Source organism: Pseudochaenichthys georgianus, chromosome 22 (genome assembly GCF_902827115.2).
Source record: "Pseudochaenichthys georgianus chromosome 22, fPseGeo1.2, whole genome shotgun sequence".
Classification (NCBI taxonomy): domain Eukaryota; kingdom Metazoa; phylum Chordata; class Actinopteri; order Perciformes; family Channichthyidae; genus Pseudochaenichthys; species Pseudochaenichthys georgianus.
This window is the reverse complement of record NC_047524.1, coordinates 32,678,811-32,750,899: the sequence shown is the minus strand read 5'-3', so window position 1 is coordinate 32,750,899 and position 72,089 is coordinate 32,678,811. Positions and strand designations below refer to the sequence as shown.

Sequence of the window (72,089 nt, the reverse complement as noted above, 5' to 3'; positions counted from 1 at the left end):
TACCGCGATACCCTGCCGTTAAAAACGGTACGATTCCTCCGTTTCATTAGTATCGGTACTTTAAGAATGACGGGGAAAAGTACTCCCGTGAAAAAGCGCCGTTTTAATAAGAGCCGTGTGTGTTCAGCGCTCTGCTTCCACTCCCTGCACGGCAGCCCTGCCTGCAGTCCCGCTCCTCTCAAGCACGTTCTAAGTCCCTCCCCTCTCTCTTGCACGCGGCCACGCGCTAGCTGCCAGAGCATGTGAGAAAACGAGAAGCATGGCTGCAAGTGGGAGTGCAACTGCCGCTGCGCCTCGGCTTGTTGACAAAAAAGACGCCAGAAGTCTGTGAACGGGCCGTTCAGGTGTTCAGAGCAGAGCTTCCTGTCGGAGCAGCAGAGCGTGATGTGCACTGAAAAGTTTTTCTGTCGCAATATTATCGTTGAGCAAACTTAACTAGCAAACTAGCATCACTATCTGCTAACGTTAGCTTTAGCCTTCGTTTTCTATTAGTTTTTTTCATAGGCTATAAACGGAGGTGGTATAAGTAGCCTATATATCTTGTACTTGAGTAAAAGTAGAAGTACCCAGGTATTGTACTTGAGTTAAAGTAGAAGTACCAGAATGTAGGAACAATCCTGCAATCAAAAATGTTCCTCAAATAAAAGTACAAAAGTATTATCATCAAAATATAGTTAAAGTAGCGACAGTAAAAGTAGAAGTGCTCAGGTCTTGTACTAGAACCACCAGAGTGTAGGAATACTCTGTTACAGTAAAAGTACTGCATTCAAAATGTTCCTCAAGTAAAAGTATTAAAGTAGCTAGAGATGTCCCGATCCGATCACGTGATCGGGGATCGGAGCCGATCACGTGATTTAAAAAAGATCGGGGATCGGGAGAAAAAAATCGGGGATCGGATTTTTTTTTTTTTTTTTTATAAAATATTTTTTTTAATTTAATGTTACAAAACAAAAATGACCATGTTCACGTCTTAAAGTCATCCTGAGGACTTAGTTTTCGTTTAAAATTACACAACATCATGTATGTGTTGCTTTCTTTGGGCTTGTTTTCATAGACCTGGTTGCTTATTTCTCTGAAATCTGGCAACAGAGTGGGCGCAGTTTCTAATAGTAGCAGTAAGCTAACGAGAGGCTACGTTCAGCTGGTGACTCGGGAGTCGGGACAGAGAAAATGTCAGGAGTTTGGAAGTATTATAAAATTGAAAGCGAAGGCAGTGTAACAGCCAGATGCAATGTTTGCAAGGCAGAGGTTCCGCGTGGTGGAAAGAACAGAGCTACGTTCAACACGACCAATCTAATACGCTACCTGAGAAACAAACACCAACAACAACACGGCGAGTACACAGCGGCCACTCAGGTAACGGCACTGAAACAACCGACACTTTCAGAGACTTTTAAAAGGAAAGAGAAACTGCCCCAGAACAGTGAAAAGACCAAAAAACAGCCAAGATAGCTGAATTCATCGCGTTGGATGGCCAGCCGTTATCTGTTACCTTTTTTTTCTCTTAATGCATTGCATAAAGATCGGATCGGGAAAAATCGGTATCGGCAGATTGTCAAAATCAAATGATCGGAATCGGATCGGGAGCAAAAAAAGGTGATCGGGACATCCCTAAAAGTAGCGACAGTAAAAGTAGTCATTGTGCAGATTGGTCCATTTCAGAATAATATGATATGTTTTATAATGATTGATCATGAAAGTGTTCTCAAAGCTGGTAAATGTGCAGCTAGTTTGAATGGCTTTGTAGACTGCAGGGTAGCTGGTGGATTTACTCCAGGTGGAACTAAAGTCTGATTTAACACTTGATTATATTTCACATCATTCATCCAGATCTGTGAAGTAACTAAAGGGATTAAATACATGTAGTGGAGGAAAAGTACACCATTATTTCTGAACTGTAGTGGATTAGAAGTACAAAGTAGCAAAAGAAACATTGAAATACTTAAATAAAGTACAAGTATCTCAAAATTGTACCCAAGTAGTACTTGAGTTTATGAATTTAGTTACTTTACACCAGTGGCTATAAAGATAGAAAGACTAAGCCTTGCACAGAGGCATGAAAATACATTTTCAAAATGCTCAACAGTGCTGCCAAAATGTTAAACTCACTGCTACACAATTAAAATAAATGCTTTTATATATATGTATATTAGATGTGACTCTTTGGCGTTTCTGTTCTTAGTAACACTGCTGCTTTAGTTGTTCTGACTGCTAAAATCATCTGTTATTCCTAATTTTAAAGCCGATATGCCGTGTTTCCCTTTTTTTAAGAAAAGTATCGAAAAAGAATCGGAATCGCAATTCTTGACTTGGTATCGGTATCGAAACCAAAATGTTGGTATCGTGACAACACTAATCTGAAGTGTAATTCTTGTGTAGTTTCGGGTTAATAATGTGGCCTTTTTGGCAGTTTAACTAAAGGTGTGCGGCTGCTACCGTGAGGAAATATCTGCCTGAAATTACAATGGGCTTCAATGGAGGAATGTTGAACGTTTTTGTCACTTAATGCCCTCAAGAGGCATTTTGTCTAATATTTTTTCTTATTTTATTTTTATTTTCCAACCTAGGAGAGGTTTTCCTACGTTTTTCATGAAAAAATATGTCTGAGGAGTGTAAGGTTTGGGAAGTATGGCAAGTTTAAAACATTTTTGGGGGAGAATTTTGAGCTGTCCTGCACTCTGTTTTGAGATCAAAGCACTCTAGAGATAACGAGCTGCTCCATCCACTCTAATGTAAAAATCTGAAAAATGCCTCTCTACCAAGCTCCAAACTAAATTCAATATCTCAGAATGTTTAAAAGATATCAAAAGTAAAAGTCAAGTTTGAATAGCTGAAGGTATTGTGGTCATTTGAAAGTTGGAATGAAGGGTCTGGCTGAAATTATGTGGAAGGAGATGCATTTGGCGCAAAGTGTAGGAAAACAGGATTTGAAGGCATCTCCCATTGACTTCAATGTTAAAAAAATAGTTTAAAAATGTAATGTAAACAGCATTCCACTAATAAAGTTTTGAAGTACTATAGTGGAATGCTGTAAACAGCATTCGCACTAAATATAGCTTTGAAGCTTGTAACGGCATAATTACAAGCGGAGAACGGAGTAACTTAACGTCACAGCAGGCATAACAACAGCCGGTGTTTCTCGTGAGTGTTTTCCCCGGGAAATAAACACAATACACACAAACGCAAAAATACACAAACACACACATACACACACTCGCGAGCTTCCCCCAGACCAGTACAAACGAAAATATGTTACCTTCGTTAGAAAGCTAGGAATATCCTCTTTCCAACAGTGTATATAACTCAAAATGTGTCTTCGGGTCAATGTTTATGCACAAACTACCAGTAGAAATACATTGCTTTTAAAATCATTCTGTGTGACATGAAACACCACAGGATGGCGACTGACATAGGTACGTTCCTCTGAAATTATTGTACCTGCATAAGCAATTATCCCACATTGAGTTCGCTAACGTTACTAGCTTAAACAAACGTAACATGCAACGTTAGCCTAAGCCAAAATGCTCTACTACGGCATAGCGCGGGAAGGCCGCAGCGGAGCTGTTTTATGTAGAAGCGAAGCAATTCTTTTCTTTTAATCTAAAAAGCGAACTATTCAGTCAGACAGCAATTTATTGTAAAAGTAAAGCATTTACATTTTCAAGCACTATATCTCAATTTCAAGCACCATTCCCAAAATGCAAAAACTTTCCCAACCTTGAAAACACCACGTCAAATTTCAAGCATTTTCAAGGATTTCAAGCACCCGTACGAACCCTGGATATGACTACCTGCTTATTAAAAGACACCTACACAATAAGCGTCGCTATGCAACCGTGTGAGGCCGCAAAGTATAGCGCAGCATTATGCATTAGTTTACATGCCCACCGGAACCCAGAGGCATTACCAACAGATCAACGCACAATCAACCCATAGGCCTACAGGACATCTCTTTCTCCACATTAAGTGTTAGACATTAGAATTGACTATTCTTGTCTGTCACATACTCTTCTTGTCTGTCACATAAGTGGCGCAAGTTGCGCAACTGATGTGGTATTGCGCTAAACGGAAATGATTTTGAACGGACACTTTGACCGGAGAGATTTAGATTTGCCGGTCTTCAGCATATTTTACCGGTCGTAGTCCGGTAATTACCGGCTAACGGGAACTCTGCCTAGTAACCTCGCCCCCTTTGAAAAAAAAACGGCTCTTTTGAACGCCTCTTTGAAAGGAACAGAGCCATAAGATCCGGCTCCCTTCAAAGAGCCATAATTCCCATCAGTACTCTTTACCAAGCTCCAAACTAAGTTAAATATCTCAAAAAGTGTAGAAGATATGAAAAATATGAAGAACAAGTTTTATAGCTGAAGGTCTTGTGATCATTTTAAAGTGAAATGAAGTCTCTAGCTGAAAGTATGTGGAAGGAGTAGCATTTGGCGCATGGTGTAGTTAAAAGAGGATTTGAAGGTTCCTCCCATGTTAAAAAAGAGTTTAAAAAGCTTGTTGTTGTACAGTAGTTGGGTGTCCACTGTGGACAGGTGCTACTGCAAAGTTTACATTTTGTTATTATAAAGCTGCAGCAATTCTATTTTTTATGTTCAGCACTCAGGCAGCAGCAATATATTTATTTTAGTTATTGTATGTTTTGTTACCAGAGAGACTTGAGTTTAAGTCAAGCACTTTGTTTAAAGCTACAAGAAACTGAGACTTGGATTTAAGTCAAGCACTTTGATGTTGATGGTGTCCGTTTGAAGCCACAATAGTTGGCTCCAGGTTCCACATTTTGAATGTAGTTATGTTTGTTCAGTATTCAGCAACTACAGACTAAAGACAAAGTTATGTTTTTGTTACAAGAGAGACAAATGTTGTCTGTTTAAATTCATTTTACTCACGTGACGTCTAAAAGTAAGAGTGCAATATAAATAGTCCCTCCTCCGGTCCCCCTCCACCCACCCTGCTGGGAAAAAAAACGTGTTTTTTTTTTGGACGTTTATGGGACTGTTTTGGTGTTTTAGGGACGTCTGGAATCCGTCCCTTGAGGGGGGGGTTCTGTTACGATTATTGAGTTATGTCACGTTTTCTATGTCTTGGTTTGGGTGTTTTGCTGTTCTCCCCGTCATGTTTTCCTCCTTGTGTATTGTCTGGTTTTTTTCCCTGTGTTTTTCCTCCCGTCGTTAGTTTCCCTGGTGTGTCTAGTTGTATGATTGTTTTCACCTGTGGCCCTTGTGTTTCTCCTCCCCTGCCCGGCTGTGTCTCGTCTTGTGATTACCCCTCCTTGTATTTAGTCTTGTCTCTTCCTGTGTTCAGTGTCGGTTCGTCTTGTGTATTGACGTGGTCTTCGGTGAGTGTCCTGTTCTGTCTTTGTGTATATATAGCCTTGGAATAAAGGAATTATTATTTGTATTTGTCGAGAGGAAAAGAGAGCGCTTCCGCTAATTTCTCCCGTGTTATTATCCAAAGTGAATGTAAACTTGAATAATGTACATAATTTGAATGTAATAATTAAGTTGATTGTTGTTTGTGGAAGCTCCAGTGAATGAGCCCATTAACGGAGTTTTAAACATCACTTTTAATGGAAGATTTAAAGTGATGTTTAAATCCGCCCACTCGATCGGATCGGCGATCGGCCGATACTGATTCCGGCGATCGGCCCCGAAATTGGCGATCGGAGCATCCCTAGTATAGGCTGAAGTTATTGGACGGCAAAATATTGGTTGAAAGAAGAAGAAGATTTGAAGAACTATAGTGGAATGCTGTAAACAGCATTTGCACTAATAAGAAGATTACAGAAACAGAAGAACTATAGTGGAATGCTGTTGCACAGGGAATTTGCACTAAATATTGTTTGTTTTATGTTCAAGAGTTCGACACAGACCAGCAGGATAGTAGGCTACATTACGTCGTATACGCCGCTTTTATCCAGAGCGTTATACTCAATACCGTTTTAGTACAATGGCTCTCAAACATATGGAAGGTTTATAAAGCCATTACTCCAAATGTTGTCAACTGCTTCTGATATTGTACTTTAGTATCGGTGAAGACATGTATTTCCTTCTACAGTGTTGCTGCTGTGTAGTCTATTCAGTATTTCAATGTTATCCAAATACATAGTTAGCCTTGGCAATGGCAAATAATCACCCACAACATGTTAATTAATTATGAGGTTACAGTGTTTTAATGTTAATATATATATATAATAATGTTTTGATGTTAAAAAACATAGGCTAGCCTACGTCTAAAATTCAAAAATGAATTAAACTTCTCCAGTGGTGTTGCTTTATTCAAGTATTTGAATGTCATCTAAATACAATATGCTTTAATCGCACTTATTTTTGCACAGCGGAACGTTTCTCACTGGATGAGTTTCAGGCATACCGATTATACTGGAGCACCAACTAACGTTCATGACTTCAGCATGGGACTTCAAACAACAACAAACCACGGTGAACAATAGTCAAACATGAACGAACAAGCTGATGAGACCGCTTTGGTCGGCCCCGTGGATGGGACATTTTGTTTTAAAAAACGGACGGATGGAAGCGTCGATAAGAGCACGGTTGTGTGCAAATTATGCAAAAAAGAATTTGCATATCACCGCAGCACATCAAGCCTAAAGTATCACCTAAATCATGGGTGTCAAACTCAATTTCATCGTGGGCCACATCAGCATTATGGTTTCACTCAAAGGGCCGGTTGTAACTTTAAGACTATATAAAAATACATATATAAATCTATCATATATATATACAATAATGTATCATATTACATCATTGCCTCTGCATTGGATTATCATCGGATAGGGTAATAACTTCATAATTAACTACGTCTGAAAGCAGAAGTCGAGGGCAAGTCTCTTCAGTGCGTATGTCCCAAAATGATTTAAAAAGAAAAGCCAAATTCTGGAGAAAAAAGAAATAGAAGTGACATTTTGAAATAAAAATCTAATTCCGAGAAAAAGGAATTCTATGAAAAAATGCATATTTTGAAGAAAAAAAGGCAAATTCTGAGAAAAGTCATATTTGAGATGCATTGTGGGACATGTAGTTTATGGGCAACGTGCTTCTGTAGCATGTAACCGTATAATAATCATATTATATTCTTTGCAAGCTCTTGTGGGGCCACATAAAATGAAGTCGCGGGCCGAATGTGGCCCCCGGGCCTTGAGTTTGACACCCCTGACCTAAATGCAAAGCATGTAGCAGCTAGCGTGGACGTTAGCCCGACTCCGAGTGCAAGGAACCACACCCTGACCCAACCCACACTCAACCAGATGACTGGTTTCAGGGCCAGGATAAGTAAGTCCACGTCTGAGAAAATAACCAGCTCACTGGATTGCACTCGACTGTAGACCACTTGGAGTAAAATCCATGTGAAAATTGCTTCTCACTGTTCTCGGGTCAAATATGTATATTTGATTAAAAATGCGATTAATTTCGATTAATTAATTACAAAGCCTCTAATTAGATTAATTTTTTTTAATCGAGTCCCGGCTCTACTTTTTATATTAAATCCGTACAGTTAGGGGTGGGCCCATGATTACAAGTTGTGTGTCAGCTGTAACATATCTAGTTTGTAGACACAAACATTATAAGCAGTTGACATTTCAAATTAAAAATATATTTTCAAGGGACGTGTGTTGCCTAGAAGCCAGCTATGTTACAGTTGACAGGTAAAGGCAGCTAGTTAGCATCTTTGAATAACTCCCACTAACAGCTAACTAATGCAAATTGTTATTTGTGCAGGACAGCTCTGCAGTTAGCTAACGGGACTATACTAGCTAACCGAGGAGCAGTGAAGCACTCGGGCAGTGGCGTCCCTTCGCGCTCGTGCTCTGTTCTGATGTGACCCCTCAGCAGCGGGAATATCCGCCTACCTCCGTCCTCACAGCCCAGCTCCGTGTCTGAGAACGCCTCCAAGTCGTCTTCCTCGTCGTAATAACCGACAGCCGAGTCCTCCTCCCTGCTCTGCGCTGAGTCCCTCTCACTCGCCATGCTCACTTCTTCTCCTGTCCTCTAGTTTTTGGTGAGGATTTAAGTCGCTTGTGGTGAACAACTTTCCCTCATTGTCACCTGATACTTGAGAGCCATGCTGCTGAACTTTCCCCCCCTCACCCACCCACACACACACACACACACGCACACACACACACACACACGCACACACACACACACACACACACACACGCACACACTCACACTCCAGTCCTACCCGCTGCCTGCTCTGGCTTTATGGATGAAACATAATCAAGTGGGGTGTTTCGGCATGGTGTAACGAAAGATTAAAAATAACTTGAGGACAAGCCAAGCTTTTAAATAGTTTGCTTCTTAAAATAACTCTGAATGCATGCATATGTTCCACCTCCTATTCTAAAGAAGTGTAATGTGACCAAGTTTGTATACATGAAATATTCAAAAGTGGCAAGTTATTTTTAGAAATGTGTCCCATCTTAGGGACAAAAAGATTTAAAAAAAGCTCTCCATTATTGTATAAAAAAATGATCACTTCTTAATAAGAAAATAAATTACATTTAAATTAAGTCCCTGGTAGATTGCAAGAGAGCAGACAACAGTAACACTTTTCAGAGAAAAGTCGTTAAAAAAAAAATGACTTTACAGACAGAACATATTTTTTAATCTGTTAATACCAGGTGCTTTCTTGTAAACATTTAGAACGAGCTTGTGTGGAGGATATTTTTATATAACATTAGAAAGACCGATTCTTATTAGTACATTATAAGCTTATTGTGCTCATTTATGTGGCTGTGACTTTGGAATAAATAGGTGTCTTCAGCTTGCAATACTAATGTAGCAAGGTCAGGTGCAGACACTGGAAGAATACAAAGAGTTATTCATAAACAGGACATCACTCCGGCCTTGAGCTTTGGGTGAGCTCCGAATGCTGATTGGAGGATCGTGTTGCCAAGAGACCTTTTTCAAAGTCTGTGCACCAACCAAAGAGAACCAAGTCTAAACCATGGTATCTCTTCAGCTAGTCTTGTCCAATCATAAATGTACGTGCAACGCCACCGTGTGTAGGGGCGGTAAGGCTGCTACCATAGCATCTTATTGTGTCAGTCACGTTCTTGCTAAACACATGAAGGTTTTCAAAGACGGCGAAGTTGTTAAAGAAGCATTCGTGGAGGCTGCCGACGTACTTTTTGGTGACTGTAAAAATAAGGCGGACATCATGACTGCTATTAAGGATGTGCAATTGTCCCAGAATACTGTTACACAGCGGTGTGAGTTGATGTCGTAGGACGTTGAGGAGCAACTGAAGAGGGACAATAGTGCCTGTGAGTGTTTTTCTTTCCAGTTTGACGAGTCGACTGATATGATGGATGTGTCTCAATTATATGTTTTTATTTTTATCAGAAAATAAATACATTGATTTTCACTTTTCCAACTACATTTATTATATCTGGTATGCTTTTCTGTTCGGTGTGTGCATATAGAATATGCAGGTAGGCTGTCAGTTATGGCTACTCCTCTCTGTTTGGACTGGTAGATCTCTGCAGACTGGGAACTTTGAAAGTAGCTCTTGGTTAAAAAAAAGGTTGCCCTGATCTACAAGATTTCAAAATGCTAAGGAGAAGAGGTAGGTTTTAACCTGTTAAGCCCTGGGCCTGTTTTCCAGGTCTCAGGCTCGAAAATGACATTCCCAGAACAAATGACCATAACTACACTTCTAAAAGGGGTAAATTAATAATCTTTTTCCTCAAAGCAATGATAAACCTGTGAGTTGAATGTAGAGGAGTCAGAATCAATATAGATTTTTTTTATTTTAAAGTAAATTCGGATTGAACATAGTAAAAAAATGTAAATGATTGTGTCCGTCCAAAATAAACCCATTACTTATAGTGAAAACCACCCTTGAATGATGGGATAGTAGACTAAAAGCTTTAGTAATCCAAATTATAACATAAGTACCCTTTATCAAGATTGATGCAAAACAAGTGACATTTGACCTTTTTAGAGAGATGTAGCAACAACAAAAAACACTTCTGGGCTATCTCTGGCCCCCCTTGGTCGATTTTGATGATTGACATCTCTTTTTAACGGTCAGAGCCAATGGGAGTGAGAGTGAGGCGTAGCCAAAATACCCAAAACAGGAAGCTGTCATATGTCATACACTCTGGAAGCTATCATTAGCAGCTAATATGAAAACTCAGTTTTTGACATAAAAATGGAATGATGGATTATCAATAATTTTTTCAAAGTGACAGACACATTGGATTAACCTATGGATTAACCTTCAGCCACGTTTTTTGTCGTTTTAATGCGATTGAACACAACTTTTGATCAGAATAACAACAAAAGGTGAGCATATCTCCGTTGTTTGCTACCTAAAGCTACGTCGTGTGTTGTCTGGTTTTGCTTCCCCTGTCGCGAGTTCTGATCTCAGCTTGCTAGCAACGCTTGTTTGTGCAGATCCGATAAGTGTGGAGTCTATTTTATTTAATATTAGAAAGACTGATTCTTATGACATTATAAGCTTATAAATTATTGTGCTCATTTTATGTTGATGTGACTTTGGAATAAATGGACAAAATCACCAATCCCAAGGTTTGATGGAGTGAATAACGAAGGGAAAAGTCTCATAAGAAAGTTTTAGCCTGCAATACCAGAGTAGAAAGATCAGTTCTATATCGTATAAGGCTCTAAGGCTATCGCTATTGGGTAATCCCCACTGCACGTGTGCAGCACTGACAGACTTATTCCACGCCCACCTACGACGTGGGCCCCACCTCCAGGCTCACTTCCGTATAAATAGGAAGTAGGCCCTACAATCCACTCCTACTTTTCTTCAGCACTCCGTTGCAGAAGCATTGACAGGCAAAACCAGTTCTTTTAAGAGCTACTTACTGAAAAACAAACATTCCTCCTAAAAAGCATTTTTTTTCGGGTAAGATGGAGACTGGGCAGGAAAGTCAAGGTTGCGTCAGAGATTGCCTCGTATGCGGGTCGGTCTACATTATGAGCTTTGACAGGCACTCACAGTGTGAGTCCTGCCTGGGAATAGAGCATGCGAACGCTGCTCTCACTCCCGGGTATCATGCTCGCATTGTGCCCGGCTGCCGCTGGCCCTCAGACAGCAGAGAGCGGACGCTCTCGCTGCTGCAGCTGCCGAGGACGATTGGCCTGTCCAGGAGGAGTACTCCGGGGACAAAGCCCTTGATTTCCTGGATCCGAATGGCGGGCACGAGTCGGACGACTACGTCCCCTCCATTCAGGGATTACCGGGTGAGGAGTCCACCATTATCTCTCCCCTCCGGACGGAGGAGACAGGTAGGGGACCCGGTGTAGGTCCGGTGTATGATCCCGTGATCCCTATCTCCGCCAACACGGCGTTGCCGTCGATTGGCGGGATTCTCCTGGAACTTCCGGAGATTATATCCAAGGCGGCCGCCTGGAGAAATCTCCCCGTTCCCCTGGCTCAGGAGAGCTCGCCTCCGGATGACATGTCCGGGGTGTTCTCCCGGGTACACAGGGTAAGGAGTGAACCGGTCTGGCCACGCTTCCCGGCCATAAGGAAGTACCAGGAGGGGGCGGCAGAGGACCCTGGAGCAATGAAAGCTCCGATAGAGTGGTGGGATTCACGGATGTGGGTTTCCCGACCGTGCCTCCTCTAGTGTGTGTGTGTGTGTGTGTGTGTGTGTGCGTGTGTAGGTGTAAGTGTAGCTGTGTGGGTATGGAAGTGTAGCTGTGTGGGTATGTGTAGGTGTGGGTAGGTGTGTAAGTGTAGCTGTGTGGTGTATGTAACTGTTACCAACGCACTATACAATAAACTACACTGTAGGTCATTGTGTGTAGGTGTACTTGCACAATAAAAAAAAAACGGAAACATAGTAACATTTGACTCCAAGTGGGGGCAGATTTATTTCAAACATTTTACCAATACACTATAGGCATGTAAAAACAAACATTTTACCAACGTACTATACAATAAAATCACACTAGGTATATAAAAACAAGTATTTTTTTTTAATAAACACTCGCAAAATGTTATACCTACCTGAACTTTATACCTACCTGAATGTTCCAGTATTTTAGGTTCTGCCACCCCCTGTAACAGTTCTTTTTGACAGTGAAGCACAGAGGGACCTGGCACTTCCTGCAGTACACAGGTGTCTTCACCCCTTTTGAGTCCAGCATCTTAGGCACCTCCTGCAGTTCTCTTCCTGACCTTGGTGGCATCTTCCCCATAATCCTCGGGCATGCATGTGGGTGGTGGAGGAGGGGGTGGTGGAGGTGCAGGGCCTTCAGCAGGGCCTTCAGCAAACTCCAACAATTCTGCAGCAAGCTGCTCCCTGAAAGTCTTCTGGGTGTGTGGCTTTGTCCTGCTGGGGTCACACCTCATCTAACAAATGTGGAAAAACAAAGAGATTAGATTAATTCACTGGCTTATTCTTATAGGATAATATTGGACTATAAATGAATAATATTACACAAATAAATAAGTAAACACATGTATATTCATTCACTGGCCATTCATTTAGAAAATGTAACTCCAAAAAGACAAGTAACACTATTTAGCATTTTGGCTAAACATTCCTGTAGCTTCTTGGCTAAGCTAATACTGTGATGCAATTCCATCAAACACAAAAGTAATACATAAAAAGGATAATATTGGACAATAAATGAATAATATTACACCAAATAAATAAGTAAACACATATATATATTCATTCACTGGCCATTCATTTAGAAAATGTAACTCCAAAAAGACAAGTAACACTATTTAGCATTTTGCCTAATCATTCCTGTAGCTTCTTGGCTAAGCTAGCACTGTGACGCAGTTCCACCAACCACATAATATATAAAAACAGAGAGATTACATACCTTTCCCGTGGTGGAAGTTCAACATCCGAGTCACTACTGTCCGGATCCAGGTCTGGCTGGAGGAGATCGTCATCATCCGACGAAGAGTCATCTGGTATGATCATAGCTATCGCCAGCTAGCATCTCTAGCACCTGCTCTGTGGTGAAGCTCTCCCTTCTGGCTGCGTAATGCGTAATGGAGCCGGAGCGGGCTTAGTTTATACTACGCAGGATCATATCTTTGGAACCCATTGGTCGATTTGGGTGATTGACACCTTTTCTGAACCGTTAGAGCCAATAGAATCGAGTGACAGTTAGTAAGTCCCGCTAAACACTTACGTCAAGTAGAGAGAGGTTTGCGTAAACAGCACGTGAGACAGCATTAGCTCCGGACTGCGAAACTTTATACCTACTCTGCTGCCATGAATGTAATGATAGATTATCAGGAACAATTCTAAAGTGACTAAGAGACATTGGATTAACCTTAAACAGCGTTTTTATTCCCTTGAACAAGAGCTTTGATCACAAAACAGCAACGGTAAGACATAATTATTGTTATGGTTTTGAAAACTGCTGTTTCTTTTTTTTCTCTGATCTGTTTGCTAGCTCGGTGAGTTTGTGTCCTACAGTGATGATACTTATAACAAAAATGATATGTGGAGTATCAGCTTTCAGATGATATGTAGTTTGTGCAGAAAATATTAAGTTGTAAAGATCGTTTTTGCTAGTTAGCACCGGAAGTAGCATCTGCCCGTTTTAGCTAAGGGCTAATGCTAACGCTTCTTTCGAGACTTGTGTTTTGTTTCTGTAAAAATGGTTCGTATTGTCAGTTAGCTGAGATTCTTCTCATTAATCTGGTATAACACATTAATAGGTTTTTAAATATTAAGATGCCCTCTGGCACAGTGTTGTGAAAAAAACCCAGGGTCCCCCACAGTTCATTTCCAACTTCCGGAAGGACTTCTGCCAGCTCCTCTGCGCCACCGTCAGCTTATCTTAAGGGTATCACCCGCAGTCAAACGGTCAGAAAGAGCACCTAAACCAAGACCTCGAAACCTGCCTCAGGTGCCTCGTGTCCCAGAAGCAGACCACTTGGAGTGATCACCTTACCTGGGTAGACTACGCCCACAACACTCTGCCCTCGGCTGCCACGGGTTTTCCCCTTTCCAGTGTGCTAATGGGTACCAGCCTCCTCTCTTCCTTGCTAATGAGGAGGAAATCAAGGTTCCATCTGCGCACGTCATGGTCCGATGCTGTCGGCGGATTTGAGATCGTCACCGGCGTGCGGCTCGCCTCTACAGGCCGGGCCAGAAAGCCTGGCTATCCACCAATGATCTACCCCTACACGTTCACTCCAATAAGTTGGCACCAAGGTTTGTGGGCCCTTTCCCAATTTCAAGAGTCATTAGCCCTTTCTCTGTGCGCCTCAAACTCCCCAGGTCTTTGAAGGTCCACCCCACGTTTCATGTGAGCAAACTCAAGCTAGTACGAGAGAGCACTCTGGTTCCCGCCTCCAAGCCCCCTGCCTCCAAGCTGCTGGGAGTCCCAGCAGCTTCTACTGAAGCCAGTTCCCAACTACGGGGACTTCCGGCCAGGGACTTTGGGTGGCAGTATACGCCGTGAAGTTGTTTGTGGCCTGTCAGTAAACCCAAAGCAGAAGAAGAAGTGACGTCAGCGGCTACATTTGCCTAATCCTTCCCCAGGAACTTATTCCGGTGTGAACGCGATCTGTACTTAGTTCATGACAACTAAATAGTTCTCACGTTTAGGACAGAGAGTGAATACCGGTGAATACACATACTTTACAGAGATGCTGTATGAGAAACCAATGTGAGTTTGGAAAATTGCACAGTATAAATCTATTTTAGTAGACCTCAACAATGGAATAATGATCAGTAGAAATGGCCATGACATGGGACCTTTAAGGAACTCACTCGGAGGTACATGTGCTACCAAGCAAGCCTCCTTGACATTGAGAAACACCCTCAGTGTTTTGCCTTTTTATCCTCCATGTGAGCGCTTTACTTTTGACATTTTGTTATATCGCGTCAAGGCTGCAGCCAGAGGATGATCTGCATGTATTCCTGTCTACATTGCATCCTGCATCATCCCGCATCCGCCTGTGCGCATCAAAGACGCAGACTCATTGTTCCCACTAAAGTAGGGTGAGAGCAGTGACGTGCTCTTTCAGAGTCAGATTTACGAATATTATATTTTGACCTTAATCGAAATATTCGGTTATTTTCAAAAGCTTTTTTAGTCTGATGCTTCGATTTATTTTAAACAGACCGTTCAACAAAAGGATACCCACAATCTAAATATTGGATTGTTCTTTCTTAGTAAGATCCCATTTTCATTACAATTGGGGTCTTACCTTGACTTGAAGATGAAGTCCATGCTCTCCTTCTGGACAACAATCTCTATTACTTGTTTGTAAAAGTCCTCCTTGTCTTCCTTTTAGTTTCAAAAGTCTAGCTTGTTGTTTGTGTCTACCGTCTCTGCGTAGAATAACAGTAGCAACAAGAACCTGTGGTCTCACTTGCGCCCCCTTCAGTGTGGCAGAGGTTATGGCTGCCTCCCCTGGTGCTTTTTTCATTGCCGTTGTATGATGAGACCAGCGGGCCTAAATATCATATACGTGAAATAAGTTATTTAGAGACTATGGATGGCGAGGATAAATGTAATAAAGGGATCTACAAACATTACATTGGTGACATACAGTGAGATGGTGCAGGCATGCGCTTAGGGCCCGCTTTCCAGCCAGTTTCTGTGGGGTGACGCATTCTGAGGTGAGGCAGAGCTCATCTGTGCCTCACCTCACCCCACAGTGACTGGCTTGAGCGCGCTCACAAAATAAGTGCCCACGTTAAATGAGTGCCCGCGCTCCAGCCAGTTACTGTGGGCTTACGAGAGGCAGAGCTCGTCCCTGCCTCACTTCTCATCGCTACCCGTAGTTGTAGCGGAGCTCGGCAAATTTGCTGATTTTGACTATAAAAAGCGATTGGAATCATACATAAATCACATTTACAACACAGATCAGTGGAGACATTTTATTATTATTACTATTTAGTTTTTCTTTAGTTGTTTTTACGTTACATTGGAGTATGACAGGTGAGGCTCTTCCACGTCGCTGGGTGAGTGTAATAAGGAGGCAAAGTTGACATTCAGTGTGTTGCCGGAAGCATATAAGGATTTATCCACGATGTTGAAAATGTAAAAACATTTTTAAAAAGAATGTTTAAAACATAAAGATAAAAAGGTTTTAAGAAGTTATTGTTTAATGTTTTAAGGAGGTGACGCTAGTCAGCAAATCATATCGGTGCAGTCAGTGAGTCAGCACGATAGATTCAAACACACACACCGTGGAGGATTTAATTTTTTGCCCGCAGGATAATTTCTAATTACTATTAGATCTGGCCCCCCGGTATATTGCACGCACACTTTCACTCAATCCTGAGGATTTCCTCAGCTCAGAGCCTGACCCCAAACATTGATGAACTTGCACCCAAGATGAGATGCCAAGTTTCTGGCTTAAACTGGTGTCCATTACAGAGCAGCAAACTGAGTTTAAATGGATGTTTCCTTTTGCACTTTTTTTTCTCGCGACAGCAGGGCATGTTTGGATTGTTCTTTGAGGGAAATTGTTTTTTTGAAGCTGTTGTTGGCCTGTAGAAAAAAGGTAATCATAAGAAATGACTCCGGAAAAGCTGCATATAAAGCCCTAAGAAATGAATGCAACTGATTATTGAAAGTGGACTTATCATGAATAATAATATATTGTAGGGCCATACCTATATAAAACATATCTGTGAATTTTTTTTCAAAATATCAAACAGATCATGCATTTTAGCCGTGCCTCATTTCGCACTATTTGCTCTAGTCCAGCCCTGTCTTCACAAGGGCTGATTCTGTGGCAAATGAGCTGCAGCTCACCACGCCCCCCTGCAAAGGAGGGGGGCGAGGCACGAGCGTCATGTTACCATGCTGTTGCCATGCCATGCTGTTGCCCAAATAGACGGAGCACCCCGTTTCTGATGTCAGAACAATTTCAAATCTGTATCAGTCTGTATCAGCTCCGTTGCAGCCCCGTTTTTAGAGATTTGGGTACGGAGGAAAATAGAGAGGGTTGTGTTTTCTGACACTTGGTGAGTTCCCTGACACACCGGGGACACATCTTCATGTATAAAAGACGTACACAAGTGCGTTTTGCATGATAGGTCTGTCATGATCTTAGTGTTATGTCACGGTTTTAGTTTTGTCTGTCTGGTAATGGGTTTTATTTTGTTATTCTGTTCTCCCTGTCTCTTGTTTTCCTTCCTGTGTTTTTCCTCCTGTGTCTGATTGTCTGATTGTGTTCACCTGTTGCCCTTGTGTTTCTGCCTCCCCTGCCCAGCTGTGTCTTGTCCTGTGATTACCCCTCTCTATATTTAGTCTTGTCTTCCCCTGTGTTCCTTGTCGGTTCATTGTCTTTCCTGTCTACCTCCATGTTGGTCATGGTCAGTTCTTGTGTTGTTGTTACCTTGTGTTACCTGTTCGACTCATGCCATGTTTTTGTTCATCTGCTTTTAAAATAAAGCTCACTTTTTCTTTCTAGACCTTTTTACCTTTTTTCGCAGTCTGCATTTGGGTCCTACCTTTTCCACGATTCTAACAAGGTCCCCTTTACTGTTTAATGTTGTTTTTATAGGCAATCATTTAAGCTTTGTTAGTTCCAGGTTTAATATGTGCAATAAGTTCATTTCAATAAGTTTTGCAATAAACATTGAACCAGTCCGGCCCTCGACTAGTACCGATTTTTTTATTTTGGCCCACTGTGTATTTGAGTTTGACACCCCTGCAATAGATGGTCTGCCTCTTCCCTCCTGTCCAACACACCCTGGCAAAGAGGTTCTTCTTCTCTCGTTTATTGGCCGATTGCAAACAACTTTAAGGTGCATACCCACTGTACAAGTTATGGAAATATACAACGGTGTTTAAGTTATTTTAAATTCTTCCACGGTGGAGAGGGGAAACATACAGAGAGACTGCAGACTGTGACAGTGGTCCGCATAGCCGCGGGAAGTCATTTTACTTAGGGGGTGTGGCGAATTTTCAACGGGGGTGGGGGTGCTGGCGAATTGTCAACGGTGGTGCGGGGGGGGGGCTAGTATACTGTCAACGGGGGGGGTCGCCTGTCAGCGCAGCTTTATGATGCCGTTACACATTAATCCACCCCATTAAGGGTGGTGCCGGACGTGAGCGAACCGAGCCGGCCATCAACGGCCGGTCGTTCTGTGATTCTCCAGCACCCCTACTTCCCGCGGCTATGGTGGTACCTTATCTTTATTACATTTTACACATTGGTCGGGATTATTTGCATCAAAATGGTGTAATAGAGATAGTTATATAAGTATGCAAAATCCATTTGTTCTCAAGGAATCTAAATCTGGTGTTGATAGTTTGAACCATGGGCTTTGTGGCATATCTGCTCCCATTCAACATTCAATACCTCTGTATTCAAATCGTTAGACCAAGCAAGTCTCTTGGGTCGCATTCACACCAGCCTTTTATAGTCCGGTTGAATCGAACCCTGGTGCGTTTAGCCGCTTGGTGCGGTTTGTTTGGGTCGGTGTGAACACAGGCCGAGACCTCTTAAGTTAACTAAACAACCGGACTCTGGTCCACTAAAATAGGTGGTCTCGGACAGCTTGTGTAAGAAATTAAAATCAATGTTTAATAACGTAATTTAGTTTAAACATACAGTAAGCTTAAAACTGTTTTATGCTGAAAAAATTTTCCGGTTAGCATTGGCTTGTGGCTAACGTTGCTGCTAAAGTTTATTTTGAAAAGCTTTACTGGAACGAGTATCCGGATATCAACAGTGACGTCACTTCCGGTTTTACGGTAACAACGATTACAGCCGTTAAAATGCATTAAATAAAAAGTCATGAATGAGTCCATGAGGAGAAAAGGCGTGTGGAAGTATGTGATGAATACACAATGTCTAAATCCTCTGTTATGCGCGATATCGGAAGTCGGAGAGAAAGGAGGGCGGACCCCGACGTCGCAGCCCCCAGAGAGGAGGAGCGAAGGAGAGATACAAGCAGTGAGAACCAACGTGTTCCGGTCTCTTTCCACAGTACCAGAGCCATTTAATAGAAGAGTTACGACGACATCTCCGTTCACTCCAATGGACCACTTTTTTACAGCAATGGCGGATCGTGGAGCCTCTCAATCGTTCCCCGGAAGTTAGCGCCAAGGCTGGCAGAGCTGTGGAGTTGCAGCATAATACACCGTTCGTGACGGACTTTTAAAGGTAAGAAGAAGTTTAAAGATGTATATTGCGGATATTATCAGTACATCTGATTCAAATGAACATGTGTATTAAAGGATGTCAGTGGATTATCCCTAAATTAGTAGATTTAGGGAACGTTTACAGATAACAGATTAAGCTAGCATACCGAAGCAAGTTAGCAACACACGTTGAACAGCCTTTTAATTGTAAATTCCGTTCTCTCTATGTCATTTCGTCCAACATGTTGAATTAGAGAAGAGGGGCTTCTAAACGGGATTGTATGCGGGGGGTGGAGGGAGTTAAATATTAGATAAATATAACTTTGGTGCGTGTAAGAGTGAGTGTTTTTAGCAGAGCCATATTGTGTCCTTGTGATTCTGTTGATTATTACCTGTCTGTATAATGTTGCAGCCCAGCTGATTCTGGATTGATGGCAAAGGGAGAGGGACTTAAGTGAGAGTGAAAATACAAGGTACGTTTAATACTACCGTTTTATATAAGTAAACACGGTATCTCCCCAAGGCAATAGGTGTGCTATATAGGTGTGTATAACCCTTTCTCCTGTCTGTTGCTCCCTCTCTCAGCACAAGAACCAGAGGGGGGTTCAATGGAGCCTGAATACCTGCACTGAGACCCTCACCCTGCACCCTGAGTCTCAACTCTCAGTGTTTTTCAAGCCTTTCCCTGTTTTTTTGTATTAAACAAAACATTAAGCTTTCCCAATGGTGTGGTTTTCGTTTTGTGAAAAAGTGCAAATGCAGTGTTTGTATATAAATCACATATTTTGTTGCTGTTGGTCGTGAAATTGCTCCTGCTGACTTGAGCCAGCCATTTTTTCCTCCGCTCTGTGTCAGTGGGGAAGCCGTACATTCGTACTCCTTTCTCTGAGCGATTTGAGCATCCCCAGGCAGCACATCAAACCATGGTGGCGACTAGGAGGCAGCACAGCAAACCATGGTGGCGACTAGGAGGCAGCACAGCAAACCAGGACAACACGGAGGAAAAGGCACCGACAAACTGCATGATATGCTCTTCTATGTTTATTGAATTCCATGTATTTGCAATGGATGTTCCTAAAGCAACACATTTAACATCATCATCATCATCATCATCATCATCATCATATCCTGTCGGTCTCCTGTCCTTTCTGAAAGCCATAAAGATGACATTAGTCATTTAGATAACTTGTGTCCTCAATTACCAGGGGATTACTGAAACTACCATGAATTTAAGAAAATGGTAGAAATGAATCCAATCTGAATTTTAAAGCATTACTTTAGATCCCCTCCCTCTAAATGTATCAATAAACATTAGAAAGTGATCCTCCTGACTACCATACAAGTTTAAGAAGATAATATTGGTTTGAAAGAATTCAAAGCTATAAATAAACAGCAACAGGCTCTTTAACTAAGGCACTGTTAGTAACATGTAAACTAGTTGTTCACACTAATCCTAATATTATCACTTAATATTAGCAAATTCGATTTTATTTTTGAAACATATTGATGTAAATACATACACATATCGATTTGTTGTATAAATATTGCAAATCAAAACCTTTATTCACTAATAATTAACAAAAATCGTAGTTATATCTCCTGTTATCAATGCATTCACATTGCCCGCCATGAACTTCCGGGGAACGATCCCTCGTCTACATGAACCACGTGACGATAACCGTTTTTGGACTTCCGGTGTCGTAACTCTTCTATTAAATAGCTCTGCACGGTACCAACTTCGAGACAACATCAGCTGCTGTTGTCCCACTACTCCTCTGTTTGTTTAATTGCCACGCTACTTAATTAAAGTACCAAATTGAACCTTTTCAGAAACTCCATTAGTCTCTTTATTTTAGCTTCTCTCCTGGACGCGAGAGAATCAACACTTGCTAGTGAACTCTGGAGCGGTTCATCGCTGGTGTGAACGCAGTCCGCACCAAAACATAGGAAGCGTAGCATTTACGTGTCACAAGAATGAATGAAGTGTTGACCAGTGTCGTGTAAAGTAAAAACAACTATCAAACTAAAAACTATACATACAAGTCAGAGCCACCTGCCATCGGTGAAACCCCCTCCTTACTACAGAACGTCACGCAAAAAAAAATTAACGCCACTAATTATTTTAACGCGATTAACGCATGTGTATTTTTTTTCCTCGGCCGCCCCGTAGTTTCAGAGCGCATCGAGTTTATAATACCATCAACAAGCTGATGCTGACAGCCCCGCTCGTGCCGCCCGCTTGTGGCAGACTATACTTCCACGCTCACCGGCAGGCACCGACTGGCCATCGGGAGGCTGTGTGTGTGTGTGTGTGTGTGTGTGTGTGTGTGTGTGTGTGTGTGTGTGTGTGTGTGTGTGTGTGTGTGTGTGTGTGTGTGTGTGTGTGTGTGTGTGTGTGTGTGTGTGTGTGTGTGTGTGTGTGTGTGTGTGTGTGTGTGTGTGTGTGTGTGTGTGTGTGTGTGTGTGTGTGTGTGTGTGTGTGTGTGTGTGTGTGTGTGTGTGGCCCGAGCGAGCGAGAGAGAGACCTTACGTGCATTGTTGTTGTTGTTAGCATCTGGTGCTAGCTAGCTGCGCTAACGGATATAAGGAGCTGTTTAAATGAAAACAGAGGAGCGCCCTATCCACACAACTGCACCGAGCACTTGACTTGATGCAGGAAGCCAGACAGCGGGACATTGTACGAGAAGTCAGCACACTCATGATTGCAGCAACATGATTGCAGCGTCCAGGCAGCTCCCGTTCGAGCATATGCCTTGAGTTGCACATAGCTCCAACGATCACACACACACACACACGCGCGCGCGCGCACGCACGCACACACACATTTGTATTGTATGAGAGAGGTTCCAGGTTTAATTGAGGCGAATATTTGTAATGTTCAGAGGTTGTTGTGTTTAATATTCATGAGAATATTTGTCATTGTTCAAATGATAATAAACATTAGCATAAAGCATATTTGTCCACTCATATGTTGATAAGAGTATTAAAAACTTGAAAAATATTCCTCTAAAGTACATTTAGAACAGATACAAAATGTGCGATTAATTTGCGATTAATCGCGATTAACTATGGACAATCATGCGATTAATCGCGATTAAATATTTTAATCGACTGACAGCCCTAGTTATAATGTTTTGTATCGCACGTTGTCTGATTAATCATATGCGCCGTTGCTGTTGATATGCTCTCCAGATTAACAACAGCATGAAAATAACCTGCCGATGCTCCATGGCGGAGGCTCCGGTAGAAATTGCTGGTATTTGCGTTTTTACCCCCTTAATGTCTGACCAATTGATGAACAGCATTTCCGATCACATGACTTGTGTTTAAAGTTTATAGTCCGTTTGAGTTTTGCCTGTGTGAATGCAAACCGATCCTTCTGGTCTATAGTCTTATGTCGAAGATTGGAACACACTGTACCCGCTTTCCAAGATTACTAATTAAAGAAGGAAAAGGGAGGCCATGGTTTGGAGCGCCTCCATAAGAATGTCGTGTCTAAAGGGTGTGCCAGCTAGAAGGGGACGAAAAGGAAATGCCTTGAAAAGAGATGGAGCAAGAGAGGCCTCCAGTTTTGCTTTCTGATCCACAACTCTATAACAGCATTTGAGGGTCAGAGTCAGAGTAAACAGCCCCATTGAGCTCCTCTGTGGGATGCTTGCAATCAGAATACATATCTGAGAGATGTAGGAAAGGCTGTGGAGACAGGGGCTCTCTCTGTTCGGCCTCTCTGGGAAACTGGGTTGTGCAGAGGTCAAACACTTCAAAGTGCAGAAGTTGTACATCTACAATGCAAAATGGGATTATTGCAGCGGATGCACAGAGAACTGAAGTGTAAAAGACGATGGGATACATACATACAAACATACTGACCGAAAACGCAGCTGCAACGCCTTTAAAAGCTCAATCTAAAACCAGTGAACGAGAGAGATCAGATCAGCTGCTGAGTCTGACCTGAAGCCCCGCCCACTGTTTAGCGCGCTGCATGAGAAACTGACGGGCTGTCAGGAGAGAGCGAGAGGGAGAGGATCTGTTTCTCCCGTGTTATTATTCAAAGTTAATATAAACTTTTGAATAATGTACTTTATCTACTACAAGTAGTTTCTTTGAATGTAATAATGATGTTGTTTGTGGAATCATTTATTGAAAAATGAATCTGAATTTTTCGATCTGTTACGATTATAAACTGAAGCAATATAAAAATGAGCCCCCGTAACTGAGTTTTAAACAATAGCATATCCGGTCCTATACCGGTAATTACCGGTCATAGTTCGGTGATTACCTGCTAACGGAAACTCTGCTACACAATTCTTATTATTATTATTGAAACATGACCGGTAAGTTACAAATGTGTCCGGTAAAATTAATTCTGTTCAGACATTTGACCGGCGAGAAAAAATCCTAGCGGAAACCCTGATATATATATATATTGAAAAAAGGCAGAGTGACTTTGATATATAACTCCTTGTTTCCAATGTGTGGATGGAATATGAGGGCTTCAGGGCATTTCTTTTTACATCACTTTATTCAAATACCATGTCAATATTTAAGATGGAATCTCTAATAAAAATGATTTCAAAAAATATATTAACGCTTAAATTAACGCTAGTGTCTGCACATCACCAGCTGCTCATGTAGTAAATTATCTGAGTGTCTGAAGTTTGACCAGTTGATTGTCATGTGTGATGCATGTAACCCAGCTGTCATCATGACTTTACTTGGATTCTAATTTAGCCAGAGATGTCTTTCTTCATCCTGCTTTGTTCTCATGTGCAACAAAAGCTTAGATTAAAAAGACAACATTTTCCTAGCAAGGCAGGGTAAACTAGAGATCCTAATCCACACGGATCGCTTCTCAGTGAGATTCACCAAACACAAGCACACTAAAACAGTGTGTGTGTGTTTGAAATTAAGATTCAAACGAGAAAGAAAGCTGACACTTTGTTGAAATCTCATATCCTAGTTGTACAGCTCACAAACACGATGACACCTTTATATCAGGACGGAGTCACGTGTAGATGGAGGGTTAAAGAACTGCTGTAGTCCCATATCCCAACCCCAGCCTCTCTCTCTCTAAACTGTAATGCACTACAACAGCTGGCATGCTCTCAGCACATCTTCACACACTGAGTCCGCTCCACTGTTAGCGCAGCATCATCCTCTCACACGACAACACACACAGCAAGACACTCTTCCAGAGGCTTTCATTTGGATTGTGCATGGATGCTCCTTTTTCTACAGCAGGGAATAACTGAAGTCTGCAGGCTCCATGGCGGATGAGGTAACAAATACCAAACTATACAATGCATGTTTTTTATGCAGAGGTGTAATGTAACTAAGTACAATTACTCAAGTTCTCTACTGAAGTAGACAATTAGGTACTTGAACTTTGCTTGAGTATTATTAAATGATACTACTACATTTTTTTGTTAAATGTTGTATATTTTACTCCACTACATCACAACATAGTTACTAGTTAATCTGCACATTTAGGTTGATACAAAATATAAATCAACACATACATTATGATGTAGTGTAGTGTATAAAGTAGTTGAAATGAACCCAACATTGAAGTGATTATCTTGTGTTTAAAAGTACCTTTCTACATAAAACCAATTTTGATGCTTTTAAGTAGAATGAATGAACTACTTTTACTTGTAACTGAGTATTTTTACACTGTACTATTGCTATTACTACTTTTACTTTTACTTATAATCTGAATCTGAATAATTCTTCCACCTCTGCTTTTCTGTTAGAAACGCCGGGTTACGTATTGTGACCCTTGTCATATTAACACAGGCGGTGCCCTCTACTGGACTCTATGGGTACTACCCTCTATGCAAGCATTCACCTACTGAGATTTCTATAAACGTAGCCGGCCTAGTGTCACAATTAGGTTTTGGTTTTTGGAATGGTTTTGGGCTCTGTAAAGGCACAATAGTACCAAAGCTGACCACCTCACTGTGACTTCCAGCTGCACTTAGTCACTGATTCCCTGTACAATTGTCACTTTCATATTTCTATTTGTATTCAATTTAAACAAAAGAGATACAAAATTACAAATACAACACCTTTTTCACCTTGGTTGATAAGTTTAAAAATGACCGACTATATTCCCCTGCTTCCAGTCCTAAGCTTATGCTAGGCTAACCAATCCTGAATCAAAATCTATGCTTCCCACCATTTCCTCAAAAAAGTGGAGCTAATCATAACCTGTCCTCCCAAACAGAATCTTATATCTGAAACATATGGGTCAGTGAACAGGAAATTAAAAAAAGAAGAGCTGTATCTGGAAATGCAGACACATCGCAAGGCATTTGTACGGAGCCAGTGATGAACTTCAATCTTCAGTACAGATCATATATTGTTGGCTCTGAGTATACAGACATGTTCAAAGAAGAGTAGTATGTGACACAGGTGGGATTAGTGCAGACAACAGAGAGGGGGTGAATGAGGAGAAGTGTTTCACTGTTAACATGCTTTGGCTTCTAATCGCCAACAAAGATTAAAGGCTGAACCTCGGCATGGAACATAATCTGACCAGCAGCTCAAACACAGCACTGACATGAAATCCTTTGTCATTTGGGTCAGATGCTTACCATTAAAGGAGCAGGACCGTCACCACCAGAATCCAGGTCAGTGAGTGAGCAGACAACACAATGGCAGCAGCAGGCAGATGTTTCAGTGAAAAAGCTCTAGAAAGCCATCATACACTGGCTGGTCAGCGGCAAACAGAACATAGACACAGTTTAAGAGTAGTTCAGAACATAGAGGAGCATTTAACCCTAACCCCCAGAGACAGAGAGGTACCTCAGAAGGTGGTGGAGACCAAACAGAGCTAGAAGAGAATGAGTATTGTACTACAGGTGGTCAGAAACATGACTCCAAATACATGTTAATGCAGCATTTTGGCATAATCAATACCTGACTCGGATAGGCATCAGAGGTGGGAGAAGTACTCATAAAACTACCAGAGTATAGGAATACTCTGTTCAATTGTAAAGGTCCTTCAATCAAAATGTTACTCAAGTAAAAGTACAAAAGGCGGTGGTATTGAAGTCGATAGGGACTTGGCTTGGCAACTGGAAGGTCACCAGTTCAAGTCCCGGCAAGACCAAGTGCTACCGAGGTGTCCCTGAGCAAGGCCCCGTTCCCCACACTGCTCCCTGTGCGCTGTTCAAAATGGCAGCCCACTGCTCCTAACACTAGGATGGGTCAAATGCAGAGAAACAATTTCCCCACAAGGGATTAATAAAAGTCTATCTTATCTTATCTTAAAAGTATTAGCATCAAAATATTCTTAAAGTACCAAAAGTAGTCGTTGTGCAGATTGGTCTATTTCAGAATAATATATATGGTAAGTTTTATAATGATTGATCATGAAAGTGTTCTCAGAGCTGGTGAAGGGTTGGAACTAAAGTCTGATTTAACACTTGATTATATTTCACATCATTCATCCAAATCTGCAAAGTAACTAAAAGTATAAAACATTTAAATACTCGTGTATAGTACAAGTACCTTCAAATTGTACGAAGTACAGTACGTCAGTAAATGTACTTTGTTACTTTCCATCTCTGATAAGTAGGGATGTCCCGATCACCTTTTTTTGCTCCCGATCCGATTCCGATCATTTGATTTTGACAATCTGCCGATACCGATTTTTCCCGATCCGATCTGTATGCAATGCATTAAGAGAAAAAAAAGGTAACGGATAACGGCTGGTCATCCAACGCGATGAAGTCAGCTATCTTGGCTGTTATTGTGTTGGCCTTTTCACTGTTCTGGGGCAGTTTCTCTTTCCTTTTAAAAGTCTCTGAAAGTGTCGGTTGTTTCAGTGCCGTTACCTGAGTGGCCGCTGTGTACTCGTCGTGTTGTTGTTGATGTTTGTTTCTCAGGTGGCGTATTAGATTGGTCATGTTGAACGTAGCTCTGTTCTTTCCACCACGCGGAACCTCCGCCTTGTAAACATTGCATCTGGCTGTTACACTGCCTTCGCTTTCAATTTTATAATACTTCCAAACTCCTGACATTTTCTCTGTCCCGACTCCCGAGTCACCAGCTGAACGTAGCCTCTCGTTAGCTTTCTGCTACTATTAGACACTGCGCCCACTCTGTTGCCAGATTTCAGAGAAATAAGCAACCAGGTCTGAAAACAAGCCCAAAAGAAGCAACACATACATGATGTTGTGTAACTTTAAACCAAAACTAAGTCCTCAGGATGACTTTAAGACGTGAACATGGTCATTTTTGCTTTGTAACATTAAATAATAAAAAATTTTAAAAAAAATCCCGATCCCCGATTTTTTTTCTCCCGATCCCCGATTTTTGGAAAATCACGTGATCGGCTCCGATCCCCGATCACGTGATCGGATCGGGACATCTCTACTGATAAGCAAGTCATTTTTCGTTATCTTCAAAATAATCTGGGCTACTCAGAAATAACAACTTCCTACTAAACCAACTTGATGAAGTCCAATGTTCTATCTCATGTTGCTCTGGTTTGGTCTCCACCAACTCTTTGTGTTATACAAACACACAACCTCACAAACACTTCCAGTCCAAACATGTCGCCATCAAAGGGCCAGCAATGTTTTGAATGGTGACAAAGCATTGCTGGTTGCCGCTAACGACCGCGATAATATAAATGAACTCATCATATGAAATATTTGGTGTTACTGATGACTCGTTTTGGCAGTGTTTATGTTAACGCTATGCGATCACAGTGGTGCAGGTACACTGTTCCACTTGTCACATGCACACTGCGGACTGTACATGTCCCCTCTGCGGGACCAAAGAAGGTTCAAGGTGTCAAAGGCTTTATTGTCACAGGCCAGATGCAACAGTGTAGATAAGGCATGGACATCTTAAGTCCCAGGCTCCTCAGAATAAAGGTATTCTGATATGTGCACACTACCCACTGTTTATCACAGTTGTAACATTAGAGATGTTTAGAAGCACCAGAGTTCTTCTAGATATAGTGACATGTTTCATTCCAAAATGTTTATTTAAAACATGTTTGCACCTAGCCATCAAGTAGAACAAGTTATTAGAGTCCAAAAGAGAAACATATGTAAAAACAGCTGTAAAGATAAACGCTTCAATTCACAGGAAAGATATAGAAGCAACCCAGGCAATATTTCTTAAACATATTCTGTCAGACGCCCACTCATCCGCCCGCCCCCCCTTAGCCTTCGCTATGGTCAAAGTCATCGTGTTGTTTTTGTCATTACACTAAAGCATGTTCTACTACTTCAGTGATTGTGTGATAAGCATGGAGTAAAGTATAGTGTCTGTTTGTGTACATGCATGCACACAGAGGACCGTAGGCCTGTGTGCATAAGTGTGTGTGTGTGTGTCTGTGTCAGCGTGATGAGTGAGCAGGCGCTGGTCCACATGCCTCAGCGGACCACCCTGCACCGGGCAGCCATGGTGGGGAACAGAGACTCTGTGGCTGCTCTGATCCAGGGGGGCTGTGCTCTGGACCTGCAGGACAAAGTGAGTCACAACTCTTTCACACAACGACAGGAACATCATTTCATATACTTTCAATATATGTGGTTTATTAGAGGGTGATAGTCGGTGATAACACTGTGTCCTGTGTCTGTTTGAGGACGGCAACACGGCGCTGCATGAGGCGTCCTGGCATGGTTTCTCTCACTGCGTTAAACTGCTGGTCAAGGCAGGAGCTGACGTCAACATCAGGAACAAGGTAAGAAAGAAACAGAACATTTGCAACAAAAAGGTCTCCCTATTTTCAGTCTTTTGTTACTTTCCAAAACGTTCATCCTCATCTTGTAGCCTTCCACGGAGTTGCTTGACAATATGGCAAGACATTTATAAAGAGGCAGCCCACTATTCGGTTGTACAGTATAGGGGAGTATATAATGGAGTAAGATGAGCCAATGTGCAACAACCTTTACTTCAGGATGTCTTCTGTCGATCCAAATGAAAATAATGCAGCTTTAAAAAAAGGCCATGAAAATATGACTTCTCAAAGAAAGGTGGTCTGATGGCTTGACTTGCCCCATCTAATGGAACAGGTCAGCCAGTTGAACCCATGTTAGCAAATATCTTAGTGTCCAGTTGCAAAACGTACAATATAAAACTTCATGTCGTCCCAATCCTAACCCTGTTAACTAAAAAGGTTCTATTTGCTAAACATGTGGGTTGTATGCATGATATTGTGTAAAGAATGGCTCTGTGGACCGAAGAACCTGGCACAAGGGATCACAGTCCCCATCCTGGACCTTTCGATACCATCTGAATATCTGCCTGTGTTTCCGTGTTGTGTGTTTGCTCTGGAGTAAGGGTTTTGTGTTGATGCAGGCAGGAAATACAGCCCTCCACCTGTCCTGCCAGAACGCTCACGCTCAGACCACCCGCCTGCTGCTGCTCGGGGGGTCCACACCGGACACCAAGAACAACGTGAGTCCTGACCCAGACACCAAGAACAATGTGAGTCCTGACCCTGACCCAGACACCAAGAACAACGTGAGTCCTGACCCTGACCCAGACACCAAGAACAACGTGAGTCCTGACCCAGACCCAGACACCAAGAACAACGTGAGTCCTGACCCTGACCCCAAGAACAATGTGAGTCCTGACCCTGACCCAGACACCAAGAACAACGTGAGTCCTGACCCAAACACCAAGAACAACGTGAGTCCTGACCCAGACACCAAGAACAATGTGAGTCCTGACCCTGACCCAGACACCAAGAACAACGTGAGTCCTGACCCTGACCCAGACACCAAGAACAACGTGAGTCCTGACCCAGACCCAGACACCAAGAACAACGTGAGTCCTGACCCTGACCCCAAGAACAATGTGAGTCCTGACCCTGACCCAGACACCAAGAACAACGTGAGTCCTGACCCACACACCAAGAACAATGTGAGTCCTGACCCAGACACCAAGAACAATGTGGGTCCTGACCCAGACACCAAGAACAATGTGAGTCCTGACCCTGACCCAGACACCAAGAACAATGTGAGTCCTGACCCAGACCCAGACCCCAAGAACAATGTGAGTCCTGACCCTGACCCAGACACCAAGAACAACGTGAGTCCTGACCCAAACACCAAGAACAACGTGAGTCCTGACCCAGACACCAAGAACAATGTGAGTCCTGACCCAGACCCCAAGAACAATGTGAGTCCTGACCCTGACCCAGACACCAAGAACAACGTGAGTCCTGACCCAAACACCAAGAACAACGTGAGTCCTGACCCAGACACCAAGAACAATTTGAGTCCTGACCCAGACACCAAGAACAATGTGGGTCCTGACCCAGACACCAAGAACAATGTGAGTCCTGACCCAGACACCAAGAACAATGTGAGTCCTGACCCTGACCCAGACACCAAGAACAATGTGAGTCCTGACCCAGACACCAAGAACAATGTGAGTCCTGACCCTGACCCAGACACCAAGAACAACGTGAGTCCTGACCCAGACACCAAGAACAATGTGGGTCCTGACCCAGACACCAAGAACAACGTGAGTCCTGACCCAGACACCAAGAACAATGTGAGTCCTGACCCAGACACCAAGAACAATGTGGGTCCTGACCCAGACACCAAGAACAACGTGAGTCCTGACCCAGACCCAGACACCAAGAACAATGTGAGTCCTGACCCAGACCCTGACACCAAGAACAATGTGAGTCCTGACCCAAACACCAAGAACAACGTGAGTCCTGACCCTGACCCAGACACCAAGAACAATGTGAGTCCCTGACCCTGACCCAGACACCAAGAACAACGTGAGTCCTGACCCAGACACCAAGAACAATGTGGGTCCTGACCCAGACACCAAGAACAACGTGAGTCCTGACCCAGACACCAAGAACAATGTGAGTCCTGACCCAGACACCAAGAACAATGTGGGTCCTGACCCAGACACCAAGAACAACGTGAGTCCTGACCCAGACCCAGACACCAAGAACAATGTGAGTCCTGACCCAGACCCTGACACCAAGAACAATGTGAGTCCTGACCCAAACACCAAGAACAACGTGAGTCCTGACCCTGACCCAGACACCAAGAACAATGTGAGTCCTGACCCTGACCCAGACACCAAGAACAACGTGAGTCCTGACCCAGACACCAAGAACAATGTGGGTCCTGACCCAGACACCAAGAACAACGTGAGTCCTGACCCTGACACCAAATATCACTCCAAAAAATGGTCATAAAGCTGTCTGCCCAAAATGCATACGAGTTAAGACTCTCGCAGTGCTCTCTGGTGTGGAAGGTCGAGGAGATACAGTCAAGATACAGATTGTGTTTACTGGGATTTGTGGAGTCATCAAAATGACTCATCTTTACAGAAAGACGTTTATTGCTTGCTCTGTTTAGAATAACTATGGACAGAGAATACGCTTGTATCTTTCATTTGCTGTTTTTCCTTTGCCTTTGAATGAAAGGCTTATCAGATTGGTCCCCATCTTCCTTGTTTCAAGTCAATTCCCCAAATAACTTATATTACAGTCACTCTGACCCTACTGAGCTCTACTAATGTGGGCTGTTAAATAGTTAGCAATCATTTCCCAAAGCACTTGTTGTATCATGATCAAACGTACTAACCATCTGTTTGGGTGCAGGCGGGGGACACCTGTCTGCATGTGGCTGCTCGCTACAACAACCTGACGCTGGCTAAAACCCTGCTGAGCTCCCTGTGCTCTGTGACACAGAGAAACCAGGTACAGCATGCCAGTGTTAACAATGATATGTTTAAATATGTGTCTTTATGAGAGAGTGTGATTTCAGTCATGCTTTGGTTTTATTTAATTGGCTTGTGTATTCACTCGTGGAAGAGGGTGTGTGTGTGTGTGTGTGTGTGTGTGTGTGTGTGTGTGTGTGTGTGTGTGTGTGTGTGTGTGTGTGTGTGTCAACACGTTTTATGTAGTGGTCAAGGTAGAATTAATTTAACTATTTTATACTGTATTATGAACATGTTGTGCTTCTTTTAAATAAGTAGTTTGTAATATTTTGAGAAAATTACCTCTTATTTTAGAAAATTAATACACATTTTATTTTTAGGAATCAATAATAGACATAAACTATTTGATAAGATACATTTTGTAAAAGGTTTTTCACATTTAAATAATGTTGTCAAAAGGGCAATATGCAAGTAGCATAACATTTAAATATTTCAGTAAGACTTAAATATGATCTCACAATGGAGTAAATGTGCATGTTTTCTTTCACCACTACATTAGCGTAGTCTTAAGTTAAGTTGTTTTATTTAGATCAATTGTTGAATTGAATGTGAGCTTACTGTGTGTGTGTGTGTGTGTGTGTGTGTGTGTGTGTGTGTGTGTGTGTGTGTGTGTGTGTGTGTGTGTGTGTGTGTGTGTGTGGTGTGTGTGTGTGTGTGTGTGTGTGTGTGTGTGTGTGTGTGTGTGTGTGTGTGTGTGTGTGTGTGTGTGTGTGTGTGTGTGTGTGTGTGTGTGTGTGTGTGTGTGTGTGTGTGTGTGTGCAGGTGGGGGACACAGCTCTCCATGTAGTTGCTGCTCTGAACCATAAGAAGATGGTGCAGCTCTTACTGGAGGCAGGGACTGATGGGAAAGCGAGGAACAACGTGAGTTCTATTTACAAGCTGAATGTTTCAGATAGGACTCACTGACTCCAATGGCTCTGTGTGAGGTGGAGAATGCACGACCATGAGGACACAGGCAGGCAGCTAGCCAGGCACGGAAATACATTTATGGTTTCAGAATAAACCAGACACCAATCTCCACATAGCTAGATAGTGACATCAGGAGGAGATATTGGAATACAGGTTGAATGTAACAATCCTGTTTGCTCTGGGTCAAGTGAAAGGTTTTCTAGTGTTCATCATTTACTGTTCACTTCCAGTCAGGCAAAACAGCCCTGGATAAGGCCAGAGATAACAACCACAAAGATGTGGCCCACCTCCTGGCCAGAGCTCCTCAGGTATGTACAGTATCTGCATTATAAAATGAGTTCAAATACTCACTATACTAAAACATTAGTGTGTACAGTGTTGGGAATCACAATAGAGTGGGTTGATTGATTTTTTAAAGCTGACCTGGAAGTTTTCCATTGGATTTTGGAATATTGCAAAATAAGAAAAGAAGATCTTTCCCGCAACACTACTGTAGAAAATGGTATAGAAATATGATCGTCACAGTTTTCAAAAGCATAAGCAAACATCTTGTGTCTTCTTATGCATGTTTTTAGCAATATAAAATATAATAAGGTGATGTAACCATAGCAGACTGTGTACTGTCCTCAGGTACATCGCTTCATGCGAGGAAGAACAATCAGGAAACGGAGAGAAAGACTGACCGCTGAGCGCAGGAGCCAATCATTCACCAGAGAAGAAACTCTTGCAAACAAAGTAAGAAAAACAGAGAAACGACTGTTCTTAATAGCGTCTGCAGGGCTCCACTCCAATTGAGTTTGTCTCGTGCCTCTGTTTGTCCTGAGCAGGACAGCAGTTCTCTGGAGGACTCCCCCAGCAGTGACCAAACAGAGAGCAGGACTGCACTCAGGGGGGGGTCCTGCCAGCAGCAGAAGCTGCAGAAGTACTACAACAAGACCTTCGCCCCCACCAGCAGCCCCCCCAGCCAGAGGAAGAGGAGAGGCAAGGAACAGGTGGGTCAGACAGACCTTCAGGTGATGGAGTTCTCAGATCAAGACAGGAAGTCAGGATCCTGGTTTAGGTTTTCTGTTTCTCAGTTCATTTTGTATGAACACTCTCTGTCTGGTTTAACTTCCTGTCTTTGCGTTTTCCCACCTGTGTGTCATCAATCTGCTGCCCCGGTGTTTTTGCCCCCCCTCTTTAGCTGTGTCTTGTCAGTGTAATGAGTCTGTGTGCATATATTCCTGTATGTCCCAGTCTGTTGTCAAGCTTCCTGTCCGGGTTTCTCTGGGGTGGTTCTTACTCATTAATGTTTCCTTTAGTTTTCCCCCTGGATCATCCCTAGTGTTCTCTCATGGATTTGCTCCCATGTTCCTCGTTCGTTCGTTTTCTGTATAGTGTGTATTTGCATGTGTGCACCCACCTGTATACTGTGTGTGTATTAAACAAAAAAATAAAAGCCACAGTGAAAACTGAATTTCCCCCTAGGGCAGTGTTTCTCAAACTTTTTCATACCAAAGACCCATTAAGCAATAAAAAAAACACTCGCGGACCACCGAAATCCACAAATATCCAATATCTAGATTAAAAATCGCCTGAAAATGGTACAAAGAAGTGGCAAAATGTGTGACGAAGGTGTTGCGCTGGGCTATATCATTGCGGAGATATTCCCACGAGAGTGCGGAAAACTTAAATGTAATTATTTATTTAAAATGTGAAATTTTACCAATATACTCATGGACCACTAGGGGGCGCTCACGGACCACCAGTGGTCCCCGACCACACTTTGAGAAGCACTGCCTAGGGGAGTGTTTCTCAAACTTTTTCATACCAAGGACCACTTAACCAATAAAAAAACACTCGCGGACCACCTAACTCTACAAATATAAAAAAACACATGGTTTTTCTAGAACAGATTACAAATCGCCTGAAAATGGTACAAACAGGTGGCAACATGTGTGACGAAGGTGTTGCACTGGGCTATATCATGCAATCGAAAGTGTAACTTAAGCTCGCTAAATGGGGAGATATTCTCGCGAGAGTGCGGAAAACGTAAATGTATTTATTTATTTCAAATGTGAAATGTTACCAATATACTCACGGACCACCAGTGGTCCACCACACTTTGAGAAGCACTGCCCTAGGGGGATCAATAAATCTTCTTCTTCTTCTTCTTCTTCTTCTTCTTCTTCTTCTTCTTCTTCTTCTTCTTCTTCTTTCCTGGTGTTCCTAAACACAAGGGCTGCAGTCGGATAGTTTAAAAATCAGCTCCTAAATTCTAACCCTATCTCCTATTCCTTGACCTCTGAGTGAAATGTCACGGGGTTAAGGGATAGTGGATAGGAGAATTCAAAAGGATTTAGGAGAAGAGACTGCAGTACTTTAGAGAATCCGAATGCACTTTCACTATCTGACGTGTTTATGATGCGCCAGCGGACGTCCTGAATGTGCGTCTGCTGCTGTGGGGAAACCATGGAAACCACAGTTTTCTATAGCGGACTACAACATGGATGTTTAATAAGAACGAGGGACTACTTTAAACTCATCTAGAGACTCTGCACCGTGCTCTGATGCTGCTGCTTTGCTTTATGAACGAGGACAACAGAGAAACATATTCTTCATGACCAAAGTTGGAATTGAAATAAAAAAGGAAAGTGAAACTTATGCTCGTCACCCTCTCCCTCCGGTCCACATTAATACAAATGATCCCAATACGTATGATTGTATGAACTAAAGATCTTAAAATCAATACAGATGTATTTATTATAAACGTTAGTCCTTAACATCTATCACTGTGTATATCACCATTCAAACATCTTTTAAAAGTTGAACAAACTCCACACAGCTCAGTAAAGACTGTGAAATGTTGACTTTATTTGATCATTTCAGTAAAAACTAACGTTCATATTTCTCTTTTTGATTATAATACTGATGAACGTTCAGAACAAAGCAATTTGGCAACTTACCACCTATGTTTTAAAATGCTTAATAAGCACCGTAACTTTCATGATATCATTTCTCGGTCATAATCGGTTGTTCCCGTGAACGGCCGACTGTTGAGTGACGGCAAATGCTGCGGCTGCAAGGCATTATGGGGCAGCATTTTCGCTTCTCCTGTCGGTTAGGGAGGTCCAGTGGTTCCTAAGCTAAAGGAGGTTATAAAGGAAGTTTGAAACCTCCTTTCCTATCATTCTCATCATTCTAGAGAATTGGAACGGCACTTATCATGGCTGCCACTGAGGGACTTCCGGGTCATTTCACTCCTTTAGGAAGGTTCCTAAGCTAAATGGACTATTCGACTTCAGCCCAGGGTTTGCATATAGACATTAGATACGTAGGCGGAGGTAGTGAAATTAATCTGTGTGTAGACAATGGTTAAATCAGATGGCTGAATAACAGGGCCTATAGGGCTTGCAGTTTCTATTACGAAGAATAATGATATTCTATTAAATAATGCCTTCATCATAACACCACAGCTTTTTTTTCTCAAAATATTCAGGCACAAATACTCTGTTATTTTGCTAAAATGCGTATAAGCTTAGAGGATGGAAGTATCTGTACTATGATACAACAAGTGCTTTGTAGTATTAAACACAGACATAATATCCGGAGTATGTATGAAAACACAAAATCATATACCAAGAAATGCAATAAATAAGTGGCTACTCTATTAATTTGTAAGAATGAGCATGCCATGGGCTGATTCCATGGCTTCCTTGTTTTAGCAGTTGAAAACAGACACATTTTGTTAAAAGATAACACACAGCTGAATAAGTTGACTCTGGTGTCACAACATCTTTGCATTAAACAAATGAGACTTGCACTTAGCAGAGCTTATGACCACACTTTGCAATCTTAACTAACAGTCTGGGACTTTTCCTCCTCTACAGGCTGTAAATGAAAATGAAGTGAAGAAAAGTGAGAATAACCCCAAGAAGAATCTGCTCTGGGACGAGGCTGAAGATTTTGTTCAGAATGGAAAAGTCTATCAGCTTTACACACTGTACCGTGACAAGGATGGCAACATCAAACAGGTAACTGATGACCAAACCTCAAATCAGAGTGCTGCGAGGGACCTACACAACTGTCTAGGTAGCATAACTGGTGCTAAAACTGAACATGTTGAGCTGTGTTGAGCACATCTGCTATAAAGAGGATATTCTGCAGGATCATAACGACGGGTTACGTATTGTAACCCTAGCCATATAAGCAAAGGCAGAGCCCTCTACTGGACTATATGGGTACTGCCCTTGACCTCACAATGTGAGTGTTCACCTACTGAGAAATCTATAAACGTAGCCGGCCCCGGGGCAGGCCTACCTGAATGCGCGCGCAAGCCCACAGTATATAAGGCGGTCTCGCCTCCCGACCGTCATCATACACCCTCTTCAGCGAGCAGCAGAGGACAAGCAGGGCCCCCTAGTAGAGGGCTCCACCTCTGCTTATATGACTAGAGTTACAATATGTAACCCATCGTTATATCTCTCACAGGCTCCGCTCTCTACTGGACTCTATGGGTACAGTGGGTGGAGCCATGATGGATACACACCCTGTCGTCCAACAACCCATCACTGCCCCTGACCGGCTTTTTTTTGGTTAACAGCCTCTCCTCCCTCGGTTATGACCGTGGAGGAGCCCGGCTGATAGAGCACACTCAGACCCGCTTGCCTCGCGAAGGGTGTGCATGGGAAAAATAGTGAGGACGGCTCCCCCTGCCTGCTCACTGCGCCTCATGTTTCTCGGGTCCCTAAGGAGCATGGGAAAACATAAGTGCAATATGTCCAGGGGAGGGGGTCATATATCGATTGACCCACAGCCTCCCCCCCTTCACCAGTCCTGTGTTGCCCCAGCAAGCACAGACAATGAGAAAGTACGGAGTCCCCTAGGAGACGTGGAGAAGAAAGAAAACAATTATTAAAAAAAATAAAATAAAAATGCTTTGCGAGATCTCGCAAAACTTTTCATTTAGCTCAATGTACTTCCTGGTCAGTTTGGCTGCTACGGCAACACAGAAACTACAACAATGGAGCGGTTCATCACAGCGAGGGGCGAGGGGACATGCACGTCCCTCTGAGCTGAGTTATTGACAGATTCGAATTTCGCGGATCAATAACTCATGAACATAACGTTGTAAAAATACAAACAACATGACTTTACAATCATAGCAAGGTAGACAACGAGCTACAGAGTCGTTTTTATCAGAACAGTTCGATACGCGCCGTCATCCGAGTTAAACATCAATAATTGGTCACAATCTGCAGCTTGATGAGGGAGAGAGTGCTTAGGGACCGTCTACAAACTGCAAAGGGGTTTTGCGAGAAAACTTTTTCTTTTTCTTTTTTCAAATAATAATTTTTTCTTCTCCACGTCCCCTAGGGGGCTCCGTAAGAAGGAGCCCGACATGACCAAGAGATCAAACTTTATGAAGGGGCCTGGCGTGGACCAAGACGGCGCCGTGCATATGTATGAAACATTGCCCATTCCCTGGACCTGGCCATGACAATGAGGTCGTCCAGATAAAAGAAGACCCTCATGCCCCGGCCGTGCAGCGGCTGAAGCACTGTGGCCACACATTTGCAGAATGTGCGTGGGGATAGAGAATAGCCGAACGGTAGCCTGTTGTACTCGCAGGCTACCCCCTGGAAGGCAAAACGCAAATACTTTCTGTGCCTTGGAGCAATCTCGACATGAAAGTAAGCATCCTTCAGGTCGATGGTTGTGAACCAATCGCCTGGCTGCACCAGCTCTAATAACTGCTTTACAGTTAACATCTGGATTTTTTTGCAGGCGATGTGCCGATTTAGGCTGCGGAGATCTTGGATGGGTCTGAATTCTCCTGTCTTCTTGGGAACCAGGAAGTACATAGAATAAAGCCCCCTCTCCCTGTGCTGGGGGAGCACAACAGACACCACTAGTTTTTGTAACAGGGTCTGAATCTCTGCTGAAAGAAACCTTTCTGGGATGGTAGATTTCTCTCTCTTACACCTTTGAACCGAGGAGGGATGCTGCAAAACTGAAGTGTATAATCCTGTTTCAGCATCCTGTCCATCCACTCTGTTAATACACAGATGTGCTTCCATTCCACATAACATTGTGTTAGGGGATGAGCAACCAGCCGGGGGGCCACAGCTAAGAAGCTGTGGTACTCCCTGGTGGCTCACTCCACCGCAAAACTCCCCATGAAGGGAAGTTCTGACACAGAAAGGGCCTCAGATTTTCTACTGAGGTCCCTGAACGCACCGCGGCACGCCCTCGTGGGGGGTGTGCGCTATGCCATAATGCAATTCTCCCTCAAACGAAAACTTGCATTACCCGGAGTTTTTACGTGCCGTGTGCCTCCTGACAATCACACGCCGGCCATAATGGCCCTGTATCCGCAGAGCGCTCTGATGGCACTTCCTGCGGTTTATTACCCTCGGCTGCGCATGCCCACTAGCTGCTTCCTTTACTGGAGTTACAACTGGGGCAGCGAGTGGGGAATCAGTACAGTTAACATCATTTGGAAGTGTGGAATTGTGCAAATAAATTAAATTTAGAATGGGATAAATGCAATCATCTTTTTTATATTACATCCTAAGTGGAAGAGGTCGCCCTCCCCACCGGGACGCTTCCTCCCACCGCCAGTCAGCTCCGGGAGGACGGCGCACTCCACCCCGAAGCTCTCTGCTGTGGTGGGGCCGGAGCCGGCCAGTTCGTCCCCGCGATTGCCGGTTCTGAGCCGGGTCGCGGAGGTGGAGGCGGCAACGGGAGCCGAGTGGGCTCTATACCGTCGCCTTTATCTTCTCCTCACCGTTGCGCCGCGCTCTCTCCCCTGCAGAGGAGCTCGAGGAAGGGCCAGTGGTAGCATACGGCTAAGCTGCAGTCTCTCTTCCTCCAGGCAGCGGAAGCGCTGGGTAACTGACGTGATCGACCCAAAGAGCCGTGGATACGGGGGCCCCAAGGAGATCCTCGCGGTCCTTCCTGGACAGCGCGGTGAGTCCCAGCCACACGTGACGTGACACCACCGTGGCCAGGGAGGGACATGACACGGCCAGCTGCAGCGGCTACACCGTGGATCAGATTGTTCATCTGACCAATGCAGCGGTCCGAATAATCTCCCTGTCCTGAGGCGGGGGGGCGGGGGCGACCTCCTGAGGGGAAATCAAGGAGACGCCCAACACACCAAGATTATTGGCCGCTGCTGCCATCTGCGTACCGAGCCGGAATATTTTATCCAAATACTCCAGCATTTCCCAGTCACGAGGTAGCGGGGGCAGAGGTTTTTTCCCCTCCGCCCATCCAGCTGCCTGCGGAAGCAGATGGGCCGCCAGGCTCTGATCAAGGAGGGTCACGTTCGGACCTACTGTGTCCGAGCGGCCCTGCACCCTCAGGATACCTGACATGCCTGCCACTGGAGCCCTCGTCCTCAGTGGCTGCCGCCACGTCGCCTCCACACACTGCCAAATGTCTGGCAGCGAGGGCGAAACGAAGGCCGGCTGCGGTAGTGGCGGGGGGAGCAGTAGCCCCACACGTCACACCGCGATGGCCATCACCGACTGGAAGTCCTGACGAGCGGACCTATGCGGCGGCCCTTCCTGGACGCCGGAACCGGAAGCCCCCGAAATCTGGCGGCCAAGACGTGGCAGCATGCGGCAGGCGTGACACGAGGGAGACTGGGCCAAGCCGTCTGCGCCGTGTTCAGGCCCCAGGCACTCAAAACAGAGGCGGAGGGGATCGGCACCCGCAATCAGGCCGGTGCACGAAGGACAGGGTCGGTGCTCTAGGACGGGTGAGTCCATTTTCACTGCTTCTTCTTCTTTTTCTCGTCCGTTTACTCTACTCAGTTGTTATCCTGCTCGCTGAAGAGAAAAGGATGACGGTCGGGAGGCGATGCCGCCTTATATACTGTGGGCCTGCACTCAGGTAGGCCCGCCCCCGGGGCCGGCTACGTTTATAGATTTCTCAGTAGGTGAACGCTTGCATAGTGAGGTCAAGGGCAGTACCCATAGAGTCCAGTAGAGGGCGGAGCCTGTGAGAGATATAACTGCTACTGAGTGTGATGCTTCTGATTGTGCCCACTGTCTTCAGACACAGGCCAGTGGGTGCCACTGTAAGCCCCTGCTGGAGAAGCTGGAGGGCCAGCTGACAGAAACTCAGGAGGAGATGAGGCTGCACATCCTCAACGTCCAGGAGCAGGTCAACCGGAGACTCAGCAAGATGGACCACAGGAACAGACACCAGGTCAGCCTCTGAGTACACATCAGGACTTCTATTTCACTAGCAAGGACCAGCAAAAACAATATTTGTTTAGGGATGCTGTCTGTCAGGCCGGTCTGGAGGACAGACTGAAGTCCAAGCAGAGGAAGACTCAGAGAGGTTGCTACTTGAAGCCTCCTAACTGTACCTAGAATGAGCACTACATGTTTAAAGAGAATTAGATATTAAAGAGATTAAAGAGAAAGAGATAGGGGTAGACAGGGAAGGACAATGGGGAAGGAATGTAGTGATGAAGAGGTGGAATTAATATAGGAAGGGAGGGATGAAGAGTCAAAGGCATATCAGAGGTAGACATTAACCTGTTAAACCCCGAGCCTGTTTTTCAGGTTTCAGGCTCGAAAATGACATTCCCAGAACAAATGACTGTAACTTCACTTCTAAAAGGTTTATATGAATAATGTTTGTTATCAAAGCAAGGTTACATCTGTGAGTTGGATGTAGAAATGTCAGAATCAATATAGATGTTTCTGTGTCAGAGTAAATTCAGATGGAACAACACAACAAAAAATGTAAATTCCTGTCTCCGCCTAAAGAAAACCCATTACTTATAGTGAAGACCAACCTTGAATGATGGGTTAGTAGCCTAAAAGCTTTAGGAATCCAAATTATAACATATAATAAGTACCCTGTATCAAGATTGAGGCAAAACAAGTGACATTTGACCTTTTTAGAGAGGTTTATGAAAATAAAGTCCAGGCGGAATAAGCTTTGGGCACATTTGGGCCCATTTGGGCCCATCAGTGCCATTTGACCTTTTTCAGATACCAGACTATAAAAATCATTGTATTACATTGAATAATCACTATAGGTATTCATTCCATTAAAAAAAAAAAAAAATGTAAATAAAAAAAAAGATTCTTAAAAAAATATTAAAAATATTTGTGTGAGTGTGTATAAAAAAAATCAGGGTCCCCGTCGGCGGGGACCTTCGGGCTTAATTCGGGTAAAATGCCACTGGCCCTCCGGGCCGGTGGAATTGTATTATCACTGGCCCCACCATTGTAACCTCTGGCCCGGAGCATTCGTCCAAAAAAATCGACTAATAATGAAGAAAATGAACACATTTGTTGCCATAGTAATGTATGCACTAACTACATTATATTCTAGTGGGTAAAAGGGGGTATCATGCACCCCCCTGAAATATACTTTTAATCAACTTTTCTAGATTGAAAAAATTGTGTAGAAAACGATTAGCTATGTTAAAAAGTTGAAAAATTGTCCCACGTATATTTTTTTCCCAAATTAGTGTTTATTTACCCTAAAAATCGGTTTCACTCTTTTTACACCTTTCACTATATCTCAGCCATTATTGCAGATAACTGAACAAATAAGGTATCCAGATCCATGTTTTGAGGGTCAAGGAACACAATAAAACTATTCTTAAAGTGATCACATGTGTCTGTGGCATGCTATTATGCTAATTAGTGCCGCCAAAACAATAAAATAGCATTTTAGTCTTGTACCAAGAACGATGTATTTTGCACGACACAGAAATATTCTTATAATCAGTGTTTCCTAAGTGTAAAAAGTATGTAGAAAATGATGAGCTATGTTAAAATGTAAACATGTATTTTTTATGCAAATTAGTGTCACCATTACCAAAAACAGAATTTTCTCACTTTTCACTCTATCTCAGCCAATATTGCAGATACATGAACAAATAATGTGTCTAGACCCATGTTTTGATGGTCAAAGATCACAATAATACTATTCTCTCAAAGTGATCACATGTATCTGTGGCATACAGCTCTGGCAGTAGTGAACAATTTTTCCCGCCAAAAACAAACAAGTAGCTAACTTGGCTACACACACACACATTCAACCTTCAAACAAACAAGGTAAGTAGCTAACTCAACTAGACTCATGTCTAGTTGCATGTGTGGGCTGTCTTTCATTTTGACACACAGAACAATGGGGGCTATCCACCCTTATCAACAATGTAAAGTAATTCACAGCCTCTTCCCTCTTCTCTCTGTGAGGAGCAGCAGGTTCAGCTTTCAGAACAAAGTAACAAAAAACTAAAATGGCATTCATTTTTTTAAATATGTCGTGTAGTGATAGATTTATTTATTTATTAACATTTTTTATCATTGCTTTGATACAAAATATTATTCATATACCCCTTTTAGTTGTGAAGATATAATCATTCATTGTGGGCATGTCATTTTCGAGCCTGAGGCCTGAAAAATAGGCCCAGGGCTTAACAGGTTAAACTGTGGAACATGATGGCTGTTCTCAGATACACATCTGTGCCATACACATCTGAGTTGACAAATATGACATGTGGGGTTCCTCAAGGCTCCAAAAAAAAAACTTGTCCATGCTTTTATCTTCAGTAGACTCGACTACTGCAATGGTGTCTTCACAGGTCTCACTAACACATCTATTAGGAAGCTGCAGCTGATTCAGAACGCCGCTGCTCGAGTCCTCACTAACACTAAGAAAGTGGATCACATCACTCCTGTTCTGAAGTCTTTACACTGGCTTCCTGTGTGTCAAAGAATAGATTTCAAAATACTGCTGCTGGTTTATAAAACACTGAATGGTTTAGGCCCAAAATACATTACTGACCTACTGCTAAATGATTAACCATCCAGATCTCTCAGGTCTTCAGGGACTGGTCAGCTTTCTGTCCCCAGAGTCAGAACTAAACATGGAGAAGCAGCGTTCAGTTATTATGCTCCAAACATCTGGAACCAACTCCCAGAAACCTGCAGGTCCGCTGCAACTCTTACTACTTTTAAATCCAGGCTGAAGACTTTTCTTTTTGTCGCTGCTTTTAATTGAACTATTCATATCTTAAACTGCACTGTAACTTTTATCCATGTATTTTTTCTTTTAATGATTATTTTATTAGCTTTTCTTTTTTAATGCTTAGTGTCTTTCATTTTTTGTAAAGCACTTTGAATTGCCTTGTGTAGAAAAGTGCTATATAAATACACTTGCCTTGCCTTGCCTTGCCTCAGAACATCTGTTATAATTTTCAAAAGTTCTGATTGTATAACAGGGTGTCTTTAGGCGCTTTCACACCGGAGTACTTTTCCCACAATAGTTCCGATATAGTTCCGAAAAGTTGCGTTCACACCAAAAAAAACCCGAACTAAAATGTGTTAGTTGCGACAAAGTTTAGATCAAAGATGGTCATCGTAAAACTGAAAGACCTGAATACTTCCCATCTTATAAGAACAAAGAAAATGCATGGGAGCGAATAGAATCACGGGCTGAGAATATGGGTCTAGTTTGACTTCAAAGACAAGTGAAGGGCAAAGACCTCTTTGCTTGTGAGGCTAAACACCATCAGTCGTGCTTTAAATCTTTCCGCACAGCATTAGCCAACTACGAGCGCAGCAGTATTTTTAAAGCAGGAGCTAAGAATACCAACCAAGCTTTCATGTCAGCCACCCATGACAAAGCATTTGTTTCAGTACTGGAACACATTGGAACTCATGTAGTCCAGCAAATTGGGGTCCTACAGCTATCTTCCTTGCGCATGCTGTATGTGGAAGAGCTGAAATTGAATGGGTACGAGAACACAAATTATCACTCAGAGAAACTCCTGAAACGGCTAGAGAAAGATCCAATCTAGGAGCATATCCAGTTTACGAGAGTTGACCACGACAATGCTGATGCCATTTCTTTCTGGCTGGTGTACAGCTTGAAAATCACGGTATCGAATGCCGTTGCACGAGCTTACACTCTCAGAACCACAGACAAGTACAAAAACGTTGCTCTCCTACTCCGCCAGAATATTCTGCAGGCTTTCAGAGAGTCCAAAGACCTACAGTGGCCGCCAACAGCTGACGACATGGAGCTCACTTCTGAAAACCTCTTACCCACAGACCTCGTCCGGTTTCTCAGCATGGTTATGGCTGGCAAGGAAGACATGGAGACGAATGAAAAGATTAAGCGCCTGGTATTCTCCATTGAGCAAGAACTGTGCGGTGCAGTGTCAGAGGGAGAATGGAAGTTACCAAAACACATTCTACTCTGTGTGACTGTCAGGCACTTGTTCAGAAGCAAGCAGCTCTCCACAATATTACACAGGCTTGGCCACTCTGAGAGCTACGGATTTGGTTTGGAGTTGGAAACTGCCCTGGCAAAGGTAATGGACAAAGTCTCATCCTATCGGACACCCGCAATTGTGATAGGAGAGGGAAACATGGTATTCCACTGTGAGTGGGACAATTTGAATAAAACCACACCCAGTGTGCACGGCAGCAACATTGTCAACAGTGCTGGGGGAATCATGGTCCAGGTGGTCAAGCCTGGTTTTGAGAGCAACAAGGTCCGAATGCTACCCGTCATCGACAAGTCGCAACAGTGTAGCCTGAAAGTCAACACACCAGAAACACTCCCACCCTTGCACTTCACTCGCGCCGACCCAAAGTTTAATGATGGCTCATCATTCACACCGCCAGCAGAGAATGACACAGTCTATGCAACTGAGATGCAAGTGTACTACAGCTGGCTCTTTATCAGGTACATCGGAAGCAATGGACAGCAGCCTGTGCCTAGACTAGGGGGCTTCACCTCTGCAACTGGTACTCCTCCACTCAGAAAATCAACAGTGGACTACTTCACGGCACGCCCATCCATCAACCAATCACTGACAATGCAGTTGTTCGTGAGCTCCTGAAGCGTTCTGAGCTAGCCACTGATCAGGTGGATCAGAGGTGGGTCCTGAATACATTTGATCTTGGTGTCTGTATGAAAGCCCTACCCATCATCTGGTGTTGGCCAGAAACATTTGTCCGTCATGTGGTTATGATTGGACCCTTTCTTTACATTCTGGCGGACACCACCCCAAAGGATCTGCCATACCCTAAGGATGCCCTGTTCATCCAGGATGGCATGGCTCTGCTCCATGTCCTCACCAACCTTCCTCCAACCTGTGGGGAGATATGCCTACAAGTGCTTGATCAGATGATGGCCAAAAAGCACTTTTTGTTCTCGACTGACAGTTACCATCCAGGATCTATCAAAGCACAGGAGAGCTTGAGACGTGGCAGTTCAGAGAAGATCATTTTGGCTGGACCAGCAACCAGGAAGCCATATGACTTCAAGATGTTTCTCACAAATGATGACAACAAAAAGCAACTCTGCCAGCTCCTGCTGCGTGTATGGAGTGATCAACAGGCAGCTTCAAGGCTGGAAAGAACAGACATGGCAGGGCTGGTCGTGGAAGGGAGAGCCCATCAACTTCTCTCCTCAAATGGCAAGGTAAATTGAAAGCCCATATTAAAAGTGATTGATGGTTTAATTATACTCTAAGTGATTATCTCTGATTTGTGTCTCTGTCATTGTTGATCAAAGTGCAATGTCCCATTGTGTATCAGGTTGAGGTACGTGAGCTCCCCACAATCTACAGCAACCAGGAAGAGACTGATACAAGGGTGGTACTCTACCTTCATCACGCTGCTGCCCTTGGGTACAAGAATGCTGTAGTCTGAACACCTGACACATATCTTTGTGATTCTTCTTTACCACGCTCATGCCATCAGGCTGACTATATACCTGGATACGGGGTCAGGGAAACATAGACAACTTCTCAACCTCTCTGAGCTCGCAGAATCCCTGGGAGAAGACTACTGTGCCACACTTCTTGGATTCCATGTGTTCAGCGGAGAAGACTGCACCAGTGCCTTCAAAGGGAAGGGGAAGGTGGGGCCCTTGAAAAAGCTGGAGAAGAACCCGAAGTTTCACAGGGCGTTCAGTCAACTCGGCGACAACTGGAATGTCAAGCCTGAGGTGCTAAAGCAGTTGGAGCAATTCACCTGTCTGATATATGGAGAGAGTCGTGAGTCTTCAGTGGACGTAGTCCGTGCCAAGTTGCTGCGCAAAATGGTGGGGCAGGACGATAAACTCACTGCCAAGTCTAAGGTTGACCTGGCTCGCCTTCCTCCATGCTATGATGCTCTGAAGTCGTACGTCCAACGTGTGAACCATCGCGTCGCCCTGTACAAGCGAGCTGATGAATACATTTTAGAAAAACCAAACCCCTATGATGAGGAGCAGGGATGGATGAGGACTGATGGAGTGTTGAGACCGGTGTGGTCCTGTGGTCCTGTGCTGCCAACCTCCCTGGTTGATCTCCTGGACACGACAGAGCGTGAACAGGAAGAGGAAGAGGAAGAGGAATTTGACTCTGATGATAGCATTGAAAACGATGATTCAGATTGAGTATTAATCAGATAGTGGAGAGCCAAACCTTGACTGCTTATCTGGATTGGGAAAGAGTAGTCACATCAATACATATTATGATGTTTGACCCTTGCTGTAGGCTAGTACAAAACAAATAAATATTGGTTAAATACACAACATCTGTCTAGACACCTTATGTGTTCACTTACTGTACTGTAATATTGGCGTCTCTAAATTTGCATAGCATGCCACAGATACATGTGATCACTTTGGGAATAGTTTTATTGTGATCTTTGACCATCAAAACATGGGTCTAGACACATTATCTGTTCATGTATCTGCAATAATGGCTGAGATAGAGTGAAAATTGTGAAAATTCCGTTTTTGGCAATTGTGACACTAATTTGCATAAAAAATACATGTGGGACATCCAGACAACATTTTAACATAGCTCATCATTTCCTACATACTTTTTACACTTAGGAAACACTGATTATAAGAATATTTCTCTGTCGGTGCAAAATACATCGTTCTTGGTACAAGACTAAAATGCTATTTTCTTGTAATGGCGGCACTAATTGACATAATAGCATGCCACAGACACATGTGATCACTTTAAGAATAGTTTTATTGTGTTCCTTGACCCTCAAAACATGGATCTGGATACCTTATTTGTTCAGTTATCTGCAATAATGGCTGAGATATAGTGAAAGGTGTAAAAAGAGTGAAACTCGATTTTTAGGGTAAATAAACACTAATTTGGGAAAAAAATATACGTGGGACAATTTTTCAACTTTTTAACATAGCTAATCATTTTCTACACCATTTTTTCAATCTAGAAAAGCTGATTAAAAGTATTTTCAGGGGGGTGCATGATACCCCCTTCTACCCACCCAACTATTACTACGTGTACTACAACATTTGAATCATTTCCCTCAATTGTTCATATTTGGTTTATTAAAATAATGATATTGTGGTCATTGTTAAAAAATGTCTGCTATTATTATGAGTATTATTATTTGTATAATGCGCTTTCTGCCTTCCTGTCATTAGGAGTTAGAAATGTAATGGCTATGTAATAGATTAGATTAGAACCTTCATTATCCTAAACTGGTGGGACATTTCCCTAAAGCCAATACCTTTATATTGTCTACTCTTCACTTACTTGTCAGCATAGGTCGGCATTGAGCCGACTAAAGAAGACCTTGTTTATATTGGCATCATATTGAGAGCAGTGCAGCCAGTGACGTGTCCTGAAACCAGGAAGTAAGCTGCTGGTTCCCTCCACAAAAAGCAATGGGATTTCTCCACAGGGTTTTGGAAAATAGCTGGAAATAAGGTCTGTGGAAAACAAACCTGTTTGATAAATGCACGTTTTGTTCAGCCGGATAATCTCCACATGTCTACCCTACTTTTATAATTTTCGAACATAAATCTAATCAATAGATTATAAAAGGGTTTTAGGACGCGTCACTGCACCACTCTATAGAGGCCAACTCCATCGATCAGATGGCTGAAACTTTCTCTTCCTCTTCTTCTCATGCTCCCTGTCACTCTCCTTTAACTCCTCCGGTGACTTTCTTTTATTTGAAGATTGTTTTTTGCCCGGCGCTTGGCCGGTTACCGCTGGTATTAAAAACATTTTGGCGAATGGTTAGGTGGCGCGATAGTCTGTAGTGAAGGAGCGCGCTCCCGCTCACGGGAGCCTGCTCGCGCTGCGCTTCCGCAGCAAACAGCTGTTTGCTTTTCACCCAACAATGACAACCGACTCACGAAACGCTATGTTGTAGCGTTAATAAACGAAACAATTTAACTAAATTGCTAGTCAAAATACTGATACCACAGGACCATTTTTTTAAAGCAATATTTTTAGTGGCCCGAGCGGGCAAGTGGAAAGTACGTTATGCTGGCCCGGGGTGTCTAAATAGTGCTTCCGGGCCAGCGGGCCATTTATAATGTCCAGCGCCATATAGATAGAAGAGTTACGACACCGGAAGTCCAAAAACGGTTATCGTCACGTGGTTCATGTAGACGAGGGATCGTTCCCCGGAAGTTCATGGCGGGCAATGTGAATGCATTGATAACAGGAGATAGAACTACGATTTTTGTTAATTATTAGTGAATAAAGGTTTTGATTTGCAATATTTATACAACAAATCGATATGTGTATGTATTTACATCAATATGTTTTAAAAAATAAAATCGAATTTGCTAATATTAAGTGATAATATTAGGATTAGTGTGAACAACTAGTTTACATGTTACTAACAGTGCCTTGGTTAAAGAGCCTGTTGCTGTTTATTTATAGCTTTGAATTCTTTCAAACCAATATTATCTTCTTAAACTTGTATGGTAGTCAGGAGCATCACTTTCTAATGTTTATTGATACATTTAGAGGGAGGGGATCTAAAGTAATACTTTAAAATTCAGATTGGATTCATTTCTACCATTTTCTTAAATTCATGGTAGTTTCAGTAATCCCCTGGTAACTGAGGACACAAGTTATCTACATGACTAATGTCGTCTTTATGGCTTTCAGAAAGGACAGGAGACCGACAGGTGACTATCAAAGGACTAGCAGCAGCAGCAGCAGGACTAGCAGCATATGATGATAATGATGATGTTAAATGTGTTGCTTTAGGAACATCCATTACAAATACATGGAATTCAATAAACATTGAATAGCATATCATGCAGTTTGTCGGTGCCTTTTCCTCCGTGTTGTCCTGGTGTGCTGTGCTGCCTCCTAGTCGCCACCATGGTTTGATGTGCTGCCTCCTAGTCGCCACCATGGTTTGATGTGCTGCCTGGGGATGCTCAAATCGCTCAGAGAAAGGAGTACGAATGTACGGCTTCCCCACTGACACAGAGCGGAGGAAAAAATGGCTGGCTCAAGTCAGCAGGAGCAATTTCACGACCAACAGCAACAAAATATGTGATTTATATACAAACACTGCATTTGCACTTTTTCACAAAACGAAAACCACACCATTGGGAAAGCTTAATGTTTTGTTTAATACAAAAAAACAGGGAAAGGCTTGAAAAACACTGAGAGTTGAGACTCAGGGTGCGGGGTGAGGGTCTCAGTGCAGGTATTCAGGCTCCATTGAACCCCCCTCTGGTTCTTGTGCTGAAAGAGGGAGTAACAGACAGGAGAAAGGGTTATACACACACAGCACACCTATTGGATGGGAAATGCCTTGGGGAGATAAGGTGTTTACTTATATAAAACAGTAGTATTAAACGTACTTTGTGTTTTCACTCTCACTTAAGTCCCTCTCCCTTTGCCATCAATCCAGAATCACCTGGGCTGCAACATTATACAGACAGGTAATAATCAACAGAATCACAGGGACACAATATGGCTCTGCTAAAAACACTCACTCTTACACACACCAAAGTTATATTTATCTAATATTTAACTCCCTCCACCCCCCGCATACAATCCCGTTTAGAAGCCCCTCTTCTCTAATTCAACATGTTGGACGAAATGACATTAAGAGAACGGAATTTACAATTAAAAGGCTGTTCAACGTGTGTTGCTAACTTGCTTCGGTATGCTAGCTTAATCTGTTATCTGTAAACGTTCCTTAAATCTACTAATTTAGGGATAATCCACTGACATCCTTTAATACACATGTTCATTTGAATCAGATGTACTGATAATATCCGCAATATAAATCTTTAAACTTCTTCTTACCTTTAAAAGTCCGTCACGAACGGTGTATTATGCTGCAACTCCACAGCTCTGCCAGCCTTGGCGCTAACTTCTGGGGAACGATTGAGAGGCTCCACGATCCGCCATTGCTGTAAAAAAGTGGTCCATTGGAGTGAACGGAGATGTCGTAACTCTTCTATTAAATAGCTCTGATAATGTCGAGCCCTGAATATGAAGGGAAGGAGTAATAATGGATGAAGGGCAGGGCCGGACTGGGACAATAAGTCAGGCCGGGAATTATACACCCAGCTAGGCCACTACCAGTTTTTTGTGCCATTTTGCTGGATCTATTTGTCAATTGTTACAGCATTGCTGCCCATAGTGATTTAGCCCTCTAAATCTACCCAAAAATAAACATATGGACATGGGTTACTATTTTTAAAAATGTGCAAATCTATTTAGGAACCTATGTGAACATATTTTAAGTGGGGGTGTACCTCAAATCCTATAGGGGGGATTCTATATGCTCCCCTGGTAAGATTTTTTTTTTAAATGTTGGACTTAAATGCATCAATCTGGTGCATTTTGAGGGGGAAATAAAGAGACTACACCCATATGAAACATAACTGTATACATTTAAATAATCATAAAATCATAAAAACATGGCCATAACCAATAACATACCATATCCAATATGAAAAAACATTGAAACTTGTTTATTTATTTGTTTTTGGTTCATTTATAGTTGTGAGTGTGCTCCTGAACCAGCCTCACCTGTCTCCCTCCTCTCCCTCCTGCTCCACTTTGAGGCAGAAGCAAAGACTAGTTTTAGCTCTCAACAAGTTTTAATAGTTTATCTTGCCTTTTTTCACCTAGTTAACGTTTTTTTTTTATTATTGTTCATGCATATTTTGCTAATCACTCCCCCCTCAAATGGAAATATGTGTTTACAAAGATGGTGACCAAACCGTTAGAGACCCACTGAGATAACTTAGACTAAGTTAACTATCTAAACCAGGGGTGTCAAACTCGATTTCATCACGGGCCACATCAGCATTATGGTTGCACTCAAAGGGCCGGTTGTAACTTTAAGACTATATAAAAATACATATATAAATATTTTATATATTTAAAATAATGTATTATATTACTTTATTGCCTCTGCATTGGATTATTATCGGATAGGGTAAAAGCTTAATAGAAAATTACGTCTGAAAGAAGAAGTCTAGGGCAAATAAGTGCAAGTCTCTTCAGTGAGAATGTCACAAAATTATTTTAAAAGAAAAGCCAAATTCTGAAAAAAAGTTACAGTTAAATAAAAAAAAAAAAATCTAATGTAAGATGTATTGTGGGACATGTAGTTTATGGACATCGTGCATCTGTAAATTGGCCTGTAACCGTATAATAAAAATATTACATTCTTTCAGAGCTCTTGCGGGCCACATGAAATGAAGTCGCGGGCCGGATTTGGCCCCCGGGCCTTGAGTTTGACACCCCTGATCTAAACACTCAGAGAGTAATTTACCTCACCTGAGCTGTAGTTATCAGTCTCTCAGTCTGACAGGAGAGGACTCTCCCTCCACCTTGTTGTTGAAAAAGCTCCTTATATCCGTTAGCGCAGCTAGCTAGCACCAGATGCTAACAACAACAATACACGTAACCGGCGCGTGCGCTTTATCTCACTCGCTCGCACCACACACACACTAACACACACCCTCCCGAGCTTGAATGACACAGAGACCAATCGAGGGCATTAGTGTATGATCTGTATGAAAGTGGCCATGTCGGCAGGCCACATCATGTAGACAGCCAGTCACCTTCTGTGAGGCAGAGTCAGACCCACATTTGCGCAGCGTTGCGTTCACTATACATACATAAAAAAAATATCCTTAGGCCAGCAGGCCACTTAGCAGGCCAGGCCATCGGGAAACCTCCCGGTGCTCCCGATGGCCAGTCCGGGCCTGATGAAGGGATGTCATTGGGGAGGGATCAAGGTTCAAAGGGAGGAATGAATGGACAAAGGATGCAGGCATGGAGAGATGGATTGATGAAGGGATGTAGGGAGAGAGAAATAAAGGGATGTTTGAAACAAGTCCAGATGTGTTGTACAGTAGCTTAGCAGGTGATCAGAGGGGTGTCGAGATGTGGCCCCTCTCCTGGACCTGAGTTTAATTATTCATTGCTTTGACGTTCAATTTCTTAAACTGATGTTTTAGTTCACTTGGATGGTCAAAGTATGATATACATTCCTACATTTCTGTGTGAATATATACATTTATTGGGAAATATGACTGAAGAACAATAACTAAGATCTACATTGTTTGACCATATTGACTATTCAAATACAGATTGCGTGCATTAACAACCATTTATTTTAAATTCAAATATAGCAATTTTTCAAGCAATTGTTCCTACTCGTGTGCAGATGAAGGTGCTGGACCTCCTGAGTGAGCAGAGAGCCGCAGCAGAGAGGAGGAGGACGGGGTTCAGGATCGAGCAGAGAGCCGCCCAGGGCCGGGAGGAGGCCCTCACGACACAGGTTCATGACGGAACCCTTCCTTTGAAGGGAACATTTATTTTGTGACCTTCTGAGCAGGAATAAGATTCAATGTTTTTTATTGTCATATGCACAATATATAATTCGTAGGTTTTGGCAAAGAAAGTCTCAAGTCCCAGGCTGCTCTAACAACGCACTACAATATAGTTAGAAAACAGAATAGAAGAAAAAAGTGCAATTGATACAATAATGAAAGGAAAATGCAGCAATATCTATACTATGTTCATGTCAAATATTATAAGATAAAACTGCATGTAAAATGCAATACTGTACCATGGAAAAACATAATGTTTACTGTAATAATATATAGAATTGTATTCCAAACAGATGTATGTGCTTTAAACAAATGAAGGTGAAGCCACACTCTACATAACCTCATACTGATTATAAATAAAAGGTCAATGTTGTTTGACACAACTATGTATCAAATAACTGTAAAAAGAGTCACCTGAGGACTGAGAGTTATCCTTATTAAAAGAGAGATGCCAGATTTCACAGAATAATAGTCAGAATTCTCAGAATGTAGAATATGTTCTCCTGCAGGCCGCGGTGAGTCACGAGCTGAAGAGGTGGTGTGTGTCCCAGCTGAAGGACATGGACGCCCCCCTCCCAGCCAGAGGCCAGTACTACCACCTCCTCCCCTCGCAGTCTGTGGAGCAGTGTGCAGCAGACGCTGACCTGGAGTCAGTGCCCCTGCTGTCGGTGCTGTCCGGAGACAGCAGCACGTCCCTGGCTACCTACGTCAACATCCTGCCATCCAGATCCTCCTTCAGTGTGGGGGGGCCGGAGCCGGACATGGTGGGGGGCAAGACCTACTTTCAAATGAAAGTGGACAGCTCACCAGGTGAGATTCAGAACAGCTTCTTCAAAGCAGTCAATAAAGATTATTTTGGATCTTCCTGGACGCAAATTTGTGGACACGAAAAAAGGTTGACTGGAGTAGTAGCACAAATAAAAGAGGCCCTTTTCTGCTATTTCCCTTTCCTGTAGTGGGTTATATGTTTGATGCATGTCAATGGTCTGCAAAGGCTCAAATCACTTTGTTCCCTCAGAGGGGGAGGGTGAAAAGAGGTGCTGCAGTACAGGCAGTATGAGAAAAATAAAGAGCTTTTTGAACATTAAAGCATGGAGACATGTCCCAGGAGTAGGGATGGGTATTGTTAGGATTTTATCGATACCGATACTGCTTATCGATACCGGTATTTTTCGATACTCTTATCGATACTTTTCAATAATTTCCATCCATCCATCCATCTTCTCCCGCTTATCCGTGGTCGGGTCGCGGGGGCAGCAGTTCCAGCAGAGAGCCCCAAACTTTCTTTTCCCTGGCGACATCAACCAGCTCTGACTGGGGGATCCCAAGGCGCTCCCAGGCCAGCGAAGAGATATAATCCCTCCACCTGGTCCTAGGTCTACCCCTTGGTCTCTTCCCAGCTGGACGTGCCTGGAACACCTCCCTAGGGAGGCGCCCAGGTGGCATCCTAACTAGGTGCCCGAACCACCTCAACTGGCTTCTTTCGACGCGAAGGAGGAGCGGCTCAACTCCGAGTCCCTCCCTGATGACCGAACTTCTCACCTTATCTCTAAGGGAGACACCAGCCACCCGGCGGAGGAAACCCATCTCGGCCGCTTGTATCCGCGATCTCGTTCTTTCGGTCATGACCCATCCTTCATGACCATAGGTGAGGGTAGGAACGAAAATGGCCCGGTAGACAGAGAGCTTTGCCTTCCGGCTCAGCTCCCTTTTCGTCACAACGGTGCGGTAAAGCGACTGCAATACCGCTCCCGCTGCTCCGATTCTCCGGCCCATCTCACGCTCCATTGATCCCTCACTCGAGAACAAGACCCCGAGGTACTTGAACTCCTTCACTTGGGGTAAGGACTCATTCCCTACTTGGAGTGGACAGTCCATCGGTTTCCTGCTGAGAACCATGGCCTCAGATTTGGAGGTGCTGATCCTCATCCCAGCCGCTTCACACTCGGTTGCGAACCGATCCAGTGAGTGCTGAAGGTCGCAGACCGATGAAGCCATCAGAACCACATCATCTGCAAAAAGCAGTGGTGCAATCCTTAGTCCACCGAACTGCAGACCCCCCCCCCCACGACTACGCCTCGAAATCCGATCCATGTATATTACAAACAGGATTGGTGACAAAGCGCAGCCCTGGCGGAGGCCAACCCTCACCGGAAATGGGTCCGACTTACTGCCGAGGACCCGGACACAGCTCTCGCTTTGGGAGTACAGAGATTGGATGGCCCTGAGTAGAGACCCCCTCACCCCATACTCCCGCAGCACCTCCCACAGTAACTCCCTGGGAACCCGGTCATACGCCTTCTCCAAGTCTACAAAACACATGTAGACCGGATAAGCGTACTCCCAGGCCCCCTCCAGGATCCTTGCGAGAGTAAAAAGCTGATCCGTCGTTCCACGACCAGGACGGAATCCGCATTGTTCCTCCTCAATCTGAGGTTCGACAATCGGCCTGACCCTCCTTTCGAGTACCTTGGAGTAAACTTTCCCGGGGAGGCTGAGTAGTGTGATGCCTCTGTAATTGGCACACACCCTCTGATCCCCCTTTTTGAAAAGGGGGACCACCACCCCGGTCTGCCACTCCTTCGGTACCGTTTCCGACTTCCACGCAACGTTGATGAGACGTGTCAACCATGACAGTCCCTCAACACCCAGAGCCTTCAGCATTTCCGGGCGGATCTCATCCACCCCCGGGGCTTTGCCACTGTGGAGTTGTTTGACGACCTCAGTGACCTCCCCCCGGGAGATTGGCGTTGATCCCCCGTCATACTCCAGCTCTGCCTCTAACATAGAGGGCGGAGTTGTCGGGTTCAGGAGTTCCTCAAAGTGTTCCTTCCAACGTCCCAACACTCCATCAGTTGAGGTCAACAACGTCCCATCCTTACTGTACACAGCTTGGATGGTTCCCTGCTTCCCCCTCCTGAGGTGTCGGACAGTTTTCCAGAACAACTTTGGTGCCGCCCGAAAGTCCTTCTCCATGTCTTCTCCGAACTTCTCCCACACCCGCTGCTTTGCCTCGGCCACGGATGAGGCTGCTGCCCTTCGGGCCTGTCGGTACCTTGCAACTGCTTCGGGAGTCCCCCGGGATAACAAATCCCTGAAGGCCTCCTTCTTCAGTCGGACGGCTTCCCTGACCACCGGTGTCCACCAGGAGGTTCGAGGGTTACCGCCCCTTGAGGCACCTAAGACCTTGAGACCACAGCTCCCCACCGCGGCTTCGGCAATAGAGGCTTTGAACACCGACCACTCTGGTTCAATGTCCCCAACCTCCACAGGAATGCCCGAAAAGCTCCGCCGGAGGTGTGAGTTGAAGGCCTCCTGAACTTGGGCCTCCTCCAGACGTTCCCAGTTCACCCGAACTACACGTTTGGGCTTACCAGGTCTATCCAGAGGCTTCCCCCGCCACTCGACCCAACTCACCACCAGATGGTGATCAGTTGACAACTCCGCCCCTCTCTTTACCCGAGTGTCCAAAACATACGGCCTCAGGTCCGATGATACGATAACGAAATCGATCATGGACCTTCTGCCTAGGGTGCTCTGGTACCACGTACACTTATGAGCATCCTTATGTTCGAACATGGTGTTTGTTATGGCCAATCCATGACTAGCACAGAAGTCCAGTAACAAACCACCACTCCGGTTCAGATCAGGGGGGCCGTTCCTCCCAATCACGCCCCTCCAAGTGTCTCCATCATTGCCCACATGTGCGTTGAAGTCTCCCAGCAAGACTAAGGAGTCCCCTTCAGGAGCCCCATACAGGACTCTTTCCAGGGTCTCCAAGAAGGCCGAATACTCTGAACTGCTGTTGGGTGCATAAGCACACACAACAGTCAGAGTTTTCCCCCCCATAACCCGCAGGCGTAGGGAGGCGACCCTCTCGTCCACTGGGGTAAACTCCAACAACGAAGCACCTAACCGGGGACTTGTGAGTATCCCCACACCCGCCCGGCGCCTCACACCTTGAGCAACTCCGGAGAAGAATAGAGTCCAACCCCTATCCAGAAGTAAGGTTCCAGAGCCGACGCTGTGCGTAGAGGTGAGCCCAACCAGATCCAACTGGTACCGCTCCACCTCCCGCACAAGCTCCGGCTCCTTCCCCCCCAGAGAGGTGACGTTCCACGTCCCCAAAGCCAGCTTCTGCCGCCCGGGTCTGGTCCGTCGAGACCCTCCGCTTTCACTGCCACCCGTCTGGCAGCGCACCCGACCCCATCGATGTTTCCCGTAGGTGGTGGGCCCGCGGGACAGAGAAGCGGAGGTGTTGCCCACGTTGCCTTTTCGGGCTGGGCCCGGCCGGGCTCCGTGGCAAGCCCGGCCACCAGACGCTCGCCGACGAGTCCTCCTTCTGGGCCTGGCTCCAGAAGGGGACCCCGGGCTTCCTCCGGGCCGGGTATCCTCACTTCTTGTTTTTCCTTTCATGAGGTCTTTTGAACCAATCTTAGTCTGGCCCCTTGCCTGAGACCAATTTGCCATGGGAGACCCTACCAGGAACACAAGGTTCCAGACAACACAGCCCCCAGGTTCATCAGGGCACACAAACTTCTCTACCACGGTAAGGTGCTGGTTCTTCAGAGAGGAATTTGGTGCTCAAAATTATACGCATGATTACAAGATGTGAAGATTAAACAACAGTCATTTTATTGTAATTTATTTGTATTTATTATTGAATGTAACTTTTTCAATGTCATACCAAGCAGGTATGGGGGGCGGTAATTAGGGGCAGTTCATACATCCATGCAAACAGGACCATTATTCAGTTAAAACGAGACGCACCTTCTAAACCGGAAGCTCCGGCCGGCTAACCATTATAATCCGTTTATTGCGTTTATTATTTATAATTATAATGATGGATCATCAGTAATCATTTTAAAGTTACACCGAGTCATTGGATTAACTGTTTTTATGCCCTTGAACACAACTTTTGATCACAAAACAGCAAAGGTAAGACATAATCATCATCATGGCTACGTAAAGTGAAGTTGTTTTCTTGCTCTTTCCCGGCTGCTAGTTCAGTGACTTTTGGTCGTACAGTGATGAGACTTATGCCAATGGAATCTGTGGAATCTCAGCTTTCATGTGATATGTTGTTTGTGCAGATAACATGATGTAGAAAATATCGCTTTTGCCAGTTATGTGCTAAAGTAAGCCCTGTTAGCCCCTTTCGCTAAGTGTTGATTTAGACTCTTGGTGTTGGACTTCTGTTCCGTGTAGGTCAAATGGTCAATATCGCCTGTTAGCTGAGTGTTTTCCCGTTAAGTGGGTATGCATCATTAATAGGTTGTTAAATGTTAAGAAGCCTTGAGACGCTGTTTCTTGCAAGATGTTGCGTCTGCCCCCGGGAGTCTCACAATAATAAGAGCGCTGTTAGGAGAGATGACGAGTGGCATTCACAGTAGCCAATCAGAGTGGTACTCAAACCGGATACGTCATACAGGATGAGGGTTCCCAACCAACCATAATTGTTTAAACTAAGGAAGTAGCGTAATTCATATACCGATAGCAGCACCGTTTGTCCAGCGGCTTAACGGTACTGACTTAGTACCGGTTCTCGATACCCATCCATACACAGGAGAGATACTAAATACTAACATGAACCTGAACATGAGCAGAATAGGGCCCCTTTAATATCGACTTAGCCTTCTCCATTACAACTTAAGCTATTTTAAGAAATGGTAATGGTAATAAATAATAATAAATAATTGTGGTGCAGGAATTGGATTGGATTTTTGCAGAAAATATTTTTAAACTATACTTCAGAGGTATAATCTCCACATAATAAAGAACTTTTAATGATTTTTGATGCTTAAGTGGAATCTCCAGAAGTAAAAAAATAACATTAGGCCATAACATGTTACATCATTGTCACATTGCTACCAATCATACCGCTAAGCTAAAGGCGGCTAATGTTCAGCGTGATGATGTTAAGTAGTCTCATTTCAACCAAGTCTCACAGCATTTCGTGTTATAGTTACGACATTTAATCTATTGATTCGTGTTCACCAACACGATTTCCCCCTTTTCTATAATCTTGGGCTTTTTTGGCATCCGACAGGAACTGAATTTCAAAAACAGACGTAGGCCTATAAGGGACATTTCGAAATGGAAGATGTTGTTTAATTGCTGATACATTTATGATCCACTTCACATATTCAGTTTCGGTGGCAGTTCTTCCAGTTTGTCCAAAGGTCTTCTCATCAGGGCTCTATAAATAAATAACTACGGCAGATGTGTAATAATTAAAGCAGCCGAACCGTGTATTACAATGCCGTTATGTGATGACTTTCAAAGAGAAAAGCAAGAACACTCGGAATAAAGTATTTTCTTTTTTTAAATGGTTTTCGGATTTCACTGGGTTGCTTATTTAGCCACTTGTTAGCAACCGCTGTTTTTATGACATATAGAAGCTTCCGACATTCACCAGTGGGATATTTACTGATGTATTTTATGATGTACAACAAAATATGAAAGTCTCTTAACCTAGTGTTGATCAGAGAACTTATTTGAGGCATGTAACCAAAAACACTTTTAAAAAACACTGACTTTGAGACGAGGGAACAGAAGGTGGTCAGATCTTTAGTACCTAAGCTACTGTATGAGAGCTTCCATTTGCATACCGCAGTGGTGAGCCGTGACCTTTATACCTAGGCCCTCTGACCTTGAAAAAAAGAAGTTATTCCGTCACAGCGTATACTTCAGCGGAATATCAAAACAGCGGCCCGGGGTGCAAAAACGCATCAATGACAGCGACCCTCTACCACACAGAACAACACCATTTATATAAACACCTATCATGACAGGGCACCCACAGCCAAGTAACAATTACAAATGAATTAAGTCGGCACGGCAGCCCACATTGAAAATGACTTAGGCCTACCTTTGATGATCAAATCACTTAAACACAAAGTCCATCCTTCTGTCCTTGGATGAAGCACTTGATGGTGGGGTCATGCAGCTGATCCTTTGCTTTTAAAGCAATCAGCAATTCTTTCTCGATAGAAATTAAGGCCAAGTCTGACAGTCAGACTTGGCAAGTCGTGGTCCTCAAGTAGCTTTTTATGCGCTTCAGCGCAGAGAAGGACCTCTCCACAGAGGCAGTGGACACAGGTATTGTCAGGATGATGCATGTGAAGGTGGACACTTGTCTCATGCTTTCACTTTTTGAGGAGAAACTGATGAATGCCGTACATCACGGTGAGTTCCGTGTGCAGTCGAGGCTGGCCGAAATATCCGCCATAGCTCTTCATCAAACTTTTCAAGGCAGCAGTTGGGAAATAGTCACGGTAATACCCGAACTGTTGCCGGTCCAGAAGGGCCAGGAATTCAAGCTTTTTGTGGTCACTGAAGCGGTTGGCAATCTGGGTTAGCAGGCTGTCAATTACGCTGCATTGGAGCTCCCTGTACCGTGCGCAAACGTCTCCTTGAGCTCCACGGCTGCGCGGTGGGCCAACCAAAGCCTGGGTTTCATCGTAGACCCTGTCAAAGTTCTCCTTCTCCTGTTCGCTGTAGCTCATCCACTCATATCAAAACATTTGTATTGATATGCTTGTTTGATATAACAAAGTAAATATTTAAAAAAATATATTACATGTGTCCATTTATTTTTTTAGAATAACTTAGGCCCTCAGAGAGGGCCTAGAGGGCCCTGACGGCTCGCCACTAGTATACCGTGGTTATGCTGAGTCTGATGGATGATTTATATGTCTCTCCCCCCACCTGTCATCAGATGACTACGAGAACACCACCCTGTTCCCTCTGCCTGCCAGCAGCAGCTCCAGGCTCCTGCTGGCCTCTGGAGACCCCCTGTGGCAGCTGCCGGGGGGGCAGGACAGTCCCATCACAGCAGTGGTGCCCATGTGTGGGGGGGGCTTCTCAAGCAGCACCAGCCAGTCCAGCCTCAGCACCCCGGCGCCTCCCCTGACCCAGCACCAGCTCTACAACACACACTTTCCAGAGGTGTGTGTGCAGAAGAGAGCGGGGGTCCCCACTGAGTGCACCACCACCCTGGAGTTCTTCTTCGACCGGCCTCCTGAGCCCACCTTCACTCAGGAGAGGAACAGTCAGAATGCCATGGAGGTCAGTGGAGGAGGAACTTTCCCCCGAGAGCAAGCAGGACAGGTTTAGACTGGACCTGTCAATTAAGCACACTCCAAAACCTGATTTCCATTTAGCTTTGCAGGCCGAATGTAAAAAAAGAATGAAAATACAGAATGTCCTTTTTACTGTACAATTCATCGTTGCTTTTACTATAATAAACCCACACTCAACTCTGGAGAGACACTTCTTATTCAAAGTGTGCAGACAGTGTAGAAAAGTAACAATGTGGTCTTGTTTTCTATGAAGCATCTTATTGCGACAGCCTATAACCCTTACAAATAATGTTGGCTTCTTTTCAACACCAGTAAAGTGGTCCTTTCAAGGTCCCCTCTTTTACAAAGTGCACTTTTTGATGGCTTTTATTCATAAATATGTGTCCCTGGTGTGTAAGGAGACTCTCAAGTGTCAGAAAATAAAACCCTCTCTCCTTTCCTCCTTACCCACATCTCTAAAAACAACGGAGCTGATCCAGATTTGCTGCGTCATGACAACATTACTAAAATGTGGGCTGGCTTTAAGCCCACGGCCCTATCAGAAACATCGCTGTATCAGAAACAATGCCCAACGTGTTTTGGAAGTAATATGGTCTGTGTTTACATCAGAGTCCTGCACGGGTCGGATTTTCAAGACCCGCTCCCGCCCCGCACCCGCGACGTGCAATACCGAACCCGCCCCGCTACCCGCACATATTGCCAATTAGTTCCGCAACCCGAGCCGACCCGTCGGCACAAGATCCACGACCCGACCCGAACCCGCATAGCCTATATATGAGCAGTGAAAACGTGCAATTATTAACACATGCAGTTGCATATTTGTCTCAAAAAGCGTGGGATGTTGGTTATTGTCTCCATCTAGGAACCAAAAGCCTCCCAGACGTTGGATTTCGCTCTTGAGGAAGTGTTATTGAAAATGCTGTATTCTCCGCTAGAGATTCACCTCAGCCATTTCGAATGTGGCGCGCACAGTAGTGATGTGTCGGTCGCGAACGAGCCGTGTTTGTTTTGTTTTAGCGGAGGGATCTAGATCGGCTTGACCGCACATTATGCAATGTGCACATTATCCCGCTTATTACACATGGCCACATTCTCAACAAAGTAACAACATGACTCCCAATATTAATTTAAATGCTTTTATGGATTTAGAAAATGATTTTATTGATTTAAAAAATAGTTTTATGTATTGATTTAAATTGACATGCATCCGCTAAGAAAAGTAGTCCGTTGTTACTGTTTGAACTAACGTAGCAACGGCAGGAACTGCTTCGATAGTGTTTTTGAGGAGCTTTTTGATTACAGATTTGAAAACATCGTTGCTTGCTTTAAAAGTATCACAATTCGTTTTGTTAAACCTTGGAGAGTATCTAGATATCCCTGCCCTAATGCCAAAGTAACTGGCAACTGAATATGTGTCGCCGTTTGATGTCTATGTCTGGACCGCTGCGTAAAAAGGAGGGTTTCTGCCCCATTACTTCTCTTCTTACTTCTATAAGAATAAAACACGGAGGACGGAGATCTCTTTTTCTCCCCCTCTTCTGACAGCCCAGCAGCTGATATCAGAGCACGCTCCCCTCTCCTGCAGGGGGGCGTGGTCAGCTGCAGGGGGGCGTGGTCAGCTGCAGCTCACAGAATCAGCCCCCTGCAAAAACAGCGATGGAAAGAGCGAAATGAGGCATGGCTAAAATGCAGGATGTTTTTGGTATTTTGAAAAATAAATAAATAGTTTTTATAGGTGTTGCTATCTGTTTTGTGTAGCGTGGTTCTACAAGCAAGTCAATGCATTCATTGGGTGGTATCAGAGTTACACGGGTCTGTAAATGCAATGAAAACAATTGGCCACAGCAAGTCATTTATATTAAACATGTAATTTTTACTTTTTAATACTTCAGTACAAAGCATGTATTGAATAATTTAAGTGATATATGTGTACACATATAAATCATTAGTCAAAACAGGGCTACATTTGATTTAATTAAAAGGTATAATATGTGGTAAACTGAAGAGCCGTTTGGGAGCCGAAAGAGCCGGCTCTTCTTGGTGAGCCGAGCCAAATGATCCGGCACAGCAGCAGATTGATGCGCGCTGCAGAGGTTATGATTATGCGCGGTCCGGCGGGGGAGAGGTCTGAGGATTTTAAATATTAAACTAATTTATTATTATTTTAATATATTTATTATGCAATACCCGCGACCCGACCCGCATCATCTTTGTTTTACCCAGAAACGAACCCGGAAAAAAGTGTTTGAAAAAATACCACCCGCGAATCACCTTTTTTGCAGGTCACCCGATGCAGGACTCTGGTTTACATTAGCAAGCATCGCTAACACTCAGAGCTAACGCTAGAGAGTACGTGTAAAGAAGCAGAAATATAAAAAGGAACTCACCTTATGGTAAACCCGCGAGAGAGAAAGAGTTTGAGCTCCATACTGTTTCAGAAATAATCCTTGATGTGGTTTGGAACATAATATGGCGTTTAATCACGGCAGCATTTAGCTGAGAATCTGGGTAGAAACCTCTCTCTTCACAGAGGAGAGCTCATGCATTAGTGATGTGTCGGTCGCGAGCCGATTCTTTTGAACGGCTCTTTAGTACGAACGAGGGGAACCGAGTCGTACTTGGTGAGAGCCGTTCTTTTTATCGTTCAATCGTTGGTCCGCACTCACTGCCAGCCAAAATCCATTCGCCATATAAAAAGCTTGATTTTGTTCCCCAAACGTATTCTGTGAAGACCCCTCCCCCCCCCCTCCTCTGATTGGTAGGTTTCAGCACGAGGAGTGAGATGGGGTGGGTCTTAAGGGAATACGCGCGAGAGAGAAGTCATAACAAGTGGTACAGGACAAGTAGACAACGTGTTCTTCGGATGGAAAATGAGCCAAACGCGAAAACGCAGCAGCATTTGGATGCACTTCAACCAAAACCCAGGCAGTGATAAAGCGCACCATTTGTAAAGGCAGAATATCCTGTAAAGCAGGGTCAACAAATAATCTCCATCACCACTTAAATACACAGTAGCCTGTCTAATATTAAGAGTTGCGTGAATTTCATTCAAGGCAAGGCAACTTTATTTACTTAACACATACAGAGGGTACATTCAAAGTAGTACATTCACTGACATGAATGACATTGATATGGCGCCACCTTGTGTCATGTTTACAATGCAGATTATTGACATAAGGTCTGGCAATATAGTCAATCATTATCCTGGTGATTATTTTGCAGATAAACCTGTAACCCCGCCCCCTCTAAAAAAAACGGCTCTTTGAAAGGAACTGAGCCATAAGATCCGGCTCACTTCAGAGAGCCATCATTCCCATCACTATCATGCATGCTCCAAAGGGGCGTGGCCAGCAACAGCTCGGAAACATTTAAAGGGCCAGACCCAGAATCAGCACTTCTCTATTAGGGCTGAAATAGAGGGTTATGAGGCTACAATTGGTCATCTGTTTGGTATTTTGAGCAAAACTATTCATAGACATGTTATTTATATATCGGAGACCTATAATATATGCCTAAAAATAGTATAATAGGAGACCTTTAATAAACACTAAAAAACAAACAAATGTATACCTTTTTTTAATATTGTGCTTTGTTTACCTGAGGAATCTTGGCTGGACGCACAACTTCCGTTACACAGCCGAGAATTTCCCAGTGTTCCACAATCCATGTTTTGACAATCCAGGTAACCATAGTGCACTGCATTTTGCATTTCTTCAAATTGGGGCACATTTTTGAACACAAAAAAAGCAAATATAAGTAGAGAAGTACACAAATTGAAAAACAGCACAGCTCTGCACTTTGCTTAACAAAGAGTGGGTGATTTGGGAAAAGGACAATAGTCAAGAAGGCCCAAGCAGGGCGGGGGATGTGCAAAGCTAGGCTTACGGAGCGTCCTCACTACAGCTTCAAAAAAAGCTTGGAGCTGGGCGTGTCTGTAGCTTGGGGATTTTATTCAAGCAACACGACCAACAACCAATCACTTGAATCTCCCGCCCCCGACATACAAAGCAAAAACCCCGGGGATTTTATGCGAGCAATATATATATAAACTCCCCAAACAGGCGAAAACCTACCAGTTTCCCCCACTGTCTCTGCCACCTCCCTCCATGCCTGGTTCCTCCGGTTTGTATCCCGGTAGGTGAAGAGGGTCTGGTCATACAAAACCGGGTGATTTGCTACAGCGATAATTAGTTTCTCCTCCAACTTTTTTTGAAATATAGAAATGAACGGCGGGATATCTCTCCCAGCTTAGACGCGGTTCTCTGTACATGACTCATTTAACTGTTTATCAGTATTTTCATTGCATTCTCAGAAAAAATATATATTACTATTTTCCCAAAAGGACAAACTATCCCTTTAACGTGGTCACCTGAAAAAAACAATTCAGAATTCACCCTGATCCTGAACCTCAAACCACTTTAAGCGTGTTGTTGTGTTCCTGTCAGGTGACTCAGCGGTTCTTTGAGACGGTGTCGGTTCAGTTGGAGCGCTGGTACGAGAGGAAGGTGGCGCAGGTGGAGCAGCAGACGGAGCTCTCAGCTCGGCAGGACAAGAGGGAGCTGCTGCAGAGAATAAACGCCCTGGAGGAGGAGCTAGAGAGGCTGAAGACCAACGAGAACGCAGACAGCTGATGCTCCTGACACCGACCAATGGACGATTTGATGAACTGCTGTACTTTGGTTGAACATTGAAAAACCCAGCTACAACTTACAACTTCAACAGGAAAAGTAGAAAATAGAAAATAAATAATGTATAAGGTTAATGTAAATAATAAGTAAATAGATCCAAGGATTTATACTGTATTCAACTAACTGATAAAAGTACAAAAGGAGGCTTTTGACTCACTGTCCAATTGCCAACTGGTCGACCCGGCCATTCTCCATTCTCCATTCAGAAAACAAGCATTTTAAAAGGTTTTTCGCCTGCCGTCTTGTCTGCAGACTTGTCAAGCATTAATTCATGGTTTTTACTAACCGGTATCAGTATGTTGTTACTTCGGCATCATTTAGAAACGTGTATTACAATTTAATCACGGTCAAATATGTTCATTTTGTTGTAGTTGTAGCTCCCGAGCCAGTGCGTCTTGTTTGAATGATGTGAGTAAACACAGCTGGCAGCCGCGGTGAAACTCGAGCGATTACAGCGAAGCGAATATTCGCATCGCGTCCGGTGTGAACGCACCAATAGACTAGAAAGATGCGATAGGAGTGATTAGAGCGAAGCGAATATTCGCATCACGTCCGGTGTGAACGCAGCATAACACACCCAACTCTGGAGACCACACATGAACAGAACATACAACATGATGCACAATATAGTCTGAGGCTCTTTAAGAACAAGAGTATGTTATGTCATAGTTTATCCAGATTTATTACATGGCTTAGTTGAATACTCGATTCTGATTGGTCAATTCAGAACACGTGACACGTTGTTAATACCGAACAGACAGACCGCTGTCAAGGACTTATTGACCGTTGTTAAGGACGCTCACATCTTCAGAAAGAAGTCCGGTCGATTGAACTGTATACAGTTGGGCCGAAAAGCAAACTGCATGCAGTTTGCTTTTGGAACTGGGACAAGAAAAACTGCGGAGAAGTAACGGGCAGAAACCCTCCTTTTTACGCAGCGGTCCAGACATAGACATCAAACGGCGACACATATTCACTTGCCAGTTACTTTGTCATTAGGGCAGGGATATCTAGATACTTTCCAAGGTTTGACATCATGAATTGTGCTACTTTTAAAGCAAGGAGCGATGTTTTCAAATCTGTAATCAAAAAGCTCCTCAAAACGCTATCGAAGCCTGCCGTTGCTACGTTAGTTCAAACAGTAACAACGGACTATTTTTCTTCGCGGATGCATGTCAATTTAAATCAATACATACAACTATTTTTTAAATCAATAAAATCATTTTCTAAATCCATAAAAGCATTTCAATTAATATTGGGAGTCATAACGTTACTTTGTTGAGAATGTGGCCATGTAATAAGCGGGATAATGTGCAGCGACTTGGTCATTATGGGGAAAAGAACACCTTCATGCCGATCTAGATCCCTCCGCTTCGCGTCGGGCTCCTGATCAGCCTGTCGGTGTTCTTTTCCCCATAATGACCGCGTCGCAGCACATTATCCCTTACGTACATGATGATGATACATTCCATTCAGTCATGTTTCCATTATCCATTTGGAATACAAAAAAAAGGCCACATTATACCGATGCGAATATTTGCTTCGCTCTTATTGCATCGCTCTAAACGCTCGAGTTTCACCGCGGCTGTCAGCTGTGTTTACTCGCATCATTCAAACAAGACGCGCTGGCTTGGGGGCTACAACTACAACAACATTTACATATTTGACTGTGATTTAATTGTAATACACGTTTCAAAATGATGCCGAAGTAACAACATACTGATACCGGTTAGTAAAAACCATGAATTAATGCTTTGACAAGTGTGCAGACAGACGGCAGGCAAAAAACCTTTTAAAATGTGTGTTTTCTGAATGGAGATCAGATCTAAGCTAACGTTATATGCTCCGTATAAATCCTGGACGTAATATTACCTTTTATTGAAACAGCTAAATAACTTTTATCTGTGAAATGTGCTTCAAACATTATTTATTATTATGTGGATACTGTCAGAGAATAGTTTAGTCCGATCTGTGTATTTTAGAGATTCTCAGTCTTTCCTGCATGTGCCCTGTCTTTAACTTGAGGAGGACAAAGGTCAAGAGGCCTTTTGCCTTTCCTGTGGGGGAAGTTTGGACCATGCAAGTTGGTAATAACAAACCAGTCTTTGTTCCTAAATGTCTGGTACTAATTAGAGAAAACATGGGTTCTTAGTTCCCTCCTCTTCTAAATGTATAGATGTGATTCCTGTCCCTTTGTCTGCAGAGTTGGCTTGGGATCCCATGATGAAAGTTGTGAATACCTTGTGAACTCTCCGGCCGTTTTGTCTCTCAATAAATATCAGTGTATTGACTAAAGACGTTCCAGTCTCCATCCTTTACTGAACATTGGTTCTACATTGCTGCATCAGAAGTTTTCTTCACAAATTGGCATCACGAACAAGATACCAAAAGATCTTCAGAGACTGGTAAGTGTAATTTCAAATCTATATCTGGACATTGCCTTACCAGAATCTGTGATTGACGGTATCATAAAATTACCTGTGAAACTGAGCGGCTGCATTTTTTTTTGGTTTCTCTACTCGTTTACATTTGAGGATTAATGATAACCTTGGAAATTGGTGTCAAAAGGGGACGTTGTCCTGGCCAATTTTCCCTGTGATTGCTACTGGGCACGTGCCTACAGAGCAAGCACAGCTCATGTAAAAACAATGAGAATATTTGGGGCTAATAAATAACCTAGGATATCGACTTTGACTGATTTCCTCTGTGTGTGTTTCTCGGAATTAAATTACCGGACAATTACACACAGCAAATATTCGGAGAGACCTTAAAAGAGAGCATCAGTAAAGTGGAGCTTCTGCATTAGGAGCAATGTGATAGATTTGTATTGAAACAAATCGCCGAATTCTGGAGATTTCAGAGGTTAAACTGATTAAATCAACAGCTGGCATCGCTTCCTAGCTGCCTGCCGATCCTCCCCCCTGTGGCGGAGCCGCAGGCAACAGAGAGGAAGGAGCACAGTGTCACATTATTCCACACCATGGCCGATTTCGAACTAAAGAAAGCGGTTATTAATGGGAAGGGTGGTATGAGAATGTGACATCGCGCTGTGTTTTCATAACTGATGAGTTGCTGAATTTGGCTGTTGTTTTGGAAGAAAGGGTGGGGATACATTAAAGTCTATGCTCCCGGACGGACATCATAGCACTGCTGACTCAGGACAGTGGTTGTTGATCGACAATAAATTAGTTATTGCTCTTCAATAGATTCCGTTCTTAGCACTTGTACAAGGATTATGAGTAAGAAGGCACTCATAATTAAACAGATATTTCTCTACCCCCTCTGAGATCTCTCTAATTCGGATTAAATTAAGTTGGAGGAGCTTTCTGTCACGCTGATGTTTGTTACGAGTTTATGTTTGTTTGTCTAAATTGCAGTGTTTGTTTTATTGTACTAACCGTTACACATGGGTAATACTGTCTCCACAAACGATTCAGTTGATAAGAGGAAAAAGAATTCACGCACCAAGACACAAAAAAATCCTATTACAGACAGCCACTACACGCACATGTTTTCCCCTAATATGCCGTCTGGAATTGTCGGAAGAAGCTTGGATTGGTCTGAAGTTATGCCGTTTACCTCGTTACTTTGTGAACACTCACAACAGAATAATCAGATAGGGAAGATTCAATTTGATTGGCCTTTAACTGGCACTTTTGACATGGCCGTGTTGTGGCAGGCGTTTAAATTGATTGAAAATGAGGTGAATTGCTCCTGGGATATAGGATACATGAAATAATGTGTTAAAGCTTGGATGGCTATTGCAGAAAAAAGAGGTTATGATGAGCGGAAAAATGAAAAATCAGTTGGCGCCGAGCGAGGCTCCATTGAGCTCAAAGCGTTGATTGATAGGGTTTTTAAATGTGCGGCGAGTTGTCATTTGCTTAGCCTAGAGGCTGATTTTGATGTTAAATCAGAGAACATGTCCAGAATTAAGGAAAGACACGGAAAGGACGTTGCAGCCATTGCGAAATCAGTTATGTACGATTGGCTGAAAAGACAAGGGAAAGCTCCCAGCCCCTCTCAGCTAATTTGCATCTTAACAGACGCTGGGCTGCTGGAGGAAAAGCAGGCTGTAGCTCTCTGTACAAAAATAATTCCCGCGATAGAACTCTCCAATCCTGTTGCGAGAAACTCCGATGATGATCTGTTAATGACAGCTGCAGCTATCATGAATGAAAAAGGGTTGAGATATCAGTCAGGACAGTATAGAGAACAAGATATTGAGCAGCAGGAACACAGTGCAGCGGACAGTGGAGGGGAAGTTTCAGACAGCAGCCCATTACAAACCCCCACTCCTAGTCCTGCACCAAAAACATTATACAATTCAGACACGCCGTACGGCAGCAGTTTTAGAAAGCCTGTCCCGCATAGAATTATCACGAGACTGCAAACATCTCAGAATAATAATTCTGCTGAAACTGTGACCGCCCCGAAAATACTAATAGGAGAAGTTCCAGTTTATAAGCCTTGGACACCCGCTGAGGTGATGGATGTCACTAATCACGCTCCCAGTCCCACTAAAAGCCCAGATAAGTATCTGTCGTGGTTGACTAATGTCTGCTCAGTTTATAACTGTTTAGTTCATGATGTTAAACAGCTGATAATCCTAACATACAAGGCAGATTGGCCCACGTGCAGAGACGAGTTTAAATATCCTGAGTGTACGCCTGCAGGTGACTGGCCTCCGACACAGACGTGTGATATGTGGATCCAGACCGTCGCTGCTTTGGCTATTAGAGCATGCGTTAAGACTCACACAGATTTTTCGCAAGTGGTGGCTTGCGTACAGAACCCAACAGAAACTGTCCCAGAATTTCTCCAGCGTTTCATGACAGTGTGGGATAATAATGCGGGCATTAAAAGGGAGGGCAATGATTTGTTCGCCATACAGAGTTTGTTACATAATTTAATCCCTGAGACAGCTCAAGCCTACATGATGGCGACTCCTGACTGGCAACTTAAACCCTGGAAAATCACGATAGCCACAATGCGTGCCCTGCATAGGAGCCAGATATTTCTGACCCCCAGAATTGTCCAGCTGCTGCAACAATTGCCTCAAAATACACAGGCTTATCAGAGTGCGGATAACTCCCAGCAGTTTCAGGGACAAAACACAGCAGTATCAAAATCGGGGAAGATCACAGGGTTATCAAGACAAGGGCAGACAGCAGCAGAACAAATATTCCAAAAAATTGAAGCCATGTCATGTTTGCGGTGCGACGGATCACTGGGCGGGGCAGTGCGAAAAGAGGTGGGGAGCTCAGCAGAATACACAATCCTTGCCTGCTCTCCCCCAGCCCCCCAGGAATCCTGCATTATTGCCCCCCCCCCCCCCCCCCTTACCAGTCACTACGACAGGCAGGCTCAACAGGGGCAAAACGGTCAGCAAAGTGAATGTAATAGACGATAGGGGTACCATGGAGAAATAGGGTCAGATTCACAGCATTTCCCCATTCAAGCAGCAACAATTCGCCTTTCCAATAACCCGCGTGAAGATCCGATTATGCCCGTTGATTTTAGTGGTACGGCTGTAGATATTTTGATTGACAGCGGAGCCACATTGTCTGCAGTGCGTGCTAAGGAGAAAGTGTGTGAAGCAACTAATAATTGTGTTACAACAATGGGAGTTTCTGGAATTCCTATGTCCGAGCCCATTTCAGTGAGTACTAATGTTTCAATCGAAGGGTCAAATGTCCAACACTCTTTCATTATTTCAGATGGAAGTCCTATTAAGGCCCTGACACACCAAGCAGTCACCAGAGGACTAGCCGACGCTGAAGTCGGCTGTTGCCTGGCCGTGTTCTCCTGCGTTTTGGCCATGTGTCGCACGGGAACACACCGCACCGACTTCAGTGCGTGAGTGGCAATAACTCTCCTTACCAGCAGGCGGCGGTAGTGTGTATTCGTCATTCAAAAGAGGCAACAACCGGAAGACAGAGAAGAAGAAGAGTATCTTTTCTCCGTAATAT

General features: G+C 43.6%; 2 protein-coding genes and 1 long non-coding RNA gene across 3 annotated transcripts in view; 2 read left to right on the top strand and 1 right to left on the bottom strand.

Annotated features, from left to right (window-relative positions):
• The window catches only part of rragd (ras-related GTP binding D), a 55,155-nt gene extending 46,942 nt beyond the window's left edge, over nucleotides 1-8,213 (bottom strand). Inside the window, exon 1 of the mRNA XM_034110809.2 lies at nucleotides 7,874-8,213. Within this exon, the coding sequence (XP_033966700.1) occupies nucleotides 7,874-7,991 (118 nt within the window). The 5' untranslated portion in view covers nucleotides 7,992-8,213. The remainder of the gene's footprint in view (nucleotides 1-7,873) is intronic.
• Nucleotides 8,214-18,830: 10,617 nt separating this feature from the next.
• On the top strand, nucleotides 18,831-19,810 carry LOC139432893 (uncharacterized). The gene is made up of 3 exons (XR_011642480.1): nucleotides 18,831-19,113; nucleotides 19,504-19,564; nucleotides 19,677-19,810. It is a non-coding gene; the product is annotated as an uncharacterized lncRNA (long non-coding RNA).
• An 8,620-nt stretch (nucleotides 19,811-28,430) lies between these two features.
• Nucleotides 28,431-66,212, top strand: ankrd6a (ankyrin repeat domain 6a). The gene is made up of 14 exons (XM_034111989.1): nucleotides 28,431-28,583; nucleotides 28,699-28,797; nucleotides 29,415-29,513; nucleotides 31,693-31,791; nucleotides 32,574-32,672; nucleotides 32,951-33,028; nucleotides 33,351-33,455; nucleotides 33,548-33,712; nucleotides 36,590-36,733; nucleotides 40,767-40,919; nucleotides 53,180-53,293; nucleotides 53,855-54,155; nucleotides 61,066-61,415; nucleotides 65,875-66,212. The coding sequence occupies exons 1-14, from the start codon at nucleotides 28,458-28,460 to the stop codon at nucleotides 66,058-66,060; spliced, it is 2,118 nt and encodes a 705-aa protein (XP_033967880.1). The 5' UTR covers nucleotides 28,431-28,457; the 3' UTR covers nucleotides 66,061-66,212.
• Nucleotides 66,213-72,089: the final 5,877 nt, after the last annotated feature.

Bases quoted from the DNA above. Each gene is read 5' to 3' on its own strand.
- ankrd6a (XM_034111989.1), top strand. From the start codon at position 28,458: ATGAGTGAGCAGGCGCTGGTCCACATGCCTCAGCGGACCACCCTGCAC. The intron at 28,584-28,698 runs GTGAGTCACAAC...TGTCTGTTTGAG, and splicing joins CTCTGGACCTGCAGGACAAA to GACGGCAACACGGCGCTGCA. The intron at 61,416-65,874 runs GTCAGTGGAGGA...TGTTCCTGTCAG, and splicing joins ACAGTCAGAATGCCATGGAG to GTGACTCAGCGGTTCTTTGA.